The sequence below is a fragment of the Hemicordylus capensis genome, chromosome 2 (genome assembly GCF_027244095.1).
Source record: "Hemicordylus capensis ecotype Gifberg chromosome 2, rHemCap1.1.pri, whole genome shotgun sequence".
NCBI lineage: Eukaryota > Metazoa > Chordata > Lepidosauria > Squamata > Cordylidae > Hemicordylus > Hemicordylus capensis.
In genome coordinates this window covers 287,101,470-287,162,200 of record NC_069658.1, presented here as the reverse complement: position 1 = coordinate 287,162,200, position 60,731 = coordinate 287,101,470, and the positions used below count along the sequence as shown (strand labels likewise).

Here is a 60,731-nt window from a genome sequence, read left to right as displayed (position 1 = left end):
GGATCTGTACTGGGACCAGTGTTCCTTAACTGATCTTGAAGTTGATAAATGATCTTGAAGTTGGGGTAAGCAGCAAAGTGGTCAACCTTGCAGATGACAAAAAACTATTTAGGGTAGTGAAATCTAAATCAGATTGTGAGGAGCTCCAAAAGGATCTCTCCAAACTGGGCAACAAAAATGACAAATGCAGTTCAATGTAAGCAAGTATGAAGTGATGCATATTGGGGCAAACACCCCCCCCCCGCATGCTTCACATATAGGGGCTATTCTCACGATCTGCAAAAATCAGGCTGGGAGAGCTTAGCCTGATTTTTGCAGATCGTAAGAACCACCAGGCCCAGCTGCAAGACCGGTGGTTCTAGAATGGGTAACCCACTCAAGAACCCCTGCCCTAAAACCGGGTTTGCTGAGCGAGTGCTCCACAAATCTGGTTTTGTAGATCATGAGTAGCCATGGTGCGGCTTCGTGCCATGCCTACTCATGAGGAGACCCATGGAGGGGAGGCAAAAAGCCGCCTCCCGGCTCCGGGGGTTTCGCCAGTAAGCCCTGTGCGTTCACGCAGGGCATGCTGGAGCTTGCAGGGTCCAATCGGCCCCTGCTCCCCCCAGCCTCCGCCGGCTCCATCACGGAGCCGGAAATTGTGTGGGTGGCCGATCCGGCCGCCCAGGGCTCCCTCCCTGCTCACCGCCCCAAACTGGGTCTCACCGATAGTGAGACCTGGCTCATAGACTTATGGGGTCTGAGCTTTCAATGACTGACAAGGAGAGAGATCTTGAGAACATGGTGGACAGCTCATTGAAAGTGTCAATTTAGTGCTTGGCAGCTGTGGGGGGAAAAAGGCAAATTCCATGCTAGGAATCATTGGGAAGGAGATTGAAAATAAAACTGCTAATATCATAATGCCCTTATATAAATCTATGGTGAGGCCACATTTGGAGGACTGTGTACAGATGTGGTCACCATACCTCAAAAAGGACCATACAGAACGGGAGAAAGTGCAGAAGCTGTTTCAGAAGATACGATGACCAGAACTGTATGCAGCACTCCAAATATGGAGTATCTTTTTCTAGTGGGGATGTAGATTGGAGCAGGGCTTTTAAAAATGTGCAGCAAACAAAACATGCAGCCCCTCACCCCAAAATGTGCAGTTCTTAAAGAACATTTCTGCTATTCAAAAATCCAAATCATGTAAAAGTTTCATGATAGATGGAAAAAGTGACTGATAACAATGAGAAAAGTAAAGTGCTCCTCTAGAATTCAGACTCTGATCAAGGGCACCATTTCTCCTCTCCTGCCAAAGGTGCTTAGTCTTCATTGCTGCTCCCCATACATTCTTCGACAACAGTACTGTCAAATTCCCAGTTCTGCTCTATGGATTCTCTCCTACTCTGTGTAGGCTTCTGAATGTCATGAAAAGTGACTGTAGGAAAACAGGGTTTGTGGGGTGGGAAGAGACACAGAAATGTACCCCATTGTTGAGGAAAGCCCGATTAGTCCATCATGTGCACTGGCCACTGTTCAGCCCCAACATTCCCCCATCAGGGGTACTTGGGGGGAATAGTACCCCTGTTGGGGGCATGTTGGGGCTGAACTGGCCCAAACAGTAAGGGATGCCTGTGAGTGTGGCCAGGACTGAGGCCTTGGGTGATCTGTGGGGATTCTCGTGAGATCTTGGGACAAGATCTCATCCCAGCCTGAGATCTTGTGAGAGTTGCTGTGATTGCCAAGAGCTGTATAAAGAGAGACTGGCTGAGGATGAGGGGCCAGTTACCGATGAGAGCTCAGGCTGGCAGGAGCTCTGTGAGTTGATTAAAGAGCACCCAGAGAGGTTCTGTGAATGAACTTAGCCTCCCTATAGGTGGCACTCTTTACAACCTCTGAGGCTGAACATATCACAGACAAAATGGGGACAGGAAATGACCTGGGGGATACGAGACTTTATAGTGATTCTAGGCAACAAAGTATGTGTTCACAGACAAGGAAAATGCACCACTGCCTGTTGTAGCAAGCATGCTAATTAACAACAACAAAATTTATCGGCTGCCCCATAACAGTTGTTGTTTGAGCAACCCAAATTGTTCTCTGGGCAGCTCGCATGTACAAATTACAGACACATAACCATTGTGCAGTTTGTGGAATTTTCCTTTTAAAAAGCCCTGAACTGGGGCTACCTTTCCCAGCATCTTTGGTGAGAAACTGATGCTGTTTTTGTAATTTCTACCAGCGAGAAGTCCTTTTCATTAGGAATGCTGGAAATGACAGCCTCATAAAATGATGCTGCCCTTTAAACTCCTTTCCTGCCACTGGTAAACACTTCATTTTGGAAGAAGGGGGAGGTGGCAATGGCTGTGGGTACTTTGCATTTGTGCCTCTGCCAGAGGTTGTGATTCATTCGGTCAGTTTGATTGCTCAAAGGGCTTGAGCTTTTTCACACACCTTGGAGCCTTTTGCAAGTGATCAAACAGATCACTTCACAGGTTCAAGCGATCAAACAGATCACTTCACAGGCTGTAAATGTTTGCTTGGACTGCTTAGAAACATTTGATCCCAAGCTGGATAGAATGCTGAGATGCTTGCAGACCTCTGATTTTTCTTCCCAAAATGCTTGTAGCCAACATACATAGAGGGAATGAGACAGACAGGACAAAACCATGTTATCTATTTATCATAATCGATGGTTTAGCTCATGCTGAGAGAAGGCTGAAACAGCAGGAACACTTACTTGGGATCAAGCTCCACTGATACAGTAGGTCTTATTTTTGTGTAAACATGCATAGGATTGATCTGCACTGCATGTTTTCGATATGACCATTTGCAACTTCCCATGGCCTTCAGTTGTATAAAAGAATCAACCTTAAATTGCATGTTTTTACTGGACATCCACTTAATACTCTGGAACTGCTCTATAAAACTATGCTGTTTTACAGAGATAACAAAAGAGATAGCAATAGGGGGTTGCTTCCATAACAGGCACTTAAAACATTTCTTATGATATACGGTATCTTGCCTGTGCTGCCACCGCAACTTTTTGGTAATGTGAATATAACATCATGTTTTGTGATGTTGTTCTGGCATAGCTGATGATATACCCCATCCTAAGCACTTAAGAGGCTAGCATAGCAGCGTTGTGCAGTGTCTATATCCTTGTGCGATAAATGTGGATATAACTCTTATAATAAAGGGAGAAAAGTCACCAAAACACAGCGGAAGGGAAAAAAAACTAAAACAGAGTGAAGAGAAGCCAGCCGCTCGCCGAACCAACTGGCTGGCACGGCTTGTTTGCCCCAGCCCCCTTTAAGGAGCACGGACGCCGGGGAGCCTTGTGATTGGCTCTCCTGGGGCAGGGCCCACAAGTGGCGCAGAGAGCATGCACCAATTCAGTCCGTCTCTCGAGAGCAACGAGAGCGAACGTGCTGCAGGGAGCTCCGAGGCCGGGCCATGTGGCCAGGCCTAGGGACCGGCGGCGGCGGCAGGGGCTTTTAAGCCCACCCGCCCATAGCTGCACCCGGTTGCCCACAGCCTGGCTCTGCCTGCAGCCTTGGTCACAGCCTCAGCGTGGAGGCACGCCTGTAGGCCAGCCCGACGATGGCGGCAGGGGCTTTTAAGCCCACCCGCCCATAGCTGCACCCGGTCGCCCACAGCGCCCACAGTCTGGCTCTGCCTGCAGCCTTGGCTGGCAGCGCCAGCGGGCACACAACCTCGACACGGATGTGCTCCTGTAGTCCAGCCCGCCTGGACTTCGGGCGGCTGTGTGGCAGCGGCAAGGGCGAGGGTTGGGCTTTTAAGCCTGCCCACACTGCCTAGCCCTCACGGAGGCAAGGGTTCGGCTTTCAGGCCCACCCGCCCATAGCTGCTCCTGGAAGTGTGGCGGGTGAGCGAGCAGGCTGCTCGGCCTGGCTGGCAGGCACGCAGCTAAGCCTGCGCGCTGCCTTTGGATCCTGGGATGCGGCCCCTTCGGCTCTTGGACATGGCAGGTTTGAAGTGGGCTGGAGGGGGAGGGCAGGCATGACCGTGTGGCCTTGGGGGGTACTTGAACAGCACCCCCCCACTGGTGGGTTTGGGAAGGCTTTTTCAGCGAGCCTCGGCAAGGTGGTATGCTTCTATCCCCACCCGTTGCTGGGGCGGCGTGGAATTTGCTAAAAACAAACAAACAAACAAACACCATAATGGATTAAATAGGTAGAGTAAAATTGTATTAACTACAAGAGAACCGAGGAAATAGTAGCAATTACTAGCAGTAAATATTAGAACAATTCATGAGAAAATGTCTGGTATGGACATGTTTATGATCTGTCTGAAGCAATTCTCAATTCTGGTAAGCAGAAAGCTAGCACTAATTAATAAACTGACACCCATCATTGGATGATGCTTTAAGGACTTAATGTCTATCATTTCTTGAAGCCAATTAAGTTGTTCTCTTATTAAAGCTAATAGAATTTCTCACATATCTTGTTTTGTAGGCTCCAGAATGTTGGCTTTCTACTTTGAGCATACTGTGGGAGCATGATTTATTTATGTTATAGATCCAGCAGCAAGAACCTAGTAGCAGGCATTATTTTTCAGGCTCTCACATTCTGGTTATAAATCTGGGTCAGGAAATATGTCATAGAGCTTTACTGACAGAGGCAATACAGAACAGGCATTCTGTATCTTTTCCTAGTTCCACGATCAGTTCTTGGGGGGGAAGTAAAGGGCCTTCCACTGGGAAGTCAGACTAGTGGGTGTCATGCAGAAAGACAGCCTTAAACCTTAATTCTCTGCTCTTTCTTCCTAAGAGTTTTAAGCTGGGTAGGAGTCTGTTACTAGTTTCCCACCTCTAAAGTGAAGAACTTAACTCCCAAGGCCTCACACTGCCAGTGAATCACAAGCAGACTGATGCTGCATTCCCCTTTTTTCTTCTCTGTTTGAAGGAAGGACTAGAACTTAGGTCACACCATCTTGGATAGCTCCCTGGGTTCCTGGATGAAGCTCTAGAATTCTTCTAATACTTAAAGTCCTGTGAAATGCTTGGATCTTAGTTGTGTAAAATATTGTGGCCATTCCAAAGACATGCAAGACAAACAACTTCCGGTTTCTTGGATCTCTCAGCACACAACCTGGATTAGAATCACCAGATCATAAAAAACAGAGATTCCCATTTACCCTTAGTCTCTGGCTTTCTGAACTGGTGGCCCTTCCTTGCACCTACAGTATCCCTTCCTAGCACCTACCTCCAGAATCTTATTTCATCTTAAGTTATTCAGATGCTTAGTCACCACCAGGTGGCAATAAACATGAAATGTATTCAGGACATACAACTGCCTAATAAGTAATTCAGAGGTGCTCTTAGGCCTGGACCTTGGGGTGCAAGTCCAAGGCTCCGGCCTCCCTGCTACCCCGGAGTGCCCCAACAGTGTGCCTGGGCAAGTGCTGGGAATCTTCTCCCCGTGCAGCCACTGGCACAGGCTCTACAATGCCTCCCTTCCCCAAGACTCTTTCCCTGCTGCTGCTCCTCCACCCACCGATCAGTTCTTCAGCAGGTGGGTAAGGCTAGCATGGGATGAAGGCTGCCCAGCAGCAGAGGGCTAAACTTGGGATTCAGGGGTCCACTGTTGGCTGCCCCCAGACTTGTGCAAGCTCTCTGCTCTGCCTCCCCTGCCATTGCATGTTCTGTTCCTGCCTCATCATGGGAGCCATCCAGAAGGCAGATGCATGGGGTTATATGAGACTTCTATGGGTTATTCCCCCCTTTGTGTATTTCCAAGATGGCTGTTAGCCCAAGAAGTGCATTGATATTCAGCACAGATGCAGGGCAGGATGGGAGGGCTGTATATATTTAATCTGAAACAGATTGGTCAATCGATGTCTTTAAAAAATGGGGGGGGGGTTAAACTTCAAAACAGTCTAAAATAAAATTACAAAAACTTCTGGAACTGAAGGCCCTCCCCCCCACACCATCATTCCACCCCCATGTGGAATAATCTGCCCCTTGCCTTCATAAAGAGGGTAAAGCACCCCACTTTTCTGCCCAACCCTTTAGATCTCCTGGAATGGCATGGCCTAAGGCTTTGATATTGGGAACAGATTTAAGGCAGGATGAAGGGTGCTGTATATTTAACCTGAAGCAGATTGGTTTATCCATTGATTTTTAATAATTTTTGAATGTTTTTTAAACAGGGGAAATTGTGCACTCAAGAATGCTGTATGAAACCATGGGGTGTGTGTTCGCATACGCAGAGGATGCTTATTTTGCAAGCATTCCCCTGTAAGCCCACTAGGTCCATGCTCCAAAATTACCTAGCGGCACCTCTGAGGTAACTTTAAGCTATTTTTGTCCAAGTCTGTACTATCCCTGCCTAATCCAGCCTGGTGAGGTTCCTTGTTTGGGTTGGATACCTCCTTTAAGGCTGACATCCTGATGAAATTTATTTGACGTCTCATTGAAATTAAAAGGAAATGTTAGTCATACCAATGGGACTTAATTTCTATGGAACTTCCTTCTCTAAATTTAGTCAGGATGTCAGCTTGGGACTCTTGGAAATAACTACTAATGCTGAAGGAACCTTTAGAACTACTTTACCCAGGGTTCCGATGGTGACTGGGATGTTGCTGCAGCAGTGTTGTGCTGCATAAAGCAGTATACCATGTTCTCTCACCAAGAGTCCAAAACTTTTTTTTAACAAATGGAAGTGGGTGGGAACTTAAAAGGGTGCAGGCTGTCGACCTAAAAATAAACATACATTTCTCTCCTTGCCACCTTAGTTGTTCTCCCTCTCTCCATTGCTCCTCCACCTTCCATTGCTCCTTCCTCTCCCTCTCCCCCAACCAGGAGGCCCAGGGGTGGAGCGAGGCCAGCGGCGGCCTGGGTCCAGCCTGCCGCGGCGGCCCCCTATCCCCACCTCCTGCATCTGATGGCAGATGCTAAGCCACACCCCTGCATCTGACATCAGACACAGGGGGAGTAGGTTTGCTTGCAAACAGGACTGCATGGCTCCATTTGCAGATAAAATCCCTGGCCACTGCGGCGTTCACAATGCGACCGGATCAGCTCTCCCTGCCTAAATGGGAGAGCCTTTTAAGCAGGGAGAGCTGCTCTGGCCGCACTGCAGATGAGGCACTGGCCAGTGATTTTGCCTGAGAACGGGGCTGCGCAGTCCCGTTTGCAAACAAAGTTAGGCCCCCTGTGTCTGACATCATACGCAGGGGGTGTGGCTGGAGCGTGAGGCACGGCCTCTGAGGGGCAGCATCCCAGGTTCTTCAATCCCTTTTGCTCAGTGATTGCTCCGCCCCTGATGAGGCCAGCAAGGCAGGCTTGGAGGGGGCAGCAGAGGTTCCTGAGTGTTTCCGAGCAGGAGCAGAGGCAAGAGGCACACGAGCTGCTGTTTGTGTCCAGGCCACACTCTCTCTCCCTCCCAACCACCTGCCAGACCAGCAGCCAGTGAGGCTGGCTGGGGTGGGAGAGCAGTGGTGGAGGCCACACTTGATTTCTTTTTAAAGTGGTGCTCTTCGCCCTTTCAAGCACCCGGCATCAGCCTCTGTGAACCGGAGGAGGCTCATGCGGCATTCTGCAGAGAGGCTGCCCTTCCTCAACCACACAGTGCCTCTCTGGCAGCTGGCCTGGAAGGTGGTTGGGGGAGAAAGACAGTGGGCCCTGGACGTGAGTGTTGGCTGAAGAGCTTTGCACCCAGCAGGGGGCAGAGGAGGGCCATGCCAACCAGCAGCGTGGTCTCCCGCAGCCCTAAATCCCCACGGAGAGCATTTCCCCAGTCCTTGTGAGGGGCAGCCTCTCTCTTTTGCTGGTAGTCTGTCATTACAGAAGCTTAGACTGTGATCTGAGAAACCAAAGTCTGCTACACTGATAACATTTGATTAATCAGTCATCCATCTGAAGTATTCGTCTCTCTGTAGTCTTTTATGTTTTACAGGAAGAACACCACCTGAGATCCAATGTCCTTCACTTTCCTTCCCAGAGCACTGTAATCAGATGTGATGTTTCATAACCATGTCAACCAATATAATTTGTTCCCACATGGAAGACAAAAACGGGGAAATTAACTGTGGGCTTTATAAGTCTTGGCAACCTGTCTGTCACATTCACAAGAGCTAACAGGTGCAGTCAGCACATAATCACCTCTGTATCTCACAGCAGGATTGTCATGAAGTACCACCATTGGTCTCCTCTGCTTCCTGCAGGTGGTAGTTGATTCACCTTTGTCCTTAAAGGGTTGAGCGTCTTCCTTCTCACATAATGTATCCTATTATAGCTGTAATCCATCAGGATATTCAGAGCCATTTTAGTTGGAAAGACACTGAAAGTGACTTCTTCATTCTAGTGGTTCAGAATGCCTTCTGATTCTCCTGATCCTGACCATCGCTTTATTCCATATGGTTTCCTCCCCCTTATGGATGCTGTGTCCCTCCATAACTGTTCCTCCTTCACAGTTTTCTTCTGCTGTTGTCCTTGCTACAATGTCTTGGTGCCTTCTCAAGAACTCCTCATCCTCTCGAATGTGGCAAAGAGTGGAAGAGCTGACTGTTGCTTCTAATGTTGTACAGCTGACTATTAGAAATCATTAGAAATCTTCTCATGCTGAAGAGTTGACTGTTCTGAATTACGTTTTACAGGTATGTTGGCATCACAAATAATTTAAACCAAGATCAGTCAGTGCTCTAATACCGAATGGAGTATTAAGAAATCGTGCCAAGTGACATAGAAATCCTGTTAGAGAACTCAGAAAGGGAGATTTCTTTATCTCCCCCAACTACAGCAGAAGTGCACAGGTAAGGGAGCACTGCTAATTAATATTGTCTAGAGACATGGAGTTAAAGTTCAAAATCAAGTAGTTTATTTAGGAAATCTATCAGGCATAGAGATTGAGACCTATATGCCTTATTATCCTCTACATACAGGAAGAGGGGAAGGGAGAAGTCGGAAGTCTCTCTCTCCAGGTGAGAGAATGAAACCTGAGACTATCATCCCAACAAAGGGGAATCAAAGTAGAGAAAGCATGGTCAGAGGGGGAATGCCCTTACTGCCCCAGTGCCCCTAGTGGTCAATAGGGTTGCTGGTGCTAAGAGTCATGCCATCAGGAGCTGCATCTCCAACACTTCCAAGATCTGCAGAATACAATAACCCATCCAAACATTATCCTCCTATATACAATCTGTCCCTCTTAACTGCCTTCCTGTTTCCTCCTCACAATTTCTCAGTTGAAAACCCCTGGAAGCACTTTGTACTATACATGGATGTTGGCACTGTGTAACTCAGCTTCTTCTGCTTTTCTAGCTTCCATACAGGAACAGACTGAAGTATTGGCACTAATTCCATGATGGAATGAATGAAACACAATACTAGGGATGTGCGAAATGTTTCGGATACAAAACGTTTTGTACCCAAAACAGCCTGTTTCGGGTGTTTTGTAGACAAAACAAAACACCCATTTTCCAGATCCAAAAGTTTTGTATACAAAACAAAACGTCCCTGTTTTGGCTACAAAATGTTTTTTTGTTTCGGACCTCCATTTTGTGGTGATCTCTGAGTCAGTCTCCATTTTGTGTTTGACATCTCTCTGAATTTCCCACCCTTCCAGCCTTCTGATCGGTGACCTAAAGCATGGGCTGACCTGCTGACAATTCCCTCCTTGTTCCCCATTGGCTCTTTTGCTTCTTGCCACTCTTTACTGACCCCACATTGGCCAGGGGAAGGGTTGCTAACCCATGGGGTGCTGGGTTCTGTTGTTTCTGTGGTTTTCTGAGTGTAGATTCTCTGGTAGCATATGAGAGTGGATTCTTGTTTTTCATTGAAAATCTCATATACTACCAGAGAATCTACAATGAACACCTCAGAAACACAAAACCCAGTACCCCAAGGGCTTGTGGGTATGGAGGTGGTTGGCACCCTATGTGCACTACACAACCCCTCGCTCTGGGAAACCCCAGTGCCCCCCAAGTGGAATTATGGGGCTGCTGAGACCTCCATTATTCCCTATGGGAGAAATCTTAAAAGACACGTAAACGTCAACAATTCACAAAAGATCAGCCCTTTGCCCAATGGAGAGGAGAACTGGTCTTGTGGTTGAGCATGACTTGTCCCCATAGCTAAGCAGGATCTGCCCTGGTTGCATATGAATGGGAGACTTGATGTGTGAGCACTGCAAGATATTCCCCTCAGGGGATGAAGCCGCTCTGGGAAGAGCAGAAGGTTTCAAGTTCCCTCCCTGGCTTCTCCAAGATAGGGCTGAGAGAGATTCCTGCCTGCAACCTTGGAGAAGCCACTGCCAGTCTGTGAAGACAATACTGAGCTAGATAGACCAATGGTCTGATTCAATATATGGCAGTTTCCTATGTTTCTAATTCTTTTGAGATAATTCTGGAAGTTTCCTTGCCCCCATTGGGCACTACCACCCACCACACTCCACTCTGGGTCATCCCTTTCCCCTTGATTTGGAGCGATACATTTGCTGGAATCCCCATTATTCCCTATGGGAAAATTCTTAAAGATGTGTAAACTTAAAAAATTCACAAAAATCAGCCCTTTGCCTAATTCCTTTGAAATTTGGGTGGTAGCTTCCACCCATTGGACACTACCACCACCACCCACTCTTTATGCCCTGGGACCCTTTTTAAAAATCCAAATCGATTCAGATTCGGAAAATTCGGCTACAAAACAAAACAGGGCTGATTCGGATTCAGAAAATTTGGGTACAAAACAAAATGGGGGTGTTTCGATTCGGATACAAATCAAAACAAGAAAATTCCAAAATGCACACTCTTACACAATACATATGTGGATAACAGCTGATTCCCTTAGAAGAATGTTTTGCATGCATTCAAGTGTGTAAAATTTGAGGACCTTGACAATTTCCTTTTTATATATGGAATAATAAAACTAATTGACTGAAGGGTGATATAATGATAGGGTTTCCCCTCACATTAATTTGTCCTTGTACAAGCAGAATAAATTAACTGCAGTTCTTTTACAACATTACAAAAGCTATGTTCTAGTTAGACTACATTAGTGTTTTGGCAAGTAGATAACTCTGCCTAGCCTTGTTTCAAGCTAACTCCCACCTGTTTCAAAACTAAGTGATGTTCAACAATGGCCTTGGAGAATGATGATAAGTCAAGTAAATCATAGCCTATTCCAGGAGTTTATAATAGCTGCCAGCAAGCTGACTGACAACCTGGCACAATGGAGAAGCCAAATATAACCGTGAATCAATAAGGAAAGTGGGGAAACAAAGTGAATTCATAAGCCCCTGAGGCTATAAGGAAATAAAGTGTTATTTGGTATTGATAGAAGAGTGTTTATGATGCTGAAATAAGTGACATGATGGACCATACCCCCAAAGCTGCTTTTAGTATCCGTAATACAACCACCACATTTAACAGTGAAGCTAGTTTTCTCTATTGTTCTAGAGATAGATTAACCAATTCTAAGTAATGAGTGGTAATGAGCACCCACCATCTCAGGCTTCAAATAAGCTCCACTCATTCCAGCAGCTTCTCTTTGGGGACCTTTTTTGGCCATGGAGAATGGGCTGTCATTTGCAGCCTGAGATAATGAACTCTTGCAAGCTTCACATAGCCTAAAGGAGTCCCCATTGGATTCCATGGGGTTGGCTGCCATTTCTAGCTGGACATTGCAAACGTTTGAGGTAGGGTGTGAGGCCCATTCTAAAGTAAAATGCTACAAGTGGTGTGTCCACTTGAATTTAGATTGCTTCACCAATGGAAGTATTGGTGCTTCTATTGTTGAACTCCCCTACTTTAAATACTCATCCTATCCCAAGAAAAAACCCACTTTTTCCCCTTCAGTGAGCCACAATCAAGATACAATAATAATAAGTCAGGAATAGCTCGCATAACTGAAGTTAGTCCAGGCTAATCTCTGACATATTCACCTAATGGCGCAGTGGGGAAGTAACTTGCCTAGAGAGCAAGAGGTTGCCTGTTCGAATCCTCACTGGTATGTTTCCCAGAGTATGGGAAAAACCTATATCGGGCAGCAGCGATATAGGAAGATGCTGAAAGGTATCATCTCACATTGTGTGGGAGATGACAATGTGAAACCACTCCTGTATTCTACCAAAGAAAATAAATTGCTCTGTGGTCACCAGGAGTCGACACCGATTCGACAACACAATTTTACCTATAATCTCTGATATAAACTCTCAAATTATTTAAAGGCAAACCACCGCTTCCTAACCAGGGGCGTAACAAGGCTGGAGTGGGCCCAGAGACAAAATTTTAAAATGGGCCCCTCGCTGATACACACACACACACACTTCACATGTGACTTGCCTCTGGGGGGCCCCTCGAGGTGTGGGGGCCCACAGGCAGCCACCTCCCCCTGCCTAATAGTAGTTATGCCCCTGTTCCTAACAATATGTGGACAATTGTTTTTGTAGTTTTATTATCATTTTTATTGTGTAACTCTGTGGAAAGTGCAAAGTTTAAAAATGGTATACAGATTCACAAAATAAATAAAAATGCTGACCTACACTATTGCTATTGACCTGCTTTAGAAGGTTTTATGCTGTAAAAATTATGAGATAATGTATGTGAAAGCCCACTAATCCCCCAGGTTGATGGCTTTGGAGTTTTTCCAGTTCTGTCACTGAACCTAGATGTCTAAAGCCAGGGATGCTTTCTACCAGCTCGCTCTGATATTCTTATAAAGCATTCAGATCTGGGCCTAGCAGCATTCATTCATGCCTTTGTAACTTCAAGGCTAAACAACTGTAATGTGCTCTACACTGGCTGCCCTGGATGACTATTCAGAAGCTCCAGCTTCTAGAGAATGACATTGGCTCTACTGTTTTATTGCCTGTGGCATATCTGCAGAATACTTTCATGTCAATTCTCTGCCTCCATTCCCCTCTATTTAATAAAGGCAAGCTCTTTGTAAAAGCAGCAGGATAGGAAAGGCAATGCCTAGTTTGGAGGAATGAAGTTTTGATTGATCTTCTGTTTATTCATAATATAGCATCATTGTTCACTAACTGTTATTACAAAACTGTCATGCAGATATAATCCCTCCCACCCCTGCGGTCCCGGGAATAATGTTATAAATGCAAACAATGGTATGGGCTGTAAGTCTAGGTCTTATTCTCCGTTTGTGCCAGTCTATGCTCAGGCTCTTGGTTGGTTTGGCAATGAGCTTGTAAACAGAGACCTTTTTTTACTGCTAGGTAATCTTCCTTGATGTACTGCTGAAACGACAAAGCTGTAAAGGGACTTGTCTGAGATTCATGAGTTAGTCTTGGTTCCTCAGATGGAATTTGTGCTGCATACTTTCAGCCCTCTTGATTGTAATAGACAAACACATTTTAGTTTATTTGTTCATTATCAATATCAGCAGTGCAATAACCTGGTTTCTACACATTTCCTCAAATGATGTATTTACCACATCCATTATGTGCTCTCCCCCATCCATAATTCAAGAAGAGATGAAGTTGTTAAAATGTGTCTTTAATTAGCATGTGTTCGCTTGTAATCAGTATAGTTGTACATCACCCTTAACCTTCTCTGCATGTTGCTATGGAATTTTTTTTTTTTTAAAAAAATTTGGCCCATCCAGGGCAATGAATAACGTAACTGCAGATCGCCTTACAAAATATAAAATAGAGTGTATTCTGGCGGCATTGACTTAGCATAATGCTATTGATTTTTGGTGCAGTTATTAAACGGGCAGAATATCCCGGGGGAAAGGAAGGAGTGAGCATGTAAGGAAATGACATATCTAGGAGGGGTGAGAGAAGCAGGATCACCTCAATTCCAGGGCTACCTCAGACCAATTTGACTTGATACTGTGAGGGGTCAGTCAACTTCACTTTGGGCCAATATGAAAGAGTTGCTTCAAATAAGACCAAAGCTTTGTCTCTGTCACATCACTTCACACCTTTTCCATTCCCAGCTTACCAGGCACAGACAGGAGAAGAAAGGCTGAGTCCTTTATTTTGCTTATGATGAAGGAGCAGCAGCTGTTGTGGTTTCACTTCCAAAATAACTCTCAATAGAGCTTTCTAAAATTCTTTTTCCTGCAATCCTGGGAAAGGTGCAGGAAAGCTTGGGAACTATAGTATTTGCAGGACTATAGTTCCCTGATTTTTTTTTATAGTACCCTGAAAAAAAAACTTCAGTTCTCAGGTTACATGTGCGTTTCCCAAGACTACAGGGGGAAAGGAAAAGAAATCCTCTTCTAGGAATAATTTTAAAAGTGAAGCTGTGGCAGCCACCGCTTCCTTACCCCCAGGAGCAAAATCAAGGATAAGCGGTCTATCTCTTCCTGCCCATGATCAGTAAGCAAAGGGGTTGGATGCAGTGGCAAGGCATGGGGAGGAGAGAGGGGTTGAATCAGGGCCAAATTGAAGCGGGTTAAAATGAGGCATGATTAGATTGATTATACCCAAGCCAGAAGATACTTCAGTTTGGGTTGAATACAGTTGTTGACGTTTTGCACAGCCCTAAAAGGGCTCTGTGGGCACTAGGAGTCAAAATCGACTTGACAACACACTTTACCTTTAATGCCTAAGAGATTGGTCTCTCAGGTGAGCCCTGAGGACCAAGGGAAATGTTTGTTAAAAACAAGCTCGGTTAGCATTAATTCATGTTTCTAATTTGACTTCAGTGTGGCAAAGTACATAATTTGGAAATTAAGGTATAAAAATCTGTCAGACAGTTCCACCATAGCTTTTACATGCACATAAAAGGACATTTTTTGCAATGTACTTTTCAGTGTGCCATCCTAAACATGTGCTAAGGGTTACATAGTGGTTCAGGGCCCTGGCATCCCTGAATAACATATTTTAGGTTCAAATGCTTACTTAATTTAATAAACTGTTTAATCTGACTTTTGCTTCCCTCCCACCATTACTCCTGGATCACGGAGATCATCCTTTCAGTTGTAGTTTAACAAAATCAATGGTGTTAATTGCAATTCAGATGGGAGTCTTCATTTGGCAGTCTAGATAGCAAAGGAAGATCATCCTTTTAAATTCAAAATTGATGCTTTTCATAAGCAGGGTGGGGATTGTTGTCTGAATAAGAAAGGGTTAACTGGGAGAATATTGTAATTCAGATATATCATTTTAAAAGATGCTATTCTTGCCTAGAATTAGTGCAAGGATTTCTGTGAGCCGCACCAAAGTATTTAACCTGGAAGTGATCCCACTACTTCACCAAAACAATTTAGAAGCACCAGGGCCATTGTACAAGCCAGTTTGGACAGCATGGGGTTGTTCTCCTCACCCCTCCCAACTAGTCTCCCTGGTCAGGAGGCTAGTCACTGTTGAATCAGCAACAGTGCTGTTGGGGAGAGGAGGAAGGGTTTTTCTCCCTATGCCTGGAAACAGCAGCAGTACTGTCATGGAGACCCAAGAGCCTTTCCCCTACCTTTCCTTTTGTCATTGTTATCAGAACTACCCCAGAGTGCTGGCTAGACACTCCAAGTATGCTTTTGGCTTAAAGTAGGAGAATTAGCTTGGCTTGAGGAACAGTTTGATTCCAGTATTAATTTAAGCAAGTCTTGGTGTTCTGGAAAAGATGAGGAGGCAGGAGTACAGTTTAAGAGCTTTTTAAAGGATAAAATGGGGGTACAGAGGGTACAGAAGGTAAGGGTTAGCCACCTAATGGCTCAGCAGGGAAATGCTTGACTATCAAGCAAGAGATTGCCAGTTTGAATCCTGCTGGTACCTATATCGGGCAGCAGTGATATAGGAAGATGCTGAAAGGCATAGTCTCATACTGTGCAGCAAGAGGCAATGGTAAACCCCTCCTGTATTCTACCAAAGACAACCACAGGGCTCAGTGGTCACCAGGAGTTGAAACTGATTCGAAGCCTGGTTAGAGGTTTCCCTTGAAAAGTGCCTGAGAAGTGAAAAGGGAGGCATAGAAGGGAGCAAAGAGGCGAGCAGACTTAGGAGTGCAAGAGGTTAGTTTTACCTATCCTTCCTGGGTAAAGATGGTGTGTTCATTGCATGTTGGTCTCCTCATGAGCAGGAAAGCACAAAGCAGAAGGGAAAGCATGAGGAGTGAAAGGCTGCAACTCGCATGTGCAGTTCCAATATGCTGGGATGTGTGATGAGCATAAGCTGAGAACCTTTGCTGGTGTGGCCAGGTCAGATGTATTCCAAAATGTGTCCTGGAGCAAAGGTCAAGTCATTCCTGCTTCCTTTAGCATAAGGAATTCCTTGCAAAACAAAGATGTCCATCACTAGCTGGACTGAGTCACTTTGAGTGGCTTTTGCTCCACCAGAGGCAGATGTGCTACATTTAGTGAATGGGGCTGAGCTCGGTTGCATATCTCAAGATCAGGATGTCTTCATGTGTAAAAGAATACAAATTGCTAGTTTCTATGGGTCACTTCTCCACTAAATACTTGCCAGACAATTTGTTATTCATAAGAAATTGGGAAATGTACCTTATCTTTGCTACTCCTAGAAGCAGTGTTTCAAACCATTGTCTGACTAGGTGAGGACATTCCTCCCTGGTTGGTTTATTTCTTTGAAATAGAGTCTACTTACAGGCTGAGGCCTCCCTTTAAGAGAAAGGGGTGGGGTGGGGGTGTCAGTCAGATTTCAGTCAGATTTCATGTTTGCAATGTGCATAGCGGGGACATGTGTGTCGGCCACTTGTGTGGTGATGCTGAATGGGGCAGCAAGGAGGAATGCTGCAGCCCCTTGCCAGCACTTTTTGGGAGACCGCCAGTCGGGGAAAAGTGGTGGGGTAGGGGCTGACAGGTAGGCAGCACCTTCCCTGTCATTTAGAGCAACCCCCACCCTCCAAACCATTTTGAACTCTGGTCAATGGAACCGGTTCGGCATTCCAGAAAAGGAGCACCGAACCAGTTCCGTGCACATCCCTACTGCACACCATTTGGCGCAGGACAATGTGTGCCTGCATGTGCCTGTTCATGCACCATAGAGAGGCTAGGGTCCAGCATGCCATTGGGGGCCCAGTGCAGGGCTTTGCTCCAGAGCTCATTGCAACCTGGTACTAACCTTGGTACTAACCTACTAAATGGAAGAGGTATTTAAGATCTCACCGCTTTTCTGTATCCCATTAGCCCCCTTTTATGAGTGCCTTCTTAGCAATACTGTCTGTATGCCATATGTGGTCAGTTGGTGAAAGTGTATAGAGGGCTATGCTAGGTAGCCTTTTTGCAACTTTTAAGATTTTTCAGACTTTTTCATTTGAGATGGCTTTGGGAGACTGGGAGGAAGGCAATAGAGGGTTGGGAAATTTCATTGTCATGTCTTCATCTGTCTAATGAGGTTTTAATTGTGTTTTAATAGAATTCTCATGGGATATTTCATGTTTAAAACTTGTAGTTGCTGCTTCTTAGGCACAGAATGGTGCAGTAATTTTAATAAATTAAGAAAGAACTGATGCCATGTGATGCCATATTTTCTTATACTGATCTGCTTCTCGGCTCAAGAGGGTAATTTTTTGTCTGTGTCATTACAATTTTGGCAAATCCGTACTAAGGCTGAGTCAGAGGATATTCTCACTGTTGGGATGACAGTTAAATCCTTGCAAGGAAGATCTGAAATATTCATTTTGTCTGCCTATCAATGAGTATTTGAACTTTTAGCATTTGAATCCCAGTATTTGAATACTGATATTTAAACGTCAGCTACGAGAGTGTTTGATTTTGACTATGACTCAAGAACATACTTAAGTAGTGTGTTCCATAATAAATAAAATCTGCCTGCTAAACTGATTTTGTGCTCTGTGCCAGTGGTTGGAGTGAAGCTGGTGTCCATCGTTGAATAGGGATGTGCACAAAACGGATTTTGTGTTTTGTTTCGCGTACAAAACAAAATGCAGATGGCTGAAATGTTTTGTTGAAACAGTGGTCAAACTGGTTGTTTCTACAAAACAAAACTTGAAACATTTAGAAGGTTTCAGCTACAGGGAACAATGGGGAAATGTGAAACATTCAATTGTTCCCCATGGGTAGCTCCTAGGGTCACCAAAGAGAGTGGGGTTGTAGGGCATGATGGGTGCTACGTGCCACCTGCAAAAGAAATGGGCAAGCAGGCATTTTAAAACACATTGTTAACCTGTCCCCAAAACCCACATAGGACCCTGTACCCCCAAGCTCTCAAACTAGTGGTTGCCTTGTAGGGATGTGCATAAAACCGGTTCTCCCAGTTCGGTTCGGGTCCGGACCGGGTCTGGGCCGGACCGGGGAGGTTCGGTTCTGGTTTTGCCGGACCACCCCCCCGGTCCGGTTCGGTTTCAAACCGGTTCGGATCCGAACCGAACCGGTTCGGATCACAAAAAGTGGCTGGTTTTGAAGGGGACATTGTGTTCTACCTGCCACCCAAATTTCAAGTCGATTGGACCTTCCTCTGATTTTTTACAAAAATTTTTTTAAAAATTAATTCTTGCCCATAACTCACAATGTGGAGCCCTTAGGGGCAAAAAAGCTGGGGTGGGTGGTAGCCACCCATGGGTGTCCTCCACCCCAAAAATCCCAAGGCAATTGGTGGCTCCTAGTATTATTGGTGAATTTCTGAAGAAAATTTTTTTTCCATTGCCTAGAATGGGGGTTTGGGGCTGCCCCAGACCCGCCTCTTTGGGGTGGCAGCACCCCCAAAGTGGGTCCGGGGCCATGGCAAAAATGCCCTCAGTCCCTCCCTGCAATCCCCGTAGAGATAGGAGTGATGGTTCTGTTGTTTTTCTGAGGTGTTCTGAGTGTAGATTCTATGATAGCTAATGAGATTTCCAATGAGACACCATGAATCCACTCTCATTTGCTATCACAGAATCCACACTCACTCAGAACACCTCAGAAAAACAACAGAACCATCACTCCTATCTCTACGGGGATTGCTGGGAGGGACTGAGGGCATTTTTGCCATGGCCCCGGACCCACTTTGGCGGTGCTGCCACCCCACAGAGGCGGGTCTGGGGCAGCCCCGAACCCCCATTCTAGCCAATGGAAAAAAAAATTTTCTTCAGAAATTCACCAATAATACTAGGAGCAACCCAACAATTGCCACCCCATCTTTTTGGCCCCTCTCTCTGGGCGCCCTAACACGTAACACCTAGTCAGTCCATCTTAATGCCAACCTACTACCACCACTCCTATCCAAGCAAGTAAGAGGAGGACACTCAGAGAGACAACACCCACTCTCTGATCTAACAAAAAGGCCACTGCTGTGCTGCCTGCCAGCACAGCAGCAGCAGTGGAGCAGCACACTAAGCACAAGAGCAGCACACACAGAGAAGAAGCAGGAGGCGGAGCAGCAGAGCAGCAGACCTGCCGCTCTGCATGATGGGTGACGTGATGCCCAAAGAAACCACCGCCTCACTCAGTGCCTGCCACTGACTAGGCCCGACAGACAGAAGCCAACCAACCTGCTCTGCTCTGCTCTGATGCTCCCCATGGATGATGCACACACACCCTACATCTGCATCCCAATGACCAGACCAGACCAGACCAAGTGCGCAGAGTCAGCACAGGCCAGCAGCCACCAGCCCAGAAACAACAACAGCTACTACTGCTACCACCACAACCAGTGTTGCCGCTACAATAACATTCCCAGTCCAGTCACGCGCGCCACAGCCTGAGCCTAGCACACAGCCAACAGCTGCTGCCAGCCAGTGCCTGGCAAGCCCAGCCAACATGAGGAGGAGAGAGCTAACAAGTAGACGGCGCACGCACATCACCAACCCATCACGACGGCGCAACTGCAAGGGGAGAGGGCACAATTACAGGCAGGAGGAGGAGGAGGAGGCAAGGCAATCCTAGCACAGATTTGAAAGTTTAAAATCCACCAGGACATCTTCTAGAATCTAGACTTCTGTTTTTTCTACCACCAGCTGTAGTGTCTAGTTAGTCAGTGTGCTGTGCAGCTGAGCTGAGCTGAGCTGCATGTGAGGAAGGGTGATTGTAGCTAGTTCTTTAGTTTCAGCAGACTGAGCATTGAGCATGGGCAGTGGCCTTGGGAAGCAACACAATTACACGACACTCACCTGCTGCTGCTGGTTCTAGAAGTTGCCTCTTCTCGTCTTTTCACCTCTTCGTGTGTGTGTGTGTGTGTGTGTGCAGTGAGTGCATGCCTTTTGCCTTGCTGGAAAGAAATGCTTCTCTGGTCCACCACCACATATCTGCTCAAGGACACAGAGGCCCAAGGCAGAGGTGGTGGTGGCACCAGTGTGAGTGCATGTGTGCTGGTGGTGTTTGCCACCACAGGTGTTTTGTGTGTGTATGTGTGCGCTGCTAGCTAGGAGGGGGGAGGGAGGCAGGGAGGGAGGCAGGGAGGCAGGGGGGAGGAAAGGGGAGGGGGAGAGGGATGTAGAGGGGATTGAAGGGGGGAGGGTCCGGCTCAGAGTTGGTCAGCCACATATTTGTGCACACACGTGCTCACGTGTGTGCTTCGGTGGGAGAGACCAGACTCTCATCATCTGCCAGACCGGGGTTGGGGGCAGGTGAGGCGGTGGTGGGCTGGAAGGGAGGGAGGATGGAAGGTGGTGAAGAGGAAGGGGAGAGGATGAGAGGGGAAGGATGGAGGGAGGCATGGGGGGGAGGAAAAAAAACATGTAGACAGACACACACCACACTACACACAGAAAGCATCCACACACAGAGACAGTGCTAGGCATCCATTCACACAGACAGACAGACAGACAGACACACAACAGGAAGAGACAGACTGAGCCTGCACCACACACACACACACAGACCCAATTCCCCCCCTGCACAGTTATCAATCAATATGTTGTGTTGGCAGCCAGTTCATTGCTATTCTGATGGTTTTGGGTTTTTTGCCATCAGCCAACATCAACAGTGACCACAATCAAGATGAACATAAGATGATAATAATTCATTCGTTTCATTTCAAAAAATCACCCAATCATTTTCTCCATGTAAACCAAGCCCCCCACACATGATTTCTGGTGACATTTTCAATAAAATCAATTCATTTGGCATTCATCATTTTGTTCTCCCTTTGTCACCTTTTTTTCTTTCTTTTGCATAATTTTGAGGCTTGATTTTGACATGGGGTTTTTAAAGAAAAAATTATTTACATGTTTATTTACTAGTATTTACATATCTACACTGCATTTTTGAACGTATACCCGCCGCTGCCGCTAAGTCTAGTACTCCGTGGGCTGTGCTACTTTGGGGGGGTGTGCCGTGCCCACGCCAGGTCCCCAAATGCTGACAGGTGGATAGATAAAGGGCCTGTGCTGGTCAGCATTGGGTTTCTTTTTAGGTGGGCGTGGGCATTGTAAACATCTGGCCAGTCGCAGCACTACAACTACTACTACAACTGCATCTCTGTGTGGGCACACTACACGCTGTGACTGGCTGGCACGGCTCAGCATCTGTCACGTCAGCTCAGCTAGAGGTGGAAGGGGGGAGGGTAGGGATAAGCAGAGGTCGAGCCAGGCAGGTGACCAACCATGGGGCAACCCACGGTAATCACTCGCCCGTCTCAAACTGCAGCTTGGGGTAGCCCAACAGGGGGAGGTTCACCTTAAGGAAGACCAGCTGCTCCACCAGACCAGGGTCCAAGCGGGAGCGAGAGGGTGTCACCACGTCCCCGGCACGTGAAAACACCCGCTCGCTCTGGACACTGGTTGGGGGGCAGGAGAGGAGGCGCACAGCCACCACCGCCAGGTCCGGCCGGACTTGGCGGCGGCTCGCCCAGAACTGTGCGCAGTCCACGCCGTCTCCCTCCACAGGCTCCTCCAAGTACTGCGCAACGCATTGCTCAGCACTGGAGGGGGGCCTGGCAGGTCGAGCCTCCCGCATACCAGGCATGGCGCCATAGCAGAACCGCTGAAACCACTGGGTGGATCTCGAGTCGGTAGCAAATGGCTGCTGCGATGGCGCCGCCTGGGATGCCGCGCTGCTGGACTGGGAAGAGGGAGGGGAAGGGGAAGCTGACGCCGGCTGGCCGCCCATGCTGCTGCTGGGTGCGGGTTGGGCCGCGAGGGCTGCCCCCGCACCACTACCAACACCCTGGTCTCTGCGGGCCCTAGCGGCCTCCTCCTCCCTAACCTTCTCGACCAGGATGCCCTTCCACCTGGGCAAGTCGTCGGCACTCACGGCATTGCCCTTGAGGGCTGGGTGACAGAGACAAGCGAGGACATACTCCTCCCTGTCTCCCAGCACATCAACGAGCCGCTTGTCAACCCCAGACCTCAGCCTCCCAGCCAGAGCACGACCCTCTGGCGTGGTCAGAGAGATATGGAGTCCACCCATCAGCTTCTCGAGACCAACAGCTGTGGGCAGCGCCTGGCTCAAGGGAGTGGTGTCGCCACACAAGCCCTTCGTGGCAAGCTGGAAGGGCTCGAGTGCTGACACCGCCTCGGACATCTGCTTCCACTCTGCGTTCGAGAAGTCGCAGACATCCAAGGACTCGTCCCTCGCCAGGGCGATAAGGGCTCTCTCCTGCTCCAACAGGCGCTGGAACAGGAGGAAGGTGGAGTTCCACTGCGTCTCCACATCCGTAGGGATGAGATGGCGAGGAAGGCCAAGGTCATCCTGCTTCTGGCGAAGCAGTCTCCTGGACTTCTCGCTGCGGTGGAAGTGGGCGGCCAGCTTGCGGGACTTATCCACAAGCGTGGCCGTGGCAGCAACAGCAGCTGCGATGGGGCGTGCCCCCTTTTCCTGGGACGCCTTCAGCTCCTTAAGGCCAAGGGCGTCCCTGACGGTCAGATGGAGCGTGTGTGCCATACACCGTATGTTCACACAGTCCATGACTGTCTCGACAGCGGCGGTAACGTTGGCTCCATTGTCGGTGACAATGAAGCCGCGGGAGAGGTGTGGACACCTGCCAATCCACTCCTCTATCTGGCGGTCGAGTACGGCCGCCACCTCCTCCGCGGTGTGCCTCGTGTCCATCGTCTCCACGTGCAGGACGGCCCACCTGTGCCGTAGTGCAGCGAGAGCCGCGCCGGACCCGGAAGCATCGCCCGCGGAGGTCCCCTCACTCTCCGGTCCCCACCAGTGGGCAGTGAGGGCCAGGAAAGAAGCGTGCATCCCACTGACACTGGTCCAGAGGTCAGTCGTGAAATGCACGCTTGTCCCGGCCGGAGCTGCACGCAGCTCGGCCGACACGAGCTCCCTGCACCGGCGGTACAGGGAGGGGACCACGTTCCGGCTGAACGTCGTCCTTGAGGGGATGACGTATTCGGGAGCCAGGTATTGGAGAATACGGCGGAAGCTGTTGTTCTCGACCACCTGAAACAGCTGGTCATCGGTGGAAATCATCTCCCCTATGAGGCGGGTGAGGTGATGATGGTCCACGCGAACAATACGCTGGCTGCCCGAGGACTGCGTCCACCGCTGGACAGGCAGTGTAGCCTGCCTGCTGGCTGGCACACTGCCGCTGCCCGCCCTAGTGGCAGATGCACAAGGCGCACTAGCGCTGCCAGCCTGTCCCCTGAGACCTGGGTGGTGACGCTCTAGGTGTCTCCACAAAGGCGTTGTACCCAGGTGCGCAGGGTCCCTTCCACGGCTGACAAGCATCCTGCAGTGGACACAGCGGGCGTGGAATGGGTCATCTTGAGGGACCTCAAAATGCACCCATGCACCACTGCCCTTGGCCTCCTGCGCCCTGGGCGCCGTCCTAGGCCGTTTCTCGCAGGGTGGCTGCAGTCCTGGGGGGGGGGCGGCCGCCGCTGCCTGCCCACTGCTGCTACCCAACCCGCCCCTTCCGCCCTCCACAGCGGAGGAAGGGCCCGGCTGGACTGGCATCGGAGAGGCAGGCCTCTCCTCCACCACCTCGCCAGACCGCTCCCCACCAGAGTGTCGGGCTTCACGAGGGGGGGCCCCACTGAGCGGCGAAAGGATAGGGGGAAGGGGCCCCAGAGGGAGGGAGAACCTGGCTGCATCGCTGCCAGCCGCACGGTCCTCACCGCCCTCTACCTGCTCTTCCAACTCCACAGTCTCCTCCACCTCAACAACTGGCGGTAGCTCAGCAGCACCTGGTGCCGCCGGCGAGGAGGGACCCGCCACAGCCCTAACAGTGCCTCTGCCTCTGCCGCGATTGGTGGCAGCAGGCGTGGGGAACTGAATCCTGCGCACCAAAGATGGGGCCGGAGCAAAGAATTCTCCAATGGGGAGAACTGGGGTGTCCTCAGGCTCCCCGCGTCCTCTCCCTCCCCGTGCCGCAGGCGCACCCCACACCTGGCCTCTCCCACCTCTGCCTGCCAGCCTTGAGCGAGCCCTGCCCGCCACACGGCGCTCAGACATGCTGCTAGGTCAGAAGGAGGGAGACTTTAGGAGGAAGGCCAGACAGGGTCAGAAAAATAATTTGGAGGGGCTTAGGGGCCAAAAAAAAGGCAGCTGATTTGGAGGCGGCGGGGGGGAAGTTTGTTTTCAAAAAAGGAAGCCAATTGGGGGGAAAGGAAGACTTTTTGATATGGGGGGGGGGAAGCCAATCGAAGTGAGGGGGAGGGTGTCCTTTTTGAATTTGGGAGTCAACCACCAAGCCAATTGGGGAGATGGGTCTGGGAGGGTTTTTTTTTAGAAAAATAGGGGGTTAAAGGGTGGAACCCCGGTGTGGGAGGGTGGCACGGGCAGTTGGGTGGAGTAGTTGTGGTGTGGGTGGCAAGTTTTTAGCTTTTTTGGGGGGGGAGAGTGGATGGGGGGAGGGCACAGCACCTACCGGGGGTGGGGGAGGGATGCAGTCAACGCTTGGGAACCTGCAGATCAAAGGAGGAAACCCTTATTTAGTGAACTGGAACACAAAGTGTGGGTTCTGGGGGGTGGTTCTCAAGTAATGCTCCTGTGGGGGGAGCATCAAACTCAATGCAGCCTATTTAGTGACTCTAAATTGCACACAACCAAAACCAGAACCCAGTCACACCAACACAGAGGTTGAACCCACCCACTCTGTGACTCTGCCTGCCCAATGCCATGGCAAGCAAGCAGCAGCAAACACTTGATGGCAGCCTCATGGATTGAACATCATGATCATCATCATACGTGTGTATTGGCCCAGCATGTAGTGGCAGCATCAGAGCCCAGCCAGGACCCCACTCAGACTGCCCCAGAGGCAAGGAAGCACTCTGGCATGGCATGGGCCCAGCATGTAGTGGCAGCATCAGAGCCCAGCCAGGACCCCACTCAGACTGCCCCAGAGGCAAGGAAGCACTCTGGCATGGCATGGGCCCAGCATGTAGTGGCAGCATCGCATCAGAACCCTGGACCCCACTCAGACTGCCCCAGAGGCAAGGAAGCACTCTGGAAGGCACCTGTTCAAAAACCACCTGCAAGACGCATGCAATGCTACGCAACACACAGCAGCAATTTCTTTATTGGGCATGGGCATGAAGACACAAGTTTTACAACAGTACATCTCCTCTCCAAGGTTCCCTCCCTCCTCCCCACACCCAAATGCATTTCAGAATAGGGGTGTCCCTATTTAAAACCGCCAGCTAGGGAGAGAAAGGGGCAACAAAAGGTGCACAATCGCACACGCACTAACCCCTCTTCTTCCGGTCCTTCTCCTGCCGCTCACTGCTGGTCACGGATTCGCCGCCGCCAGCCAGCCACCCTGGGCTGAGACACAGCAGGGCGGCCGCACGAGGCACACAGGCAACCGGGGTAGTTCAACAACGATGGAGGGGCAGAAGTGAGGAGACAACACTATTTGTGTCGCTCAACTCACCCCCAAGCAGAGACAAAATCAACCAAAAACTATAAAAAGAAAAAAAAACCGATGGCAGCCGCCAGGTGGGTAGGCTACTGTGTGCGGCTGCAGCTGTGGGAGAGGAGGTGGAAAGTGAAGGGGAGCAGAGAGAGAAAAGACTAAGAGAGAGAGAAAAGAGAGGGGGGGCAGGGACAAAGAGAAAGAGAGGAGAGAGAGAGAAAAGAAAGAGAGATGATAGAGAGAAAGAGGAGAGAGGAGAAGCGCAGCGCAGCAGGGAGGGGGGATTCAGGTGTGGGGGGTGGACACAGCAGTAGCAGCGGTCCAAAGAGGTGGGGGGAGCAGAGAGGGTGTGTGTGGTTGGGGGCTAGTGTGTGGCAGGGGGCCTGGGGTAAGTGGAGAGAGTCGGGGGCAAGGAGAAAAAGAGGTGGGGTGGGGGGAGCAGAGAGGGTGTGTGTGGTTGGGGCTAGTGTGTGGCAGGGGGCCTGGGGTAAGTGGAGAGAGTCAGGGGCAAGGAGGAAAAGAGGTGGGGTGGGGGGAGCAGAGAGGGTGTGTGTGGTTGGGGCTAGTGTGTGGCAGGGGGCCTGGGGTGAGTGGAGAGAGTCGGGGGCAAGGAGAAAAAGAGGTGGGGTGGGGGGAGCAGAGAGGGTGTGTGTGGTTGGGGGCTAGTGTGTGGCAGGGGGCCTGGGGTAAGTGGAGAGAGTCGGGGGCAAGGAGGAAAAGAGGTGGGGTGGGGGGAGCAGAGAGGGTGTGTGTGGTTGGGGGCTAGTGTGTGGCAGGGGGCCTGGGGTAAGTGGAGAGAGTCGGGGGCAAGGAGAAAAAGAGGTGGGGTGGGGGGAGCAGAGAGGGTGTGTGTGGTTGGGGCTAGTGTGTTGTAGGGGGCCTGGGGTAAGTGGAGAGAGTCGGGGGCAAGGAGGAAAAGAGGTGGGGTGGGGGGAGCAGAGAGGGTGTGTGTGGTTGGGGCTAGTGTGTGGCAGGGGGCCTGGGGTAAGTGGAGAGAGTCGGGGGCAAGGAGAAAAAGAGGTGGGGTGGGGGGAGCAGAGGGTGTGTGTGGTTGGGGCTAGTGTGTGGCAGGGGGCCTGGGGTAAGTGGAGAGAGTCGGGGGCAAGGAGAAAAAGAGGTGGGGTGGGGGGAGCAGAGAGGGTGTGTGTGGTTGGGGCTAGTGTGTGGCAGGGGGCCTGGGGTAAGTGGAGAGAGTCAGGGGCAAGGAGGAAAAGAGGTGGGGTGGGGGGAGCAGAGGGTGTGTGTGGTTGGGGGCTAGTGTGTGGCAGGGGGCCTGGGGTGAGTGGAGAGAGTCAGGGGCAAGGAGAAAAAGAGGTGGGGTGGGGGGAGCAGAGAGGGTGTGTGTGGTTGGGGGCTAGTGTGTGGCAGAGGGGTGTTGGGGGGAAGGGGAGGGGGCAACAACAAACAGCAAAGGAGAAACTGGAACAACTCGGGCAGCAGCAGCGATTAGGCTGGATGGGGTGGTTGGGGGAGGAGCTGGGCCTGGGCTAGGGTCTGGGAGGAGGGAGGGTGGGGGGGGGCAGGCAGGGGGGGGAGGAGGAGGAGGAGGGTAGCAAAATATATAAAGCAATATATATCAAGAGAACACAAGCCAGAAGTTTAAAAAAAAAATGAAAAGAAAGACTATAACCAGCAGAAAAAACTTGGGGGTGTGGGTGTGGGGAGGGGGAACCAAACACAGACTCTGAGGGGGGCCACTAAGTGAACAGAGACAATGAAACCACAATTGCTACAAATTAATAATAGCAAATGAATAAGTGGAACCAAGCAAAGAAAACTGGACTCTGTTTGGCAGCAGCAAACTTGGGAGAAGGCTGGATGGGGTGGGGTTGGGGTGGGGTGTGGTTGGACTTGGAGGGGCAAGTTTGGAGCAGGGAACCAAAACTGATTATATGGGACAACAAGAAACAACAACAGAATCCTCTGGGGGTGGGGGGGAGGGATTCAGGGAACCAACTCGCAGGGCAGCAGCAGTCAGCAGAAACAAACAAAATGGTACAATTTAAGCAAAACCAGCAAGCAATATATAAATGAAACCAATGGAATGCAATGTGAAAATCAAAAAGTTGGACAAAAACAAGGCAGGACAAAGAGCAATAATAAATGGAAGAAGATTTAAAGCAATGAGGATGCAGTGGGTGGGAGTGGGGGAGGGGGAGGGTAGGCCCAAAGGATGAAAAGGGAAAGGGGGGGAGGGGGGGAGAAAAGCAGACAGACAAGGAACAGGGAAAATTGGGGGAAATTAAGAAGAAAGTAAAGTGAAGTAACACACAGTATACAGACAAGAGACAGACAGAGAGAGGAGACACACAGAGAGTCACAAAGGGCAGGTGGACAAAGGATTAGACAGAGCATACACAGAGAGACACAGGACACAGTCAGGACTCACAGAGACACCAGAGCAGCCAGCAAAGGGCAAGCAGGTCTCAGAGATGATCCCACAACTGCAGCCAAGAGAAGTTTCCAGAGAAGAGGCTTGGGTTTATATAGGTTTGAAATTCCCTCCTTTGGGAGCCCCCACCTTTGCACTCCCCCCACGGCCAACAGGGTGCCAGCTCTCAACAGTGCAACAGCCAAGCAGCCTACCAGACCAAAGGACTCATTCTGGCCAATCAAGGATCAATAGCGCAGCCAATACAATGCCTGGAAATAGCATCACAAAATGGATGCAAGGAGGAGCAAAAGTTTCGGGAAGGAGACACAAAATGGAGGACACACTTGGAACTTTAAAGAGACACTCCAGAGACTCAATTTCATTCCCGAACCGGTTCGGGAAACCCGAGCCGGTTCGGTACCGAACCGGCTCGAATTCGGTCCGGCTCAGTCCCCGGAAGGGCCCGATTCGGTCCGGGATCGAGCCGCCAGATCCGGACCGGTTCGGACGAACCGGTCCGGATCCGAACCGAACCGCACATCCCTATTGCCTTGGGCCCTGCACACAGCCCAACTCTCAATTCTGCTGAATGCGTGGGGCTTGATGATGTGCATGGATAATCTTACGCAAAGTATAAGAGAGCCCCTGCTTGGGATCAAATGATGGAGTGAGTAGGGGCAAACCTATGAGACAGCAGAAGGTAAGGGAGAGTTCTGCATGGCTCTTATGAGAATTCACACAAATCTCTTTTCCGCATATAAGCTGGAGAACCTAGTTCTTCGCCTTGATGTAACAGGATGGAAGACTGACAGCTTGAATGAGCTTTTGATTTTTCATGATGCTCATCTGACAGGTCAGTTGTAAACACAAAAAGAACCTTCTTTTCCTATGATCTTTCACTTCATTCTAAGATTTCTCAGTATGCAGTGCACATGCCACAAAAAAACCCTAGCTGTAGACAATTATCCCACATTCATAGTTACAAATAACAAATGCTAATAAATGGTGAAAATCCATCTCCACCAGAAAAGAAATGTGTATTATTTTACCACAGTTATTTTAAATATCCCAAGAGTAATCTCAATAGACAAACCTCCTCCAGGGAACAATTCTATTTATTTGTTTTTACTCTGGGGATTATCTTTCATGTGTGTCTGTGTTTTTATGCTTTGATCCAGCACCCCACCTGCCTTTGTGTGCAGCAGCCCATAAAAGGTGTTTTACAACAATTGTACTCAGGTGCATTTTTAAGATGATCATTTGGGTTAAATGCCCTATTCCATATGCATGAAAACTGGCAGGGGAGCTACCTAGGGTGGGCAATCGGCTTCCAGGAAAAGAACCTGCATGATCATTCCTTGTATCACAAAGAACCTTTACAAGGTCTCTGATTTTCAGTCTCTTTCCCTGTGGAATTTGTGTAAAGGCTGTGAATCTCTGCACATGTGGAATTCCTACACACTCTATTGTAGAAACTGTAATCTTGATATTTTAACTTCTTAACTTTTCTAGAATACTCCTAACTAACTTTTAATCCTTTGAAAATGGGCCTGCAGAAGGTTCTGGAGTTAACAGTGAGAGGTATCTGTGACCTTCAAGGTTAAACATGAACTTGGCCTTCAGTCATGTTCCCCACCCACTTTTTTCAGTCTTTCTTCACTTTTCTTAATCATTCTTTAGCCCTCAAATGATGTAAATAGTTTCTCTATTCTGCTAACCCTGCTAACAAATTAGACATGCAATGTGAATGATTTTATGCAAAATTATTTGGTTTGAATGATATATAGCTGCAAAACCTGTGCACTAGGAAAGTTCTATTGAACCGCATGGGACTTGCTTCTGAACAAGCATATATAGGATTGCTCTGCACATCTTAATGCAGAATTTTAGCTGTTGTCAAAGGCTTTAGGCCTAACACAAAATTCACATTATTGTGTTGCTATCAACATCATTGCTCAAACTAGAATATCATAGAATTTCAATTAAGTGCTCCAGGAGGCTAAAACATTAAATGTCAAGCTGGCACAATACCATCACAAAATCACCAACGTTTTTCAGGTTCACACAAAAAGAAATTGGGAGTGTACATGCTGCAGGAATCTAGGAGTTAATGGTTACTGGACATTGTTGACGTTCAAGGATTTTTCAGTTACACGAATAGAATTTAAGGCAGAAGATACAAAGCATGCAAAATTGGTTTTGAGTAAATCACTGTGATGGCTTTCACACTATAGATATCACTTTTAGCTTCTGGAAAAGCAAATAAACTGTGGATTTCCAATATTGCCCCCCCCCCATCCAATTTGTTTAGTTAGCAATTTAGCTATCTTTCATTTTAATAATATTTGAGTAGTTTTTCTCTTTAATGACATAAATGAGAAACAAGGAGAATACAGATGAAATATGGCTCTGAATTCTTGTCTGGCTCAGATTTCAATCCAAACCTGGGAAGAAATTGTCCCTTCCACTCCCACCTACCTACTTATTTAGTTGCAGCTGGGGCAATGGTTGTGGTTGGAAGGAAGGTTTCTTTCCCTTCTTCCTCATCTTCCATACCATATCATTAGCTCCCTCCCTTTCCCTCTCCTCTTCATTCCTTCTCCTGCTTCTCCTTTTTCTCCTATCCCCCCGTGGTATGACTTTCTTTCCTTCGCCATCCTTGTACCTAAAACATTATGACAGCAGCAACCTATGTGTCAGGACTTCCTGGACCATCATTTTTATTACTAAGGACACTTGATGCCCTGGGAAAATCACATTGTCAAGATCTCTGGCAACCGGAACTGTGTAACTGCAGCATTCCCAACTCCAAAGTGTGGGGGAGAAAGGATGGGAGGAAGGAAGAGAAACAGACTCTTCAGCCACATTCGCATGTAACGTGAAACCAGACTTTGCTGAACCTGCAGTTAATTTTTGTAATTGTTAATTGCATAGCAGATGTTCCTCAAACTTCAGCCCAGCAACCTCCAGTTTCAGGGTAGGGGAGCCCCTCCCTCTTCCTTGTCTGCTGAGGCCACATCCTAGCAAGCTCCATAGTGCTCACATCACCAGACAGTAGGCAAGGCATCAGAACATTTGAAGGGTGGCAGCCATTAGCCACATGACTGTGCCATTTTGGAATGAATGGACCACCCACCCTCGGCAATGAAAGGACATTTAAATTCCCTTAAATGCCATGCAAGCCCTTCTTCTGACAGCAATTGCACCATCACACTTGTAAACCCCCCGCATCCAAACAGTCTCATGCAAGCACAATTGCTGACAAGGAGGGATGCCTGGGGACACAATTTTTCTGTTACTCCAGGAAGGAATCATGATGACATCCTAGGAGGGAATATGTATATGAGGGAGGGCAAGGCTCCTGGGGTCTGGTCCACTGTGACCAAGCATGCTCTAGTAATGGCTGACACTGGCTAAGCACTCTAGGGACTTCAAACCACACTCCCATTTCTGTGTTGGTTTGCCCCCCCCCCCCGGAGATTAGAGGGCCATGAGATGACCAGTCCACTGGTGAAGACCAGAGGCTGCAAGACTTTCGGTCTTCCATCAGACTACACTCTCATAAGGTAGGCCATCCAAATAAAGGGAGCCCCACACAATGGGAGCCCCATTCCCTCTGGTTAATAATGGAACTTTAATACATCAGCCCCCTCCTCTCCAGGCAACTTTTTCATGCACCAAATGGAGAATTTACAGATCCATGTGTCCGGGTCGTACCGGATGGGCAGTCTATGGAAAATTTGAGACCAGGGAGAGATTTTCACTCTAGTTCAAATTTCCTGGGTTCAGAGCCTTATTGCAGTGTGTGCAGATTGTCCACTGTGGGAGAGGGGAGCCCCAATTATCAGCAAACTCAGGACAGTTGGATCGCTGTGCCAGGCAAGAATAAACATGAGTGTGTTCTAGTGGGCAGCTGGAATGGCAGAGGGCCTGCTTGGGCTGCTTCCCCACGGCTGTCACAAAGACAGGGAGAGGTGCTGCCTGGGGTACCCGTCCCTGCGGCTTGCATGTGTCGAGCAACAAGGGTGGTGGCATCTGATGGGCAGCCTGCATGTGAGTCTCCATGGCCTTCCATACTCATGAGAGAGCTGTCTTGTGAGAAGGGCTATCATCACAGATTATTAGCAATTCTGCCCAATCCCTGCACAGTTCTTCTTGTGAGTTGAGAATGAGATTCTCCATGGCCTGCCACTCTCATGACAGAGGGGTCCACCCTGGATCTATCCTCATCACTTAGAAAGAATCTCTCATATAACTGGAGGCAATGCTGCTCCTGCTAGATGGTTCTTTGCATGAGGAAGGCTAGGGACCACATGTTGTAACCTTAGGGGTGCGGGCTCACCCCCTTGCTCAACTTTATTGTACAAACAGTAGACCTGAGCCATTCAAGAACCCTGGGTGTGGCTGCCTTTCAAACACAAGCCTGGGCATTACTGCCCAGCCATATGTTCTCTTTGCAGGAATCTAATTGAGTTGCCCAGTTTATGCTGCCACTGCAACTGCATATGCTTGTGAACATTCATTCATTTCCATAGAGGGAAACACACCATGTCTCTCTTGCCATCCTGTCCCCTTTCTCTTCTAATTTCCAGAAGGGGGAACAAGGGACTCAGTGGGAAGCAGGCATTCCCCCCCACTCACCTGTGACCTTTCTGTTTGACAGGCTTAGATGCTTGGGAAGGGATGTGGTGGTGTCCCTGTTGCTGGGAAACCGTTTTATTGGATCAGAGACGGGGGGTGGGGCAAGTGCTTGTAGAGGCGTCCAGCGAGAAGTGCCTGTTGCCAGGCAGTGGCTTAAGAAGATCAGAGACAGTGGGGTAGAGCAAATGCTCAGAGAGTTGGCCATTGAGAAGCGCTGCAGGTGTAGATTGGGCATGTTCCTGGGCAGGTCTGGGATATCCTTTCTGTGACTTCAGTTCCAGAAACAGCGCTAAATCATGGTTATGGCAGCATCTGCATTCATATGTAATGCTGCTGCCCCCAAACCTCAGGTTGGGGAGGTGAAACTCACTACAAACTGAAGGTTCAAATTGGAGTTAGGGTTAGCCTCTGCTAATTGAGCAAAGAGAAGCCTTTTTAAGTGGTGGTTCTCTTATATTTAGCAGGGCAAGTGCAACTGGCCCTATCCAACCCCACCACAGCATCCCTCCAGTGGCTGTTGCTGGCATCTGCCTTATGTTTATTTTTAGACTGTGAGCCCTTTGGGGACAGAACACTATCTTATTGGAGAGCCAGCGTGGTGTAGTGGTTAGAGTGCTGGACTAGGACTGGGGAGACCCGAGTTCAAATCCCCATTCAGCCATAAAAAAAAACTAGCTGGGTGACTCTGGGCCAGTCACTTCTCTCTCAGCCTAACCTACTTCACAGGGTTGTTGTGAAAGATAAACTCAAGTATGTAGTACACCGCTCTGGGCTCCTTGGGACCGCTCTGGGCTCCTTGGCGTGGTATGCATGGCGTGGAGAAAGTGGAGAGAGAGAGATTCTTTTCCCTCTCACACAACACTAGAACCAGGGGTCACTCCATGAAATTGATTGCCAGGAGGTCTAGGACCAACAAACGGAAGTACTTTTTCATACAATGCGTGATCCACTTGTGGAACTCTCTGCCACAGGATGTGGTAATGGCCAACAAACTGGATGGCTTTAAGAGGGGTTTGGATGACTTCATGGAGAAGAGGTCTATCAATGGCTACTAGTCAGAGGGCTGTGGGCCACCTCCAGCCTCAAGGGTGTGCCTCTGAGTACCAGTTGCAGGGGAGCAATGGCAAGAGAGAGGGCACGCCCTCAACTCCTGCCTGTGGCTTCCAGCGGCATCTGGTGGGCCACTGTGCCAAACAGGATGCTGGACTAGATGGGCCTTGGGCCTGATCCAGCAGGGCTGTTCTTATGTTCTTATGAGGAAAAGCGGGATATAAATGTAAAATAATAATAATAATCTATTCTTTATTTCTTATGTAAACCCCTTTGAGAACTTTGGATGAAAAGCAGTATATAAATATTTGTAGTAGTAGGTTTTGCACTTTGGGCACAAAATCGCAGTTTCACACATTCGGATGTACAGGAATTCCAAGCTCTGCCCCATTTTTCATTTTAATGCAGTTTGGTGTTACATGAGAATGGGGCTTTATTGTCTTCAAAGGGGAGACTGGGAGATTGAAGGATTAAGGGTCCATCAATTATGTGTGACCTTTCTGAGAGTAAGAAGTTATTTCCAAGACTTCTCCACTGTCTTTTATATGGTAATTGCTGCCCCAGTCCCAACCATGCCTGGGCAAGATCACGTATCATTAACTGTAATATTCCTGTGGCAATATGCACATAATATGTACATATGTATCAAGTGAAATCTATATAGGTTATCTGATCTTATTTAACATGTGATGCTCAAAAGCACTGGATTGGGATAAATGTATAAGAATGTGTTCCTAGAGCTATTTTTTTCCTATTGCAAGAAAGTTTTTTTAATTCTGTGTCTTTTCACTGCAAAATGTCTGAAGCTTAAGAGTTTTAAAAATGCAATTTTTAAAATGTATGTTTGAAACCATCCTTTTCTGAACTGATGCATAAACTTTGGTAGCATTGCTAATTACAGTGAAATTGAAACAGTTTTGGAGTATCAGCACTTGCTAGATGATTAACAGTTTTAGTTATCCATCCGCATTCAAATATAAGTTTTGACCCTCAAAAAGTGATTTCCACTTTGACACAATTACCTTACAGATCTGCCTCAGTGAATGATTTGCTTGAATAATTTCATCACTGTAGTAGTTTACATAAGAACAGCCCTGCTGGATCAGGCACAAGGCCCATCTAGTCCAGCATCCTGTTTCACACAGTGGCCTACCAGATGCCTCTGGGGAGCCCACAGGCAAGAGTTGAGGGCATGCCCTCTCACCTGCTGTTGCTCCCCTGCAAGTGGTATTGAGAGGCATCCTGCCTCTGAGGCTGGAGGTGGCCCACAGCCATCAGACTAGCCGCCAGTGATAAATCTGTCCTTCATGAATCTGTCTAAGCCCCTTTTAAAGCCATCCAAGCTGGTGGCCATCACCACATCTCATGGCAAGGAACTCCATAGATAAATTATGTGTTGTGTGAAAAGTACTTCCTCTTGGTCTTAAATTTCCTGACCTTCAGTTTCATGGGGTGACCCCTGGTTCTAGTGTTGTGAGAGAGGGAGAAAAATTTATCTCTGTTACAGTTTCTGTAACACATGTCCGCCCTTAATGCATCTTTGAAACCTGTGGCATGTACTAGCTTCTTTTAGATGTGTCCCACATTACAACATTAAAAACACTGCATACTTCCCTCAGTCTGCCTATATGAGAAGAATATACCTTTAGGCAAGTATATGACCACATAATTGAAGCAGTAAATTGATGACAATTAGCACATTAGTCATTGAATAGCAGCAAGCAATAACCTTAATTGACAATCCAGTGGTTAGTAATTGATGTTAATGACTCATAAGACAAGGAGAACAGCAACTAAAAACTGGAGTTTTTACTGCTTCCCTTGAACATAAGGAAAGAATGGACAACTTTTCAAGCAGGGCTCCAATTGTACTGAAGGGAGAGAGGTCATAAATGATTGCACACTGCCAGGACACATGTAAAGATAATTCACACAGTGAAGGAATTCAGGACATTAGAATGGATTTCTGTACTGATGGGGTTCCAAGTACAGCTTTGCACAGGTTAATAAAACAAGTTTTAAATGGTATTATGCACCACTACAAGGAACTACCGGGAGTATGCTCTCCACCTGAGTGATTTATAATTCTCAGACAGATACAGAGAGAATTGTTTTGTTACAAGGTTAATAGTGCAGTAATTGAAATGAGTGCATGTTCCATCATGAGGGAGAAAAAAAGTCTCTATTAAAAATGTGAAAATGTATTTGAAAAAGATTTGCTCATGAAATGTGATGTTCACATTCAGAGCTTTTTTTTTAAAAAAAGAAAGCAATAGCAATCCTGCACAGATGGTAAATTTAAGCAGTCAGCATTCATTTCCAGAGGTGGAAAAGTTCCAATTCAGCCTCCCTACCCTACAAATTTCAGTGAATGCGGCTTTCTTACTCAGGCTGCTCCTTTGCTTATAGATCAAGTAGCAATGTACTCAGTCCAAATCGCTGCGAACTGGTTTGGCACCTGAGGGAGGGGAGCGGCGAGCGTGATCTTTAAAAAAGAGGAGAGCAGATCCTTACATTTTCTCTGTCACCACATGCAGCTTCCTGCTGCAATGGCATTGCCCACAAGAACTTGTGCATGGTACCAGCACATACATGGCGTCGGTGCAACACCATGCTGATCCCACCAATGGCATCCGCACATGTGTGGAGGCCATGTGCATCCCAGCTCTGCATGTAGGTTTTCCTGAGCAGTGCCGTTGCAGCAGGAAGTAGTGTGGTAAATATGGATTGCAGTGCACTTGGTCAGCTCCAGCGGGGTGAGTGTCTGTGCTGGCAGCTGTACAGGCAGGAAAGGACTTTACATTACTTTTCTTGCCACTTTCCCAGCCACTGTTTTTTAGATTCCCCCACCCCTTTCTTGTAAAATGCCCCACTCCTTTACTTTAAAATTCTCCTTTACAAGTATAGCTGAATTGCTGAACTGATTCGGTCAAATGGATCAGACCAGCCAGTTGATTCAACTGAACCAGTTCAGCAGCATGTGGTTTGGTTTGAATTCCATGAGTTCTGGTTCATGCACACCCCTAGAACTCTGATGAACACTGTCTACTTACAGTAGGGGCATGATACATGAAAACCTTTTATATGTCTTTTTGTTCTGCACAAACCATTAGTGCGGTTTCTTAGGAAAGGGAAAGGCTGTAGTCAAATTTGTGTTACATGTGACCTTTGCTCAGTTATTTACTAGGTCTGTTCTGCAATATGTCATGTTGCTTTGCTTCAACACTCCTTAAGAACACCGATGATCTCATTTTAAAATCAAGGAGAAAGTTGACTTTTAAAAGTCTGTGGTAGCTTGTCCCCTGCCAGTGCATTCACCCATGTGAGCATGTGTGCCATTGCCTGTGCCCTGAATCAGCAACCCTGCTCTCCTGGGGCCTCTGGAAACTGGGGCTTCCCTCTCTTGTGATTCCTCACACTGGCAGATCTGTACACAACACAACACCAGGCCGGATCTGGGAATTTTGAATGGGTTTGAAGATATGTCCCCACACCTGGTGTTCCCCCTGATTGGGCACACAACAAGGCTCTGAAACATGGAGCATCAAAATCTCTTTTGGCGTGTGCAAGGCTTTACAAGGAAGGGGTGTGAGTGCAAGGCTTCACAGGGAAGTGGGCGTTACAGGAGAACTTACTTTGGAGAGTTGGATGCTCCACACAAGTGGGGGCCCCATTGTTGGGGTAGCTCAACTTGTGAGCATGTAGTCCAATGGGAGACCTAGGGCTTATAGCCACATGGTCCTCCCAATAGACTGGTCGTTGTGTAGAATGGCCCTCTCATGATAGCAAGCTGCCAGCAGAGCAGGAGTGTAAGTTGTTCTAAATGGACTTCTTTGACAGGTGATTCTTCACAACAGCATCCTAAGTAACAGGGGGACAGATCCCCCAGGATCCTTTGCCCTCCCGCATAAGCATATCCCCTCCTAGGAAGTCTTTATGTTCCCTTTCCTTTCCTGAGTACCAGAGAAATAGTGCCCTCCAATAGTGCCACCCACCCACCCACCCATCCTGAAATCATGCTTGTGCAAGTCTACTGAGGTGCAGGGCTCTTAGGAAGGAAGGTGGCAGTGCCATCAATGTCTGAAGAAGTGCTGGCATGGCATCTAAAGGGATTTAAATGACCTTTCCACTCTGAAAATGCATGATCCCACTTGGCATGCCTCCTTCCAGTTTGTGGCCAATCGCGGTCGCTCTGCTGAGGTGCTGACGCTTTGCCTACAGTCTGGCCATGGGCTTTCTGGGATTGGCCTCAGCATCCAAGCATCAGGGAGGGGCTCCCCATCCTCTGGAACTGGAAGTTCGCAGACTGCAGTTAGAAGAATGTCTGCAGTGTGATTTAAAGTTTCAAATTGAAACCCAGGGTTCTCCAGCCTCCAGTTCGGTGCTATGTCCGAATATGGCCATTATATGTTGTAACCTGTGAACACTATACTAAAAATTTAAGCATATCGTATTTCTGTTTTGTGTGTGGTTCCTATACTTTTTACTTCATAGTGGGTCCCCCCCCCTTAAAAAGCCCAAAATCCAGTATACCATTATGGGTCATTGAAATAAATGGTGCTCAAATGTGCAAGATAAGTCTGTTGGAGGATACAATGATATATCTCACAGCATGTTAATTAAATAACATGTTAATTAATTAAATAACATGTTAATTAATTAAATAGCTATGTTAATTAAATGGAATCTCCACATACAGAGGAAGTATATCTCTGAGTGCCATATAGCACAAACAAGTGGGAGGGCTATTGCCTTTGTGCCCTGCTAATGAGCAACCATACGTATCTAGTTAGCCAGGACCTTAATATGACTAAGCAAGGCAATCCGTGTTTGCCTTGCATGCATTGCACATTACATAGCTCTACTTTGGATTATGGCCAATGGCTATCCTAACAATACAAGCGTGCAGCCAAAAAAAGCTAGAGAGAATGTCTACTTTTATGAATATGAATACGACAAATATTTATATACTGCTTTTCAACCAAAGTCCCCAAAGCATTTACATACAGAAATTAATTAATTAATTAATTGAGTGGCTGCCTGTCTCCAAAGGGCTCACATTCTAAACAAGAAACATAAGAAAGACACCAGCAACAGCCACTGGAGGGATGCTGTGCTGGGGTTGGATAGGGCCAGTTGCTCTCCCCCTGCTAAATAAACAGAATCACCACTTTAAAAAGGTGGCCCTTTGCTCAGTTAGCAGGACTTTACAGGATTATGAAGTGCAAGTGCTCATGCACAGGGGCAGAAATTTTTGCTGATCTTCCCTTCCCCTGGAAATGCTCTGCACAGCATGCAGTAATGTCTCAGAAGGTCACGTAGCCCTCAGGGACATAATTTTGTGTTGTACCAAACACTTCTGGGCGAACGAGAGATCAAGGACAATTGTCCCCTCATGTGCGAGCATCCATGCTTTAGGAGCCACTGTAGGCATGCATCTTTTGGCACAGGATTAGTTAGAATATCAGCCAACATATTTAAAACCCAACACCCAATATTACGAGTGGTGCCATGACTCTATAATATACTTAGTTGCAGCATAAGTATTATAACCTTCAAAGAGTTCATTTCTGCAAGCGTTTGAATGATAAAGATCTCCCATAAATTCTTGGAGGACCTCAGTTCTCTCTATATTCCTCTGAGAATGCTCATTACTTTGACACAAATCATAGCAAATGTCTCTCTGCAGCCTTGATATGTCTTCCCATGGCTAGTTTTTAATCTGTACAGTCACATTCTCTATACTTGCAAGCAGTTGCTGCTCCACTGAAATAAATGGATCTGTGGTCACTTTATATACCAAGATATGGTGGCATGTGATTTGTAAGCGGTGAATGACTTTTTACACAAATAGCCATCTGAATGTATTTTCTAACAGCCATCCTACATCAATCTAGAGGTGATTGTTTACCTTGAAAAGCATTTATGAAAAGCCCGGAACCTGCATGACCATGTTTTAATTTTATATTGATTATCCATTTTCCCTTCACTTATATGGTTGATCCAGCAGTAGTTCTCCCATCCAAAGGACTGTCCTCCTGAAGCATCAGGTACTCCCAAATGATCCACTGGGTCAGAGCTAGGTTATCTATAGGACCTAAAAGGATGAGCTCCACAGGGGGGAAAACCTCCCACCTCAAACCAGTTTTGGTCTAGGCTTGAAATTTTGGTCTAGGCTTGAAATATGCCACCTAATGGCACAGTGGGGAAGTAACTTGCCTAGGGAGCAAGAGGCTGCTGGTACGAATCTTTGCTGGTATGGGGAACACCTATATCAGGCAGTAGTGATATAGGAAGCTGCTGAAAGGCATCATCTCATACTGTGCAGGAGATGGCAATGGTAAACCTCTCCTGTATTCTACCAAAGAAAACCACATGGCTCTGTGGTCGCCAGGAGATGACACAGACTCGACGGCACACCTTTACCTTTTAGGCTTGAAATAACAAGACAGTCACAGTCATCATCGGCTGAAGAACTAGATGGAGAACTGCAAAGTCCCCAATAAATTGTTGTGACCTACAAAATCTATGAAACCAATTAGGCGCAACCAACTCGGGTCCTATGAATTTCAAAGGAAGGTAAGCATGGCTAACTATCTCTGGATGTTCTTAGTTTCTGTGACATACATACCTGGTGCCATAACTGCCTGTAAAAACTGATGTGACAACCAGGAATGGAGTTGACCTCCATGACCATTTTTAATGTTTAATGGGAAACCTGACCATTAGTGTGCATGAGCCATTCAAAATTGATGGCACCATGCATGCATTTCTACTTTTTAAACTTGTATAGCATTTGAACAACTTCCTAAATAAGGATTTTTCCAACCCAACTGCCCTTATTTAAAGATACTTATAACATTTAAAAAAATGATATAAGTACTTATTTTAGAAAGATGAGAGGTAGCTGTATTTTAATAGGTTAGCAAGAACTCCAAGGAAACTCCAAAGTACAATCTTGCTGTACTTCCATCGATCAAGATACAATAGGAAAGAAATTTATATAGTCTGTATTTACTTTAGAAACTGAACACAGACATTGCATCTCTCTTCCAGGGCCATTGGGGAATGGACGATAAGCTCTGGATTTCAGAAAACGCTTCTGAACTTTAAGAATCATTCAACAGTGGAACCAATTGCCCATGTAAGCTCCAAAATAACATTCTGTAGATGGTTTTAACTAGGCAGTAGCATTAGTATTTTTGGATAGTATAAGTCCTGGGAATCCTCCTGTTCCAGGTTGCTATAAATGACCTATGAAATCTGCTCTAGCATTTAAAGACAAACATTCCCAGATATCGGCATGTCCTGCATAAAGAGGGGGAGAGAAATAATTTATTAAGGTAATGTGCCCGACCAAACATCCTGAAAGGGGAGAGGGCTGCACATGATCGATGGTTCTTTACAGGCTCTGATGCTTGTGTGGCACATGAGCCATGCCAGAGCGAGCAGCAGAGCAGGGAGCAGGAGGAGTGCAGTTCAATGAGGGATCCTCCATCAGCTGGGCGTTCTTGCCTCCCAGCTTTGTGTATGCTCGGGCTACACACTACCCCAGTGCCGGGGTTAAGGACGCACTTGTGCCTGTAACCCTGGCTAAAGGCCAGGGTTAAAAGTAGGGTTAGATGGGGCAGAAGTGCTGGGATCAGCCTCAATCCCGGCTATCTATGCAAGCAGCATAACCTAGGCTGGGCCCTAGAATAGCCTCAGTATCTTGCCTTTTGGATAATATCATTAGGGTTATAACATTGGGAGCTAACAAAACATAAAAATAAATGAACCGTATTGTGCTTTTCTCATGTTCATTTTGTACATTTATTCATGACGGAGGACCCTGTGGTGAAAGCAATGTGGTACTTTTCACCTATCTTCTGTTTTCAGCACAAATTTCAGGGGAAAAAATAGATGAGATAATACTAACAGAAAGAAGAGTGGTTATTTCCTATAAATAGTTCACCAAATGACGGCCGGATTGCAGCTTTTGATCAGCCACAGAGATAGATATCTGAGAGGTATGAATTGACCAGTCAATCAAGTGTCCTACGATAACTTCACTCCATTGCAGACAGGTCGGTCTCTGGTGGAGAATGAATAATACTATGATTTTTTTCTTTTCTTAAAATGTGGCCACCACAGACTATCAAAGGAAGGTTATTTGGTTTCCTGATAAGAAAGGATGTGCAAGCTGGAAGACTTTGGTTATGTAACACTGTGAGCTATATGTAGAAATTAGGTATGTTGTAGTAGTAGTCAGGATAGGAGTAGCCTTAAGAGCTATGACGTATAATGAATATAAGGAATTAGGAGAGAAAACAGACTTTGCAAAATCGCTAATATCAAAATCCAAAATCTACTGCGCATAGATAATCAGAACCAGAATCATATATGTTCCAGTGCATTTTAACTTGGAAAGTTTGGTTTTCAAGAAGGATAACCTTTGTTCATCTTCTGCTAGTGTTGACTGATTTCAGTCATGAGTATGAGGATGTCATGAATCTACTTTGTATAGCAAAAATATAAGTTGTGTAGACTTTAACAATTCATATTTCTTGAGCTTAGAAGCAGCCAAAGGAAAATAACAATTAACATTAATTTGCAGCTAATTGGATCATAATGAAGAACTTGGATCATATTTAAAGACCTAGGCCCAAATCCTGTAAATGAGTGTTCAATAAAATGGATAATGGTCATTACTGGTACAAATAAAGGGACAATAATGAAATGAGCACTACTGTGGATAAAAGCAGATTTCCCAAGGCATAATGCAATGTTGAGCCTATTCTGGTGATCACACTGATTTGTACTCTTCCCCAGAGTTCTATACCTGCTGCAGTGTATATGTGGAACCCTTATGTGCCTAAGTAGAAAAAGCAGCTCTATGCGTGCATGCAAGATACACACCAGGTTGTTCCATCTACTGATTTGAATGCAGAACTTCTTGCAACAGAGCCTCTACATTTCTAAGAAATGTCTGGATTGGAGAGCGAGGCACGTGAGCTTAACATACACGCAACACTATTGAAATGTCTCTTTGTTCTGCCTCACATGGATGTATTCAGATTTTTCACCTTTTGACTTATCAGGACAATGTAGCTGCAGTGCTTGTTTTGCGTATTAGTTGGGCTTTAAATTATTCATTGACTTTGATCTTTATATCATTGATGGTACTTTTTAAAAAGGAGGCACAGGTTGCTTACGAGTAGAGTTTTGAAACCTCATACAATTCTATTATGAGCCAAGCTAATTACTGCATTGATTGTTGAGTGAGGGGAAGGGTATTGTGCTTTTCTTAATTCAAATTATATCTTTGTTACAGGGGCTCCCTTCCTATTCACCAACTGCCCGGAAGAGCTAGAATTCTTTGCAGCCAGGAAAAAGAGCCTCTTGTACAAAATACAAATGCACTATTCACTACAGGTGCATGGCTATTGTGGTTTTAGCATTCCTTTATAGTGCCTATTAAGATCTTTACATGCTAACTGGTTTCCTCTCTTGAATATTTACAGCTTTTAGGAGACATGGATGAGTAGACCCCAACAAGAATTTCAGAGGAAATACTAGAGAGGGCTACTTTATAACATTTGATGATAATAGCCATAAAATGGCATCTAATTGTTACACTCACTGCTACACTTCCTCAGCTCATATTGACAGGAAAACAAAGCAATCCTCTTTTCCCACTGAACCAGCAGTCTGCTAACATCAACAGAATGTCATCATAGTATAGTCAGAATCTTATATACACCCACAGAAAAATCAGCATCAACATGATCTCATTGAAGTTTACATAGAGCACTGTACACAAATATGCCAGCACACCTAGTCCCAACATCCATGATAACATCACTTGCACATGCCATTCATAGAATGGTGGACTGACAGTGCCCTCAGATCATATGTATGTATGTATGTATGTATTTTTATACCACCTGGTATGCAAATCCCTAGGTGGTGTACAAATCCCAGCATTAAAAACCACAGGTTAAAATACATAAAACACAATAAAAACAATATAAAACAAATTATTAAAATTATAAAAATTCTAATTAAAAGCTTGCAAGAACAGGAACGTCTTGAGGGTCTTCCTGAAAACAAACAGAGAATGAGATGCTCCTATTTCAGCAGTGAGCATACTCCAAAACCCTGGGGCAGCCATAGAGAAAGCCTGGTCCTGAGTCGCCACCAGATGAGCTGGTGGCGACCGTAACTGGACCTCTCCAGAAGATTGTAACAGGTGGCAGGGTTCATGACAAAGGAGGCACTATCTTAAATAGCCTGGTCCCAAGCCGTAAAGGGCTTTGTAGGCAATAACCAGCGCTTTGTATTTCACCCAGAAACATATCTGGGTGGTAACCTCCCGGCTTGACTATTGCAATGCGCTCTACTTGGGGCTGCCTTTGTATGTAGTTCGGAAACTTCAGTTAGTTCAGAATGCGGCAGCCAGATTGGTCTCTGGGGTAACCCGGAGAGACCATATTACGCCTATTTTGAAACAATTGCACTGGCTGCCGATATGTTTCTGGGCAAAATACAAAGTGCTGGTTATTACCTTTAAAGCCTTGAACGGCTTAGGCCCGAGTTACCTCAGAGAGCGCCTTCTTCTGCATGATCCCCACCGTACATTAAGGTCATCTGAGGAGGTTCATCTCCAATTACTACCAGCTCGTCTGGTGGTGTCTCAGAGGCGGGCCTTCTCCATAGCTGCTCCGAGGCTGTGGAATGCGCTCCCTGCGGAAATCCGTAATTTGAATTCTCTATTAGCCTTCAGGAGGGCCCAAAATGTATTTGTTCGGCCTGGCTTTCCAGGGTTTTTAAATCAGTTTTTAATATTTTAACCCGGTTTCGGGGGTTTTAATTACTGCAATTGTTTAATTCTTGTTTTAAAATGTTTTAAAATTGTTAACTGTTGTCATATTGTTTTTAATTTTTGTTTTAGCTCTTTATTGTTTTAGTGGTTTGTTTGCAATTGTAAACCGCCCTGAACCATTTTGGAAGGGCGGTATACAAATCAAATCAAATCATAAATAAATAAATATTGGCAACCAGTATAGTTCTTTCAAAACCAGTGTTATATCGTCCCTTTGTGTTGTCCCAGAGACCAATCTGACTGCCACATGCTGTACCAATGGTAGTTTCCGGACTACATACAAAGGCAGCCCCACGTTGAGCACATTACAGTAGTCAAGTCTGGCATGGACCATTCAGCCACACACAGCGAAGGTGGAACACCCTCATATTCACCCTCACCCTGTCCTACTGCATATACATGACACAAGCCACCAGACACAGGGGCGTATCTATAATCCTCCTGACACGAGCTGCCCCAGCCTACCCCCCGAAGAGGGGCCACCAAAGGCCCCTCAGCCACCTGCTGGCCTCGCTGACCCTGAATACCTGCCAACAGCTGCCAGCATGCCTACTTGCCTCTCTCTCTCCCCGCTCCCCAGTGACAGCAAAGAACCAGTGTGCATGGGATTAGAACTGGGAGAGCCAATTGCTTACCCACCCATGTCAGGCTTACCAGCACTGACGAGGGTCAGCATGTGAGTGAACAGCTCCCCCAGCCCTATCCCTGTCCCTGTGTGTGCTGGCTCTTTGCTGGTGCTGGGGAGGGAGGTGAGTGAGTGAGGCATGTGGGTGGGTGGGCAGGAGGCTGCCAACAGTGGGGCTGGTGGTGGCAGGAGCCTCCAAGAAAATAAAGTACATTTTTAAAAATTGGTGGGGCTGGTGGGGGGCAGAATTCAGTTATGAAACATGGGCCCCTCCAGATCTTATTACACCACTGACCAGATATTAGGACACTACGGCACCCTCAACTATGTGAACTGCCCTGGCACATCCTTGTAACTGACATTGCCAGGTGTCTCTGCAGATGAGGTTTTTAAAATTATTTTATATCATGAACACTCACAGTCTGCATACAACCACACCTTTGACAGAGAGACTGCCAGAGCCAGGTCAGGGTCAAGTCGGGAGTTGAGAAACATGAGCTAGAGGACAAGCTGAGAGCCAAAGGACAAGTCAGGAGACAACTTTTGCCTGGGCAAGATTTAGTCCAAACAGTGTGCCTTTTTCTTTGGGTGGGCCCAAAGGCCAGCAGATGAGCAGAATCAGCCAGGATTTGGGAACCTTTATATCCCAGGAAAAAATGTTCAAGACTGCAAAACATGAGTTAGCAATAGCTGTGCACTGAGGCAAAGGTTCTCAGTTTCCCACAAGGATGGGAGAATAGATCCGGCTCAATAGTATACATGGGAGGAAAAACAGAGGGCAAATCCCCAGGGTTCAAATTCCATGGGGGAAAACAATGTTCTTCTGAGAGAAAATGCTTTTCCAGTCCCTGGAGGAGTTCTTCCACACAGGCATAGTGCAGGCCAGAGTCATTTAGAGAGAGTGTTACATCAATTTATAGTCCCATTTAGCTAATTGTTTGAATGCCTTAGGATGCTTTCAATTTCTCTAGCCCCTTCATCTTGTCCAATCATACCTCCCCAATGTTGATTTGGTTAATTGCCTGTGCCTGCAGTTTTTTGCTCATATCAGACTTCATAATCTGTAATATATAGTGCCACTGCTCACATGTTCAGTAGGTGATCATGAATGAGTGATTGTGATAGAGTGGCTCTACCTAGGGGCTCTGCCTTAGCTTCTGTTGTTGCGTGCGCGCACACACACACACACACACACACACACACACACACACACACACCCCAATCCACACTTGCAGATCTACCTGTTGGGGAAAATATTGTACTAACTGGAACAATACTCACATAGTCCATGTAGGAGACTGCAGCAGAACTTGTTCTGCAGGGACTGTCCTGTTCTGTGTAGCCAATCTATTATCCAGCAAGGCAAAGGGATCATGAGTGTTTGGCTAGCCACATCATTGGATGCAGGGGCGTATCTAGGGGTAGGGCAGGCAGGGCACGTGCCCCGGGCGCCACTTGAAGGGGGGCGCCATTTTGTAAAATTATTATTTTTTTAAAGGCTGCCAAAAACAAAATGGCCACCGTGCATACTCAAATGGCCTCTGTGAGGCTCTAGGTCATGCCAGGCTTTGCAGAGGCCATTTGAGCATGTGCGGTGGCCATTTTGTTTTCAGTTGCCTTTTTTAAAAAAAAAAGATTATTTTTAAAAACGGCCACTGCACATGCTCAAATGGTCCCTGTGAGGCCCTAGAGGCCAGCGGGGTGAGGGTGAATCTTTGCAACCCCCCCCAGCCTTTAGGGAGCCCCCCAAAGGGGCTAAGGGTAATAATAATAATAATAATAAATATAAGACACTGTACACATATTCAGATTGGCACTATGTACAGAGAATCAGGGCTTGTGAATACTGAGCTGACGCTTAAGAGCTAGGATTGTATTCATTTGCGCTTACTTTGCTTCTTGTGATAAGTGAGTTAAATGTGATGTCTTGCTAATATGGCTATTAATGGTGAGTTTGTCTTTGAATCAGTGTGAAACCCTTAATATTAAGGCCCACTGGGTGTTTCTTGCTCTCTTTCTCTCATTTTAACTGTCTTTCTGAAAGACTAGAATATATTCCAAGCAGTGACACAGTTTACCCTGCATATCCTTTAATTATTTACAGAGTATCTGGGAAAAGTCAAATTCTCCATTGATTTTTAAAACTTATGTAATGGTGATGCTACAATGCATAGTAAAGAATTAGACAGGCACTTCTGTTTAGTTTTCCAAGTACATAGTATTTGGGTATTTCATGAGCCCCCACATACTGAAATTTGTAGTTTTCCAGCATTTTTAGGTCTGGCTAAGTCCAGTGCTAAATAGTTTTTGAAATATTAAAAGATTAACGAGCTTGACTTGTATTTTTCAGCTGATATTATGGTAAAGTTATCTGAAAGATGGGTGTCAGATGCTTAGACAGGGGGCGCAATTTCAGTGTTTGCCCTAGGCGCTATTTTCCCTAGATACGCCTCTGATTGGATGGAGTGGAGTTCCTGGTCCTCAACAAAACAACTGTCTTCTTTTCTGAGTGTCTGCTGGTCTTCTAGTGGGAGTTTGCCTACATGTGAGCCTCCATGTCATAGCCAAGAGGGCCTCCCTTTCTGGCCAGTGCATGTTTGAGACCCAGGGTCCAGCCTGTCCGCTAGGTAGACATATGCAGTTGCCTAGAGCAGGGTTTCTTAACCTTGGGCCCCCAGATGTTGTTGGACTACAACTCCCAGAATCCCCAGACATGGCCTTTGTGGCTGGGGATTCTGGGAGTTGTAGTCCAACAACATCTGGGGGCCCAAGGTTAAGAAACCCTGGCCTAGAGCACCAGGTCATAGGGGGCACATACACAGTGCCAGGATATAGCACTACCAATTATTTTCTCTTTCTCCTGTACTGCACAGTGGTGTAGGAATGCAATATGTAATACTGCACCCTACTCCCCAAAGGGGCTGCACTTCTGCACCCCAGAATACACAGTCGTATTTGCTCATTGCACCTCAGCCCCCAATAAACAGTTAGTCTCATAAGCTGCGCTTCTTCGATATAATCTGAATTGCCTGCCTTGGCATTCATTTCCAAAAGGAAATGGTCTCAGGCTGCATTTCCAAATAAACAGCAGCATCTTTTCATCTCTGAAGTGTGAAGAGTTTTGCCCCTGTTAAAGACTGGGAACTCTCTCCCACTGTATCTTCAAGCCTGCATGGACTAGTCATTTGCTGATCGTCTGTGCAGGCTGGCTATTCAACCTGGTGAATGAGCAGACTGTGCAGCTCAGACTGTGTGGTTTAAAGCCAGGGCTTCGCATTTCTCTGCTTGGGGTGTGTGTGTGCGTGCCAAAATAAAACTTTGCCTAGGGTGCCCTGTTCAGACTGCCTGTGCATTGAAGGAAGGATGAGACTACAGATAGTTTTTGATGTGCCTCTAAATAGTGGCTGCCTTTTTCAACATGTCTTGAGGGGCCAGGGAGTGGTTTATATAGCATTATCTTAGGGATGTCTTTATGTTGCCTCTTATAATTGCTGTTTCCCAGGCTTTCTCAGTTGCTGCCCTGCCTACTGAAATATGATCCTCCCCGTCTCGGACAATTTTAAAAAAGCACTTGAAAACCCACCTCTTCACCCAAGCTCTTTCAGCTTTTTAAATTTTTAAGTTTTAATCTGTGTTTAATTTTTAGATTGCCTAAATTGTTTTAAGATTTTTGTCTGTGTTTTAACTTGTTTTATGTTGTTGTTAACTGCCCAGAGATGAAAGTTTTGGGCAGTGTACAAATCTGATAGATAGAATATTTCAATGTCACCCAGCTGATTCTCCAATGTTTTAAATGATCTTCTGCTTCTTGATAAATGCCAAAATTCCAACAAAGCTATTGCCAGCTTATATATTATAGAGCTTTGGATCTTGGAACTTCCTTCTTCTGGTTTAGCACACTTTATAGATTTTAATATTGACTGAACAGGCACCTTCTTTGCTAAAATAAAACACATGGCATTCCATTTCCTTTGCAAATATATTGGGGCAAATGGTGACAAAAGGGCCCAATCAGATTATTTTGAAAGTGTGTTATGAGCATGTTGGAGGGTTTCTAAAGGTCAGTTCAGAAAAGAATGCATTAGCAATCCAATTGACTCTCCCTGCGTCTCAATCGCTGAGATTAAGATGATGAAAGAAAAATTCCAAACAAATGCAACTGTATTATTTTCCTTTGCAGATCTCCTCAATATGTCAATCCATATTATGTCGTAGTGGATGCCTGTGGTTGAAACTTCTATTAAAAGTCTACAAAGTAATACAGTTTGATTTATTGCATGGAAAGTTAGATCTGCTGTGTTTACCATCTATGGACAACAGAATTGTACTTCATTATTACAGGTGGGATTTAGGAACTCTAAAGCTTATGTGTGCTTTATAACTTTGCTTTGTAATTGTGAGAATTGTGCTTTGTGTCTGATAGCTGTGAGACTTAATAGCACAGGCTGAAGATAAGACAAACACAGATAAATATCTGTAGTGACACTCTGAATGGCATATCAAGTACAATGTAAAGTGGCGCTTGCTTAGTATTCCCTATCGCTTCTTCTTGCAATAAAGCTGATGTTTAATTTTATGTGAATGTACTACAGCCTTTCAAGTAATATAAAGATTTTTTGCTAGCCAATATTATATATAGTGGCTTCTGACTCTTTGATGCATTCTCACAAAATGAAATACTTCTGTAACCATCTCCACTCCCCTACTCATCAAAATCCCTGATGCTCTGGAGCTGCTGGAGCACAGCCCAATGTCAGGACTTCCCATTTCAGTCCATAAAGTCCGGGAAGAGATTATGATTTATTTTAGAAAGCTGAAAGTAGTAAGGAAGAGACATTGTTGGTGTACACACTCATCCACTGTCATGACCTAAGCAGTGAGTGAGTCTGATTCTGAAGAGGTAGGACCAGCACTATACTCAGTCACAGGCTGCAACACTGGGTCACAGCCTGACAGAACCTCAGAAATGGAGCCTTCTGAAACAGCACCTTGAAGCAGCACCCATGGTATCTGAGCCCTCTGATGAGCCAGCCCTCCCCACACCGTCATATACCATGATATCTACATGCCAGCATTGGCAACAGGTGAGCAGACTCTTAGAGGCTGGCTCTTGAAGGCTTCTTTCTCCTTTTCCTCTTTCTCACAGAGTGGTGGAATTTAGAGGTATTTAAGAGCTCTGTGTCTGACAGCTGACAGAGCAACTTGTCCCATGGAGCTCCCCATGGAGCTGCAACCCTATTTGCCTTTCCTTTCTTTTACTTAACTTGCTGATCATCCCCTGCACCATTAAAAGAGGTGCTGGGAAGGATTCAGCACATCCTCTGCTGCTTGCCATGACTTCCTGTATTGGCAGCACTCCCCCTAGCTATCTTTGCAGGCCAATGGCACTCTCCCCTGGCTGCCCTCACATGATGCCGGCATGCACATGGCATGTAATGTTTCATTTGGTAGGCCACTGTGTGAAACAGGATGCTGGACTGGATGGGCCATGGTCCTGATCCACCAGGGCTGTCCTTATGTTATGTTCTTAAAGATCCAGGGCAGCCTGGAGCTGAGATGCCACCACGCTCTCCAACACCTTGCCCAAGAAGGGGAAGTTAGAAATTGGTCGAAAGTTATTCAGATCATCTGGGTCCAATGAATGCTTTTTAAGGAGGGGCCTGATGACTGCCTCCTTCAGCTGAGGGGGCACCACCCCCTGCCTTAGAGAGGCATTCACCACCCATGGACCCAGTCTCTTCCTAGAAGCCTTCACCAACCATGAAGGGCAAGGGTTGAACACTCACGTGATAGGCCTCAGCCTTCCAAGCAGCCTGTCCACTTCCTCAGGCAACACAGCCTGAAAACCATCCAATATAACAGGACCAGACGGTGCATTGGCAACATCCAGTTCCTGTACCACATAAACCTTAGCATCCAAGTCAGAAGGGATGCGAGCAATTTTATTCGCAAAATGTAATGCAAATTCATCATAGCAGGCTGCCAATGGTTCTGTTTGATGGCCTTTGGGGTTTGATGGTTTTTGGACCTAGGAGGCCCTGAACCACTTGAAAAAGCTCTGCTGGGTGACACTGAGCAGATGCGATGGTGGTGGAAAAGTAGGATTTCTTTGCCGCCATCACTGCCATGGAGTAGGCTCTTATATGGGCTCTAGCCTGTGTTTGGTCACATTCATTCTGCTTTCCATGTTACCAAATTCCTGCAGGAAAGTCATGTCCCATTCCTGTATTGGGAATAATGAAAATAATGTCACAATTGCAATTGTGCATGTAGAAATGGAGCAGCCTGACTCTTCAGCAGCATGGATTGTTTTTTTTTTAGAGCCTTTCAGCAGCATGGGTGACTGTACTGATGAGAAGGATTTGAGGGAAGACTAGGTTGTGAGGGTGGGTCTTTCCTAATAAGGGGGAAAGCCTGGGGAAATCAAAACAGAAGGAGCAGTCCAGAGGACTCCGTGGGAACTACACTCACAGCCACCAGCAGAAGAAGAGAAAGTTTTGCTCTGTTTGGTTGTTGTGTCCTAAGAGTGCCCTGAGGAAGCAGCTGGCTGAGAAGCTGCTGGAGAAATAGGAATGCCACAGCCTGGAATCTGGAGACAGCAGGAAGATCCCTGTCTGTGAATAATAAGATAGGGACCAGTTCAGTTGGACATGTGAGGGAAGTTATTTTCCCTTATGGTGTTGCTTGAATCAGAGTTGTCTGCTTGATGAAAGCTTCTCTCTCTTACAATCTGCCTTAGGAAGAGACAAATGTTTAGTGCAGACTCTGGTTTTTCTTTTAATCTGACAATAATCCCTTGTTGGATTATTACTCTTCATTTTGGGTCTGCCTTAGTCACATGCCTCTGGTAGCCTAGGAATCCTCAGCCCCTTCTAGGAATGGTTTTGCCACTTCACTCCACACCAAGAAATCTTATATGGAAAGTGGATTTTCCCACATCAAAATAAAATGGATGGTGGCAGCCTACTGTGAATCCCTTAGAGTAAAGAATTCACCCCAGTGAACTCCTGCCTCCTCCCCTGGCTCTGGTAGGAGCTGTGATTCTCTAACCCTACCTGTTTCACTGTGGATCAAGTGAGCCACTATATACAATCTGTACCTTATGTTTGAGAGATCCAGTTTCACCTTTAAAATAAGCACCTGTAGAGTAAGTCATTTATACAAAACCATGTATGTATATACAGACATCTACTGTATACAAACATACCACACGGTGTGAAAGGTCCTCAAATCTAACACTATTTCTGTGCATGCACAGATGTACATGCACAGAAGGTAATACCCAAATACAGTTGCTTTTGTGAGTGTTTGTCTGGAAGTTGTTTAGTAACCTTTATTTATCTTAGTTTTTCTTTAATTGCTATGGAATTCACACCAATTGCTTGATATACTCATGTACACTACAAAGCTACCCTATGCTGCATGAATAAGGTAATTGTATTTGTCCACCATTTCCAGTTTAAAAATGGCATGCATGAACTATGCATATGATTTACAAAGCTAATCTTAGGAACATAGGAAGCTACTGAGTCAGACCATTGGTCTATCTAGCTCAGGATTGTCTTTACAGACTGGCAGTGGCTTCTCCATGGTTGCAGGCAGGAATTCTTCTCAGCCCTATCTTGGAGATGCCAGGGAGAGAACTTGGAACTTTCTGCTCTTCCCAGAGTGGCTCCATCCCCTAAGGGGAATATCTTACAGTGCTCACACATCAAGTCTCCCATTCATATGCAGCCAGGGAAGACCCTGCTTAGCTATGGGGACAAGTCATGCTTGCTACCATAAGACCAGCTCTCCTCTCTTGTATGCTTACAATGAAGGATGTAGAATATGCTCATATGAAATAATGTTTTATATGCATCTTCATCATCCACCTAGTGATTAATTGCTGTTTAAAGTTATGGAAATGGAGATTATCTTACAGCATGCCATGACTGTCAACTGCAAATGTCTGAATTATTTTAAACATACAAAAAAGGCACTTACTGCAATAGTCCTAAGGGCTGCTTATGCCCTGCAATACTGTGAAAATTATTGTACTTGCCACACAGAGATTTCCTCTGCATAAACAGCCACTCAAGTGTTGTCCCATATTTTGTGAAAGTCATCTAGGGCTTCTACAAAATGATTGCACTATTTTTGACACAGCCACATTTGCCAGCACTACTGGTACTACATACAAAGTTGATTCACACAATCCTGAGGGCAGGCAGGAGGGGGCGGGATTCAAAATTTACCTTCCTCCCAGACAACTGCCGTCCTCTCTGGGTGTGTTACCACATGCCCATACAATCCATGCTGCTGCTGGCAGCATGGATCCCTGGAGGTTGGGACAATGTGTCCTGGCCTCTGCAAATCCCACAAAGCATTGCATGATGAGTATAGTGCATTGGGGATTCCCTCATGAGATGGGTGGTGGCCTCCCAGCCTTAGGCATTCTTGGAGGGAACTGATTATCTAGACCCATTTCAAACTATGGGGTGGAGACTGCCTTGGTCAGCCTGATGGATAATCTCCAACCGGGAATTGACAGAGGGAGTGTGATTCTGTTGGCCCTTTTAGATCTCTCAGCAGCTCTCAATACTATGGACCATAGTATTCTTCTGGAGCATCTGAGGGGGTTGGGAGGCAGTGCTTTGTAGTTCTGCTCCTGCCTCTTGGGCAGATTCAAGATGTTCTCTCTTGGATACTGTTGTTCTTCAAAATCAAAACTTTCATATGGTGTCCCTCAGGGCTCCATATTGTCTCCAATGTTGTTCAATATCTACATCAGGCTAGGGACGCTGGGAGTTTTAGTTCAGCAACATTTGGAGGGCCGCAAGTTGGGGAAGCCTGAGCTACATGAAACCGCTGGGAGATATCATCACGAAATTTGGTGCATGGTCCATAGTATTTCTCCATGCCAACATCATTAGGAGAAGGAATGACCTCCCTAAATGCCAGCCCGGGGACTGTGATGGGATGGATGGGAAGGATAACAAACTGAGGCTGAATCCAGATAAGATATCGGGAGACGATTTTGATCTGCCTGTTCTGGATGGGGTCACACTTCCCCAGAAGGAAAAGGTACACAGTCTGGGGGTCCCATTGGATCCAAACCTCTTCCTGGTGTCTCAGCTTGAGGCAGTGGCCAGAGCTACTTTCTATCAGCTTTGTCTGATACGCCAGCTGCATCCATTTCTTGAGATAAACGACTTCAGAACAGTGGTACATATGCTGGTAACCACGAGACTTGACTACTGCAATGTGCTCTATGTGGGGTTACCTTTGTACGTAGTCTGGAAATTGTAGTTGGTTCACAATGAGGCAGCCAGGTTGGTCTGGGTCATCTTGGAGAGGCCACATTACTCCTGTACTGAAAGAACTACACCAGCTGCTGCTAAGTTTCCAGGCAAAATACCAAGGTGCTGGTTACTACTACTACTAGTATGAATATTTATATACCACTCGTCAACCAAATTTCTCATAGTGGTTTACATAGAAAAATAAAGTAATACATAAATAAGATGGTCCCCTGTCCCCAAAGGGCTCACAAACTAAAAAGAAATGTAAGGCAGTCACCAGCAACAGCCACTGAAGGGATGCCGTTCTGGGGTTGGATAGGGCCAGTTGCTCTCCCCCACTAAGAGAATCACTACTTTAAATGGTGTCTTTTTGCTCAGTTAGCAGGGGTCATTTGTTTTCATCCTGCTTACTATAGAGAAAAAAACTGCTTTGAAAGGTCTCTTTGCCCATTTAACATGGGTATTCCTCAGGGTGAGCAGTATCAAATGATACCCCAGGGGAAGAGCAAAGGTAAGGGTTGTACTTCAGTGGCAAAGGTCCCTGGTTGTATCCTCAGCATCTCAAGTTAGGACTGGCAAAGACCTCTATCCAAAACAGTGAAGCCACTGCCAGTTAGCATAGGCAAAGTTGACTTAGATGAACCAGTGGTCTGACTCAGTATAAGACAGTTTCCTAGGTACAGTTCTGAAGAAACGAAACAAGTCAGTAACTTGCCTGGCTGCCAATAGCCATGTGCTCCATGGGCCAATTGGTTAAATTTTCCTGGGTTGACCAACTCCCACCTCAGTCATGGACACAATTCAGTGGACTTGGGCATGTCATACTTTCAAAAGCACTTTTGGTTCTGAGAGTACAGAAACATGGGTTTAACACTGCTGATGAATCGGCCATGAAGCAAACCTTGAGGTGAATTTGAACTTTCCTGCCTGGGCAAGGAGGAGCCTCACTAAGATGGGCAAAATATCTGAGAATTAGGATAACCAAATTTGATTGAGATTTTTAAAATAATAATTAATAATAGGACTCAGGATCTTCAGTTGAGCAACCAGGGCTGGAGACTGCAGGGTACTAGAAGAAACATCGCTTAACCGAAAAAAATATACGAAAAATGCCAACAAGGAAAGAATGATCTGCTATGACAAGTCTAGTCCAACTAGAAGAGGTTATTTAAAAAGAATGTACCAAATTTGGAAAGAGAAGCATCCAGATACAGAAATAACAGAACAAAGGCTAGCAGACCAGAGAAGATACATAATAAGAAATAAAGTATTCACAGGAGTTGAGCTGGAAGAACTGCAAAGAGCAACACAGGCTCAAGATATGGAAGAAGAATTACCACCAACTGAAGCAGTTGCTCAGGCGCAGTTGGAGGAGGTGTCGGAAATCGAGATGGCACTGTTGCTAAACTGTTTCAAAATCAAAACCAGACAACCGCCCCTTTGCCTTCACCTCAGAAACCCAAATGCCATTTAACAGAAAAGCAACAAGAACTAAAGCAAAAAATAACTGCGCACATGAACCAAACAACCACCAGAGTTCGACTTCCAGCTCTAAAAACAGTTGCCAAAAAACAACTTGCTCAAGCATTAAAAGATGTCAATGCTGCACTTGCAGAAATATCAACCAATAATTTGCAAGAAACAAACCAACTAATGTACAGTGCAGCAACAATAACAACACAAGAGCTCGGATATAAGATCAGTGGACCTGTCAAAAAGAAAGCAGTACATCACCTAAATGGAAGATTAGATTAGAAAATAAAATCTCCAGGCTTAGATCAGATGCTAGTAAATTGAAAGATATGAAAGACAAGAAGCTGAAGAATGAAGACGTCAAACAGTATCTGATCCAAAAATAACACCTAGATTCAAGGAATATTAGAGAAGTCCTGGAAATAATAAAGCAGCAAATAACAGCAGTGTCAAAGAAGATTAGCAGATATGAAGCCAGAATTACACAACACAGGCAGAATCTCCAATTCCAGTCGAATCAGAGATGTTTCTACCAAAGCATAGAAGGAGAAACTGCAAGAAACGTAGAAACACCAAATAAAGAAGAAACAGTGCAATTCTGGGGGAAATGATGGGACAATCCAATAGATTATAATAAAAAAGCAGGCTGGATGAAAGAGATAAAAAAATGTAACCAACAAATGCAAGATCTAATAATAACACCAGAATTAATAAGTGAAAGAGCAAAGAAAATTTAAAAATGGACTGTGCCAGGCGACGATGAACTGCATGGCTTTTGGCTTAAACACCTAACAAGCCTTCATAAACAACTATCAAAACAGTTCAATCACATTTTGCAAGGCGGTGATGTTGAACAATGGCTAACAACTGGGAAAACTCATCTCATCATGAAAGACCCAGCAAAAGGTGCAGTTCCAAGTAATTATAGACCGATAACCTGCCTGCCAACCATGTTCAAATTATTAACTGGAATAATAGCAGATGAAGTGATGCAACACTTATTAACTAACAAACAGCTTCCAGTTGAACAGAAAGGAAATTGCCCGAACACCAGAGGCACAAAAGACCAGCTGCTGATTGACAAAATGATTTTAGAAAAGTGCAAGAGAAGAAAAACAAACCTAAGTGTTGCATGGATTGACTACAAGAAAGCCTTTGATTCATTGCCTCACACATGGATACTAAAATGTTTAGAAACAACTGGTGTCAGCAAAAACATTCAGATATTTATAAAAAAAGCAATGAGCATGTGGAGTACACAGTTAACAATCAATGGCGAGACACTTGGACAGGTTAGCATTAGAAGAGGTATTTTCCAAGGGGACTCATTATCCCCTCTGTTGTTTGTAATCGCCATGACCCCACTTTCACAAATACTAAACAAAACAGGCCTCGGATACCAAACATCTAAAACATCAAGTCAAATCAACCATCTGCTGTACATGGACGATCTGAAGTTGTATGGAAAGTCCCAGTCAGAAATCGAATCACTGCTAAACACTGTCCGTATATTCAGTAGCGATATAACAATGGAGTTTGGACTAGACAAGTGTGCTGCATTAATAATGAACAGAGGGAAAATAAGAAAAACAGAAGGAATAGAACTGCCCAATGGAAGCAAGATCAAGAACCTGGAAGAGAAAGAACCTTATAAATACTTGGGCATTCTCCAGGCTGATAACATTGTACACACTGAAGTTAAAAGAAAAATTGGAAGTGAATACATCAGGAGAGTTAGAAAAATCCTAAAGTCCAAACTCAATGGTGGGAACACCATACAAGCCATAAACACCTGGGCTATACCTGTTATCAGATACACTGCAGGGATAATAGACTGGACCCAGGCAGAGCTAGAGAGGCTGGATCGTAAGACCAGGAAAATCATGACCATCAATCATGCTCTGCACCCCCGCAGTGATGTAGATAGGCTATACCTCCCTCGCAGCTCAGGTGGAAGAGGAATGCTGCAAGTCCATCAAACAATAGAGGAGGAGAAAAGAGGCCTTGAAGAATATATCAAAGACAGTGAAGAAGATGCACTTAAAATGGTCAATAACGAGAAACTATTCAACACCAATGAAAGAAAGCAGGCCTACAAGAAAGAACAAGTCAAGAACCGAGCAGAACAATGGAAAAATAAGCCCCTGCATGGTCAATATTTGCACAATATAAGTGGAAAATCAGACATCACCAAGACCTGGCAATGGCTTAAGAATGGTTACTTGAAGCAAGAAACAGAGGGTTTAATACTGGCTGCACAAGAACAGGCACTAAGAACAAATGCAATAAGAGCAAAAGTCAAAAAATCCACAACAAACAGCAAGTGCCGCCTTTGTAAAGAAGCAGATGAAACAGTGGACCACCTAATCAGCTGTTGTAAAAAGATCGCACAGACTGACTACAAACAAAGGCATGACAAAGTAGCAGGGATGATACACTGGAACATCTGCAAAAAATACAAGCTACCTGTAGCCAAAAATTGGTGGGACCATCAAATTGAAAAAGTTGAAGAAAATGAAGATGTAAAAATATTATGGGACTTCTGACTACAAAGAGACAAACATCTGCCACACAATACACCAGATATAACTGTAGTGGAGAAGAAAGAAAAACAAGTGAAAATAATCAACATAGCAATACCAAGGGATAGCAGAATAGAAGAAAAAGAAATAGAAAAAATCACCAAATACAAAGATCTACAAATTGAAATTGAAAGGCTGTGGCAGAAAAAGACCCAAATAATCCCAGTGGTAATTGGCGCCCTGGGTGCAGTTCCAAAAGACCTTGAAGAGCACCTCAACACCATAGGGGCCACAGAAATCACCATCAGCCAATTACAAAAAGCAGCTTTACTGGGAACAGCCTATATTCTGCGACGATATCTATAATAACCAACAGTATTGATGATAAAATTCTGGCATCCCAGGTCCTTGGGAAGGACTTGATGTCTGGATAAAACAAACCAGTCAATAACACCTGTCTGACTGTGTAAACAAGATAATAATAATAATAAAACTTTGTTAGCTGCCCCATAACAAATTGTTCTCTGGGCAGCTCACACGACACAGCATTAAAACAGCCCTCTCCCTATTAGCCACCCACCTCACCTCGTTTGGCAGGGGCACTCAGAGAATCGCCTTCAAAGAAGAACTTAAGTTGCAGGTTGGGACATATGGTGCAAGGCACTCTCTCAGGTAACCTGGTCTCAAGCCATTTAGGACTTTAAAGGTTAAAAACAACATTTTGATTTGGGCCTGGAAACAAACTGGGAGCCAGTGCAGCTGACGAAACAATGGTTTAAAATGCTCAAAACGTCCAGTCCCAGTTAATAATCTTGCAGCCATATTTTGTGCCAGCTGCAGTTTCTGGACCATTTTCAAAGGCAGCCCCACATAAAATGCATTGCAGTAATCTAAGCAAGAAGTTACCAGAGCATGAGTAACTGTGGTTAAGCTATCTCTATCCAGGTCTGGTTGCAGTTGGCGTATCAGCTGAAGCTGATAAAAGGCACTCCGAGCCACAGAAGCCACTTGAGACTCTAGTGACAGTGCTTGATCCATGAGCACCCCAAACTGTGAATCGGGTCCTTTGGGGAGAGTGCAACTCCATCTAGAACAGGCTGAACATCAATCACCTGGACAGAGGAAACGTTGCCCAACAGTACTTCTGTCTTGTCAGGATTGAGTCTCAGCTTGTTCAGCCTCATCCCGTCCATTACTGCATCCAGGCACTGATTCAGGACAGTCACCACCTCTCCTGCATCTGATGGAAAAAAGAGCTTCCTTCAATGAAGTTGGGACCATTCTCTCTCTCAATGAGGCATTTAGAACCTGCCAGACCCAGCTAAAAATTCCCTCCCTACTAGATTTAATAAGCCATGAAGGGCAAGGATCAAGCAAGCACATGGTCAACTGAACTCAACTAAACACTTTGTCCACATCCGTGGGCACCAATAATTGAAATTTTTCCAGCAAAACTGGACCAGGTGGTATTCTGGACACTTCTCTCAATCACCCTGCATCAGCTGGAGAGTCCAACTCATGGCAAATGTGAGCAACTTTACCCTCAAAGTGCTGTGCAAATGCATCACAGAGTGATACCAAGTGCTACCAAGGGTTCTAATACATCTTGCCTGGTGCCAGATTTCAAAAGGCCCTGCACCAACTGGAAAAGTCCCACTGGAGGACATTGAGAGGATGCAATGGTGGATGGGGAAAAAAAGTTTCTTCTGTTCCATCACTGCCACAGAATAGGCTTGATAATGAACTCCAACCTGTGTTTGCTCAGACTCACCCCAAGTTTTCCTTCACTTAGGTTCCAGCCATCTCCCAACTTGCTTCATTGCCCTCAGCTCAGGTGTATACCAAAGCGCTGCATGGGCCCTGCTTTGTAGGAGAGGACACTTGGGAACGATCATGTCAAGAACCTGAGCCACCTGTCCATTCCGGAGAACAACAAGAGCTTTGACAGGCCACCTGCCATGCCAGCTGGAAAATCCCACAGAGCCCTGAGGAATCCATTGGAGTCCATCAGTCTTTGGAGGCAGACCATTTTTATAGCTCCCCAACCCTTGCAGAGTGGTGTAGCCACTGAGACTCTAAACCTCAGAAGGAAGTGATCTGACCATGACGAGGGCATAAATGGCACAGAGATTTTATTCTGGCCTGACCTGGCATGAAAAAGCAGCACCAACAGGCCAAAGGACAAGCTGGTAAAGCAGCCAGGAACCCTCCCTTGATGGGAACAGCCAGAAGAAGGGATAGGAACAAGATGCTGAATCACTCTACCTCTCTTCTGATGTAAACATGGGCCCACA

At 46.2% G+C, this 60,731-nt stretch overlaps 1 long non-coding RNA gene across 1 annotated transcript; it reads left to right on the top strand.

Annotated features, from left to right (window-relative positions):
* Positions 1-6,157: 6,157 nt before the first annotated feature.
* Positions 6,158-42,632, top strand: LOC128346410 (uncharacterized). The gene is made up of 6 exons (XR_008316947.1): positions 6,158-6,293; positions 8,605-8,760; positions 40,103-40,248; positions 40,726-40,813; positions 41,548-41,678; positions 42,481-42,632. It is a non-coding gene; the product is annotated as an uncharacterized LOC128346410 (long non-coding RNA).
* The last annotated feature ends 18,099 nt before the right edge of the window (positions 42,633-60,731 follow it).